This window comes from Pinus tabuliformis, chromosome 9 (genome assembly GCF_031772625.1).
Source record: "Pinus tabuliformis cultivar Carrire ecotype Pingquan chromosome 9, CPIR1, whole genome shotgun sequence".
In the NCBI taxonomy this organism is placed as follows: Eukaryota; Viridiplantae; Streptophyta; class Pinopsida; order Pinales; family Pinaceae; genus Pinus; species Pinus tabuliformis.
In genome coordinates this window covers 1,864,232,722-1,864,304,810 of record NC_142307.1, presented here as the reverse complement: position 1 = coordinate 1,864,304,810, position 72,089 = coordinate 1,864,232,722, and the positions used below count along the sequence as shown (strand labels likewise).

Genomic DNA, 72,089 nt, shown 5'->3' with positions numbered 1-72,089 from the left:
GCTAACTGTCAAGCGTTTGATAACACATTATTTATAAGTGAAAATGCTATAACTAATTCCTAGACTCTACGCTTCCCAACATACACGTAAATCTCCACGGCGTGAGATCTAGCGGTATGGTAATTATGACAGTTAAATCCAAGGAGTGGTGGCTGCTTGATTCAGTTCACGGATTGATCCACAGGTGTTGGCACACCTCCGGAAATTGAGGATCTTGCCATGCAAACCTTCACGTAGGCAAAACAGAGTCGTGCCACCGCAAAACTCTTGGTTTGACCCCTCCTTTGACCATCTTTGACCATGGTTGTTTGTGAGTGATTCGGCTGAACTGGGGGGACATGCTCCATGTACATGTCATTTGCAGCTTGCCTATGTGGATGGATTCTCCATTGGACACCTATAACATAGTCTTTAACAAAATGGCTGCGGAAACTTGAGCTGGCTGCGGAAAGTGACAAGTTTTCGCAACTGCTTGAACAAAAATCTAAATCAAACAGCAGTCATAAACATAGTTAGGAAACCACTTCATAATCTATTTTTAGACTAATATGCAATGATTTGACAGCTTGGTGGATCAAATAAATGGAAGAGAAGGCTGAAAAGGTATATAGGGAAGATGCAGGTTTGGGACTCAACATACCCCCACTGTGAAGGTATTGCATGTCCTCATGCAACCGAAATTTACTCATTCCCCTCTAATCCATATGTTCTGAAGCCTCTGCTAGGACATCTAGCCCTCTTTTCTTCTTCTTTGGTGCTACCACCATCCTGGGTTTCCTTATTAGACATCTGAATTTGAGATTGATCAATTCTCTGCTCAAATTTCTGCACTTTTTCTTTAGTTTCTTGTTTTTCTTTTGCCATAGTCCCAAATGAAGCATAGTGTTATCATGAATAATTTTATCTACTTTGCTTTACTCCTTGAGTGCTTCATTTTCTTGCTTGATATGCCTGTTTAGAACCTCTAATTCAAATACCTCCTGCTTTAAGGATTGAACTTGTGCATCTGGTGTCATGTTGGGCAGAGTGGTACTCAGACCTGCAGTTGATTTTTCTAAAGATTCTAGGTACTCATATACCTCATGTTGACTGGGATCTATTTCAGGTGTCTTTCTTGGACTGATTTAAAAATCTTGTGGAGGAAGAGGACTGCTCTCTAGCTCTGGCAAAGAAGGGATTTCATCAATATGTGGAGGACTAGTTTCAATACTTGGCTGAGGACGAGGTGGACTACGACCAGCTGGAGGTTTCTCGGGTGTTTCCCCACCCAAGTCAATGAAGTTGGGCCGCTTTACTTGTGTTTTACTCCCCTTTCCTCTTAGCCTGGTGCTTCTCCTTAAGTATGGTGGACTAGTACTCCCTTCTTGTATGCTCTGTTTCCCTTTTTACTTTTTCTTTGCTATAGCAGCCTGTTCTTGAAGATGCACTAATCTCTCTGACAGTGTTTGATAATCTTCCTCTATAGATGGCTCAGGTGATTGGTAGACTTCTTGTATGGTTCTTTTGCCTTTCACTTTTTTCTGTTTCTTGTCCTTAGTTTTGTTCTCTTTTTCTTTTTGACCAACTTCTTGAGTTTCTGTAGTAGGAGAGTCTTGGACTATGGCACTCTTTTCTTTTCTCCTACTCTTTCTTGGTGTCTTTGGTGTACTACTTTCAGATGCCTCAGATGGCTCTTGAAAGTAGTTTCTTATCAAGAATTGTTCCCAGGTATCTTTGTTTTTCTTTAGTTGGTCCTCAATGAGAATCTTTATAAGTCCATGATGATATAGATGAGGTTCTATATTCCCTATGTGCTTTTGGACTGTAATACTCATCTTTTTCAAAGTCAATAGTAAGAAATAAGGAAAATTAAGAGTTTGACTCTCTAAGAAATTCATCAACAGTCTAGCATGGTACATATACATTGAACCAAAGCGTCCTTCGGAAGTGATAAATGTTTGGATAACTAACAACAGACTGGCCCATTCTTCTTTCAATGCATGAACAGGAATTCCTTTCGTAAACACAGTGGTGTCCATACCTGGGTTTCTTAGCATAATTCTCCATGCCTGTTCGTCCACGCTTTTGTTTTTGAACCATCACTCACCTTCCTGGGGTAAGCCTGTGGTAGCTGTTACTGTTGTTTCAGTCACTGTGAGCTTCAAGTCTCCAATCTCCACCATTTGGCCATCGAAAGACCGTGCAAAATCTTTGGTTACCTCTTTATTATAGCCCTTAAACTTTTGGATGAAGCGTAACCATTTGGCTTTCTTCAACAAATCTTTTGCTTGAGGGTAACCTTCTAAATATTTCGGTCCTTCTGGTTCTGCCCTTAGTAATTTTCCCATTCCTTCCTTTGTTTTGAATTTCAGCTGAAAATTCAATTGCGTGTGAGGGTTTAGCAGAGGGAAGGTGGCTCGGTTGCAGGGTTTATGGTAAAATGCAGTGGCCGCAATTGGTAGGTGGATAGCAGGTAATGGGAATGCTTCGGGATACAGGTGGAACAGAGGATGAACAACCGCAAATGAGTTCACAAGATGAAATGCAGATGTATGTGAAGAGGATGGCCGTAATAGAATGGTAAGGGAATGGACTGAGGTCGAGATTTTTGAATTAAACGGCTGCGTACGAAATATTACACGTTTTAATGGATGGTTGCGGAAAATGCGGTGGAGAGGAGCCATAATGGGATAGGTCACATCTCATGAGTACAGGTGGTAAATGAAAGTGCAGTCGACTATGCGTTCAAACCCGAAAATCAATCATGAGACCGTTAAGAAATGAATGCATGGTGTGCGGAATAATATCATGGAATGGAAGTGGGTAATGGAGCTATCGTACCGATCATTACACATAGTAGAGCTTTTATGGTTTGATAACTATGCATAATCATGACTTTAATTGCTATTTGATTAAAATTTTTTGCTCATACCTTTGGAAACCTTGTCATTTCTTGCTCATAGCTTTTAACCAACTGCTCTTCCTTGATGTCTTGGAGATTCTCCATGTCTTCATAGCATATGCTCAATTACACTTGCATTTTCATGATTATTGCACTAACATTTTGACTGTGAATTTGAAAAACAGAGTGGTGGCTGTGGAAACTGCTTCTGGCTGCGGAAACTGCACAGCACCCTCTTCGCTGAACAAAGATAGTTAGATAATAACTAACTGAGTGAAAATAGTCCTAAAAGGGACTTTTATTGATGAAATGAAAATGAAATGAGTGGAAATGGAGTGAAAGTGAAGCGGGGTGAAGTGAAATGAAAATGAGATGGAGATGGAGTGGAATGGCAAATGAGGTGGAGTGAAGATGGAAAAAGAAGGAGAGAAGAGATTTTTTTTTGGAAAATATAGAGTGTTAGGTGTCCCTGATTTTCACTCTACATTTTCTGTATAAGACCGCCAATCTGTGATTGGTTTTCAGTCTTATACAAATTATTATTATTATTATTTTTTATTATTAACTGAAAGAAACAAAGGCTAGGCTGGTGGGGAAGAAGAATTCTTCTTCACCAACCTTATTGCAGAATTCTCTTGAAACATTTTGACAAATTCCTCTTTTGAGAGTGGCTTATGATAAATTTTCAATCGGTGGCCATTCACAATGAGAGGAGTTTTAAATTCATCAATGGTCTTAATTCTTACCGCTCCATTGCTAAAGACTTTGTCAATCTCATATGGCCCAAGCTAATGAGTCTGAAATTTACCTTTGAAGTCTTTAAACTTGGAATCAAATAGTAGTGCCCAATCTCCCTCTTGAAACTTTTTCTCTTTGATGTATCTGTCATGCCACTTAGCTCTTTGATGTTGAACTAGATCAGTTCTTAGAATTGCTTCTTCTCTGATCTCATCTAGCTCATTCAGCTGCTCCATTCTGTGCTTTTGGGTTTCTGATAGATTCATCCCCAACTGAACTGCCATCTTGAAGGTCTTAACTTGAAATTCAATGGGGAGCAGGACTTCTTTCTTATAAACAAGTTCATAGGAAGAATGCCCTGTTGTGTTCCTCCATGTAGTTCTGTAGGCCCACAAGGCTTCAGGAAGCCTCTCTGCCCAATCTCTTCTGTGTATATGGATAGTTTTGGTGATGATGCTCTCAAGAACTTTGTTTGTAGACTCCACTTGGCCATTTGCTTGTGGATGGTAAGGAGTAGATTTTCTGTGCTTGACTTTGTATTCTTCCATCAGCTTCTCCATCAAGTTAGATGTAAATTGACTTCCCTGATCTGTCACAATTTCTCTTGGGACACCAAAACGAGTAAAAATATCCTCATAAAGAAAATGAAAAACTGAATTTTAGTGGCAGAAGGCAATGCTTTGGCTTCTACCCATTTAGTGACATAATCAGTGCATAACAATATATACTTCTTCTGTTTAGATGGTGGATTAATGGGTCTAATGAAATCTAAAGCCCATTTTTCAAAGGGTTCGATGAGTACCTGTGGTTGTAATGGCATTTCATTTGAAAGAGTTGGTCTCCCAACTCTTTGGCAGCTGTCACACCTTCTGACATATTGTTTTGCATCTTTGAAGAGGGAAGGCCAATAATATCCTAAAGAGAAGATTTTATAGGCCATCCTTTTGTCAGCAAAGTGTCCACCGCATGGTTCATCATGACATGCCTTAAGGATGTCAGGCATTTCATCTTCTTGAACACATCTTCTGATCACACAATCTAGCCCTGTTTTAAACAATTCATTAGAAATCCATGAATAATTCGAACTCTCCTGAATAATTCTTCTTTTTTCACTAGGAAATAAGTGTGGAGGTAGCTTCCCTGTAACCAAATAGTTAGCAATATCTGCATACCAAGGAGTCTTAGTAGTTACTACAAATAAATATTCATATGGAAACTTATCCTCTACGGGAGAATATTCGTTAGTATTTTGGATTCTAGACAAGAAATCAGCTACTGTATTTTGTTTCCTTGGTCTATCCAACACAGTGATATTGAATTCTTGTAAAAGGAAGAGCCATCTTGTAACTTTTCCATTAGTAACAAGTTTGTTCATTAGATATCTAATTGCAGAATGATCAGTATGGACAAAAGTTTCATAACCTGTTATATAATGTCTAAACTTATTGATTGCATGAACAATAGCTAAGAACTCTTTTTCAGTCACAGTATAGTTTAACTCGGTGGGAGTCAAATTTTTACTGGTGTAGTAAATGGCATAAGGAACTAAATCCTTTTGACCCAACACAGCTCCTAGAGCTGTATCTAAAGCATCTGTAGAAATATGGAAAGGAAGTTTCCAATTTGGCCCTCTCAAAATGGGTGCTTCAGATATTCTTGTTTTCAAAGTTTCAAACGCAGATTGACAATCAAGATCCCATTTGAATTCACAGTCTTTTGTTAGTAATTTGAAGAGTGGAGATGCTATTTTGGTGAAGTTTTCGATAAATCTCCTATAGTATCCAGTAAATCCAAGAAAACTTCTAACATCTTTCTGACAATTTGGAATAGGCAACTTGGAGATGACTTCAACTTTTGATCTATCAACTTTAATCCCATCCCCCGAAATATGATGTCCCAAAACAATACCTTCAGTAAACATCATAAAACATTTTTCATGTCTCAATGAAAGGTTTGTTTCTTTACACCTTATAAGGACTTTTTCCAAATTCTCTAATGCCTCTTCAAATGAATTACCATAAACTGTAAAATCATCCATATAAACCTTTACACAATCATGGATTAGATCAGAAAAGATTCCTAGTACTGCCCTTTGAAATGTTGCAGGTGCATTACATAATCCAAAAGCAAGTACTCAGTAAGAAAAAGTTCCCCATGGACAGGTAAATGTGGTCTTGTCTTGATCTTCAGGTGCTACCTGAATCTGATTATAGCCACTAAAACCATCCAAAAATGAAAAATACTTTTTTCCTGCTAAAGTATCTAATACCTGATCGATAAAGGGTAAAGGAAAGTGATCCTTCAAAATTGCTTTGTTCAATTCCCTGTAATCAATGCATACCCTCCATTTACCATTCTTTTTAGGTACTATAACCAAAAGAGAAACCCATCGACTATCTGAAATTGGATAAATGAAGTTTACATTGAGGAGTTTTTGGAGCTCTTCTTTCACTATCTCCCTAAGGTTTGGATTCATCCTTCTCTGAGGTTGTCTGATTGGTCTACTGTTTTCCTCGATATAGATGTGATGAATGCAAGTCTTAGGGTCAATACCTTTCATATCGGTATACTCCCATGCAAATGCAGTAGAATGTTTTTGCAAGATTTTGGTTAGCTTTCCCTGTTGTGAATTTTCCAAGTTTTTGTTGATATTCAATGTTTTACCTAGAAAGATCTCAATGGCAGAACTACCAAACTCTTCCATAGAGAAAAGAGACATTTGTCTAGATGATAGATACTCAATGTCAGAATCTAACTGAAATTGTGTGTGGTCATATTCTGAAGATGTTTCAAAGTTTTCTAATGTGTTCATAATTTGACTATCTTCACTAATTTCAGAAATGGTAAAGACAGGTTGTATAGTATCCTCATCATCAACCCACTCATTATCTCCTATTTCTGTAATTGCTTTTGCTAGAGTATACATATTGAATTTCTTTTTCGAATTACCATCAGAAATATACATATCCCCAGACCTACAACTGATAAAGGCATCAGCTGTGGCTAGTCAAGGTCTTCCTAAGATGAGAGGGTGTCCTCCTAAATTACTCTTGGGAGTTAAAATCATAAAATCTACTGGATATTCCCAAGAGTCTAAGGAGACTGAAATGTCTTCTAATACACCATCTGGTTTGATAATTGATCGATCTGCAAGTTGCAGTAAAGTAGGTGTAAAAATAAGATTAGGAAGTTTCAGCTGTTCCATAGTCTGTCTACTCATAATGTTGATAGCAGCCCCTAAATCAATCAAAGTATTTGGAATTTCTACCCCATTGATATGTGTTTTGACAATTGGACTACCGGGATCTACATACTTATGCATAGTAATTTTTCCCATCATGATATCCGAAATTTTTCCTACCAGGTGGATTCTTCTTGTATCTCTCGGTTTCATTCCTGGTCTTTTAAGAATCAACTCCTTTATTGTTTTTTCTAGAATAGGAATCTCTCTAATGGCTTGTAACAAGGGAATCTTGATACAAACATTCTTTAATTCATCTAGGAAATCATAGTCAGGCAACAAGATTTGTTTTTCCACCCCTTTGTCAATTTGTACTCTTTCAGGAAAAGGAGGTGTGGATGAAGATGCAGGTTGCTCAACTATAGGAGTTGTGGGGGTTGACTCTTTTTCTTTTTCTTTTTAAATGCTTGGGTTTTGAAGAGATGCTTCAGAACCTTTATTGGCTTCAAGAGAATCTTCCTCAGAAATGCTTTGCTTTTGAGCATCTATAGAAGGTTTATCTAAAACTCTACCAGATATGAGTTGTACATCATTGAGAGGAACAATCATATAGGTAGGAAATTGTTGTCCTTCTACCATGTATGCATTTTGAGGGTTTTTATTGTTGGGGTTCGACAATGGCTGGGAAGGTAATTGATTTGTCTTCTATTGGAATGGAGGCAAGAGTTGAGAATTTGGATTTTGTTGAGAAGGTTGTTATTGTTGTGGAAATGGCAATGATAGTTGTGGATTTTGATTTGGAAGTTGTGGAGCTTGTTGGTTTTGAAAAGATGGAGGATATTGATAAAATTGAGTAACTCTCCCATAAGGATTTTGCATACCTTGTACCTATGATTGAAAAGGATTTTGAGGTTGGGACCAAGGTTGATGCCAAGGATTCCAATTTGGTGGGGTTTGAAAGTTCATAGAGTTGTTAAACCCTTGGTTTTTTTGCCCCTGCCAAGGTCTCCTTGCAACAAAACAAAGAGACTCAATTGTATTTGGATCTTCTTGAAAGACAGCTTTGAGCCCAGGAATTGAAGGACAATCCTTGGTCTCATGGTTTTCTGAAAAAATCACACATGTTTCTACAACTTTTGCATCCAAGGGACATTCCCTTGGAGCATGTTTCTTTCTACATTTTGGGCAAAAGATGGCCAAAGCTTCAGCTTCAGCTTTCTGTTTGTTTTGTATTTTAAGGGTGTCTAGTTGCTCACTGAGACTCCCTAAGATATCAATTTTGAATTCATCAAGCATGTTACCAATCTCAGCCCTACTTACTAATCCAGTTGTAGATTTGTTTGCTCTAATGAGAGAAGGATCTCTAGGCCCTTTTCCAGTTTTATATTTTCCATTTGAGATATGGACACATAGCTCTGCTATATCATGAAGTGGAAGTTGAGATATATCTTCTTTTCCCATCATGTTCAAAATATCTATCCATTCATCTCTAATGGCTTTTAATAGAAGGGATTTCAAGGTTTCCTCATCTAAGTTATTCATTTTTGCTCTTTTCAGGTTGTATTGAAATCTTTCAAGTAAATCTTCTAAGATTTCATCTTCTCTTTGCACCATTTTGAATACCTCATCCTTGTGATTGGTGGGCATACAATAGTCCAAGTATCTATCCAAAAATATTTGATTCATATCATTCCAAGTCCTAATGGATTGAGTGACTAATCCCATGAACCATTTCAAAGCAACTCCTTTCAATGTTGAAGGAAACAATTTGAGTTTTTGAGAGTCTTCCAGATAATCATAAGTTCGACATACGACCTCAAACTCAAATAGAAATGTTTCAGGATCCTCATTTCTTAACCCTTGAAAGTTTGGGAGGACAGATGGTGAGATGTTTTTCATTGTTGCTCGAGAATCCTCATCGACTATAGGAAATCCGAATGAGTTATCTCCCTCCCTATTTCCTCCATTGTTACCTCTACCTCCTCCATTGTTTCCTCCTCCTCCTCCTCTACCTCTACCTCTACCGAATCCGTTTACTACTTCCTCTGTCATGATAGTTTCCTTAGAGACTTCAGAGTCCTATGGTTCCTCTACTAATGGCGAACGAGAAGGAATTTCTCCCTCTTCTTCTTCAGGTGATTCTACTTCTTCAACTACAATGTGTCTCCCTCTAGAAGGAAAGAAAGGATCTTTTCCTAATTCAGATTCGATGGATGGTGTGGGAGAGTCTCCTAATTCAACTATTGCCTCTTGAATTGCAGGAATCCTAAGGCTAGGAGTGTGAGTTGGAGATGATGGAGGTGTTCTATTCCTTGAAGTAGATGGAGTTGAAAAAATCGAACTCTTGGCCCTAGCTAAAAACCTTCCCCTAGAATCTCTTGCTCTATGCATGTCATTTTTTATTTTTCTTCAAGTCGGGCTAATAATTCTCTTTCTGATCTTCCAGGTCACTCTAGGTGCAAGAAGAGAGCATACTCAAGAAATTATTAAACCAATAACTCTCTCTTTTCTGATCCTCCAGTTCACACTAAGTGCAAGAGGAGAGAATACTTTGAGAGGTTATCAATTTTCCTTCCTTGAAATTTTCTTGTTTTTGTTTTTTTTAAGAAATTGGCTACCTAGTTTCACTTCCCCGGCAACGGCGCCAAAATGTTTGGTCAATTTAGTGTGTCCTAAATTTCTATTTAAAATGTCAATCCGGGAGTCATAAACAACTGAAGTGAAGTGCACTGTATATGCAAGATAACCGATTTCTTAGTTCTTTGTCGTTTTTGAATTTTTTGTTCGTTTTTGGGTTTATCTTTTGTGGATTCCCTAGTGTGAGATGGCGAAATTGAAAGTCAAGTATGGATGGTAATGGTGATTCCTACAATGATTCAAGTATGGATGGTAATGGTGATATCTACAATGATTTTCCAAACTTTAACGTTCTCAAAAGGAAGGTTTCAAACTGACTGTGATGAAATCATTTCTCAAAAGGAAATAAATGTACCAAAACAGTGAACTAGTGACAATGGCCCAGTATCCTTACTGCTGTATGAAAAGAAAATAAAAAAACTGAACTCAAAGCAACTCAAAGATTGAAAGCAAAGCAAACTAAATCACACTACTTCAACCCACATTCTGACCCTTCACCTTTCGACTCGCTCCGGCTATAGGAAGTAATCATAAACAAGCTGAGTAATACAGGGAAAATTTTAAGAACCCCCCTAAATTTATAAATATAATAAATGGGCGAATCTCCATGGTATATAGGAAAAATGGAAGGCGATTTTATCAATAATATAATATGTATATATAATTTTTTGGCGAATCTCTCACCAGGCATGGCAAATATTTTACTCAATTATAAAATCTTGTAAGATCTTGGCGAGTCTTTCACTAAATAATAAAACTTTGTAAAGTCCTAGTGAATCTTAGCATAGGCTACATGCTGGTTTAATTCCCGCATTTAAATAGGCTACATTCCAGGTGAATACCATGTGCCATTTTGGTGAATACCATGGGTCAATACCATGTGCCATTTTTATTTTTATTAATTCTAATATTAGGGTTAATAATGGTCTTTTGCATGGTATTAATAACAATCTAGTCCATGGTATTTGTCCCATAGTATTTTGGCCATAGGTTTCACCTAAATATAACCCATTTTTTGAGTGTTCGTAAATAAAAGGTGACTTATGGAGTAAATATAAAAAAATGTTTTATTTGTTTACCATACCTCTCGTTTATTTATATTTTTATTAACTTACCATAGCTCTTTTACAAATATGGTATTTGGCCCATAGGATTCACTTAATAAAACCTCTTTCTTGAGCCTTCATAAATAGAACGAGGGTTATGGACTAAATATAAAAAGAGGTTTTATTTATTTACGATACGTATAGTTTATTTATATTTTTATTTATTTACCATACCTTTTGAGTAAGTATAAAAAGACGTTTTATTTATTTACCATACCTCCACTTTAGTTATATTTTTATTTGTTTACACCCTTACATGTATATAAGGTGACTTATGGAGTAAATATAAAAAATGTTTTATTTATTTACCATACCTCTCATTTATTTATATTTTATTATTTTACCATACCTCTTTTATAAATATGGTATTTGGCCCATAGGATTCACTTAAATAAAACCTATTCTTGAAAATGGGCGAATGGATTCACTTAAATAAAATCTATTCTTGAAAATGGGCGAATGGAAGGTTGTAAGTCCTAATTTCAAGGGCTAAATTTACCTTTTTTGCCATCTCCCTTAAAACAAGGTGGGCTATTTGAGGTGATTTGTAAAAAATGTACTATGATACAAAATATTCGCCCACTAAAAATTTAAAACCCCTTAATTTCGCCAAAGGGCGAACATTCGCCCCTAAAATTATCCTTGGAGTAATATGATATCTAAATTGCAGGAAATAAAATTGCATAAAAGGAAACTAAGATTTAACTACTCATTCATATTTCAATTCTTGAAAATGACATAAGTAATTTAATCTCTAATTTGCAGGAAAGCAAACTAAATCATACTACATCAAATAATATTCTGATTCCTCACTAATTTAGTTGCTTGGCTATAGTAAGGAAATCATAAACAGATGAGTAATATGATATCTAAGTGGCAGAAAAGTAAATAAGCAAAGAAAAATTGAAAGAAATGACAATGCTGGAATTAAAACTCAGTAAATGAATCAACAGAAAGGACAAGATGATCTCATGTCAGTAGTCATTAAAACTATGTAATTTTCCCGGGCTTCCTACAAGAACCTGAAAGACAAAGACTGATCAGCTAGCAACCATAAGAAAGCATAAAAGGAAAAGATGAACAACATTTAGTTATAAACATCAGGAAATATATATACAGTCAACTAATTATAAAAGCAGTAACGTAATGAAAGAAGGCGAGAAATTATACAGTAGATACAGGGCTTTGGTGTATAGGGGCCCTATGCAACCTCAGCCAATCAATACTCAGTCACAAATGGAACTCAAGAATGCTCTCTTCTCATATATTAAAGTGCAGTAAAAACATACAAATAGAGCACGGTATAGTGGCTCGTAAAACACAGTCAATATCACATATGAAAAGCTAACTGTCAAGCGTTTGATAACGCGTTATTTATAAGTGAAAATGCTATGACTAATTCCTAGAATCTACACTACCAAACAGACACGTAAATCTCCACAGCTTGAGATCTAGCGGTATGGTGATTATGACAGTTAAATCCATGGAGTGATGGCTGCTCAATTCAATTCATGGATTGATCCACAGGTGTTGGCACACCTCCGGAAATTGAGGATCTTGCCATGCAACCCTTCACGTGGGCAAAACAGAGTCGTGCCACCGCAAAACTCTTGGTTTGACCCCTCCTTTTACCGTCTTTGACCATGGCTGTTTGTGAGTGATTCGGCTGAACTGAGGGGACACGCTCAATGTACATGTCATTTGCAGCTTGCCCATGTGGCCGAATTCTCCATTAGACACTTGTAACATAGTCTTTAACAAAATGGTTGCGGAAACTTGAGCTGGCTGCAAAAAGTGACAAGTTTCCGCAGCTGCTTGAACAAAAATCTAAATCAAACAGCAGCCATAAACATAGTTAGGAAACCATTTCATAAGCTCTTTTTAGACTAATATGCAATGATTTGACAGCTTGGTGGATCAAATAAATGGAAAAGAAGGCTGAAAAGGTATATAGGGAAGATGTAGGTTTGGGACTCAACAAGAACTAAGACTATGCTACCCTCATATAGTCACTTGGTTGGATCACAGGCGTATGGCTTCAATCAACTGCAATTCACCATTGCTGGGAAGGGATCTCCATTCAATTTAACCAACTGAACTGCTCCACCATCGGTAATCTCCTTAATGACATAGGGCCCTAACCAATGCATTTTGAATTTCCCTGGAAATTGATCAAACTTGCTGTCATATAACAAAACCATATCGTTTACCTTAAATGTGTGCAACTTAATGTGCCGATCATGCCATGCTTTTTCGCGCTGCTTTTGGACCTGTTGGTGAAATCCAACTAGAAATCTCTCTTCCTCAAGCTTAGCCAGCTGCGCGAGCCTCTCTTCTAGGGCTTTGTGATCCTTCATACCCATGAGTGCCACTATGCACAGACTAGGCACAATGTATTCCATGGGAATCACTACTTCAACACCATATGCAAGCCTAAAGGGTGTCTGTCCAGTAAACTTTTTGCATGTCGTTCGATAGGCCCATAGTACTACGGGTATGCGCAAGTCCCGATCACTTCGTTGAGGGTTGCAAACCTTGGTCAACGTGTTCTCCAACACCTTATTAAATCCTTCCATCATCCCATTAGCCTCTGGGTGATAAGGCATGCTTTTCTGGTGATATACCTGAAATTCCTCCGTCGTTACGCTGATTGTCTCGTTCAAAAAGTGCATACCACAATTGCTCATCAAAATATTTGGACACTCAAATCGCATCAGTACATACTCAAAGAGGAACTTTGCAGTGGTCATGCCTATGCAGCCCTTCACAGGCTGTGCCTCTTCCCATCGAGTCAAATACTCAGGCGCGGTGATAATGTACTGTGCTTCCTTCTTCTTCCCTTAGGGCTGAATTGGTCCCACAAAATCTATCGCTTATTTCTCGAAAGGTTGCAACGTCATCTATGGGTTCAGAGGCATCTCATCCCTTTGCGATGGCATGCCAGTCCTTCGACACACATCACATGCATTGCAGTAAGCTTTTGAATCCTGATGGAGGGTTGGCCACCACAACCCTACACATAGAATCTTCTGTGTGGTTACCCTTCCTGCATAATTCCCACTCACGGCTCCCCCACGAGTGTTTGCGAGGATACTGAACCTTTCAAACTTTGGTACATATCGTTGTAATACTTCATCAGATCCCATTTTGTACAGATGCCTGCCAATGACAGAAAATTCTGCCGCGCGCACCACTAACTCCTTCTTCTGCTGGACGGTGTATCCTTCCAGGGCAGTTCCTGTCGTTAGGAAGTGTATGATATATTCAAAGTGATCATCAATGATGTGCACTGCAAATAGTTGCGCGTCAGGCAATCCCTCCAAATTAGTGGGCTCTTCCCCTATTTCGATGCACGATAGATGGTCTGGTCCCATGTTCAGTCATCCAAGCTTCACAATAACTTCAAAATCATATGCCTGGAACAATAACAACCACCTACAAATTCTCCCCCCCAAACACAGGCTTATTGACCAGGTATTTCAACGTGGAATGATCCATATATATCTTAAAATGTCAACCCAACAAATAGTGTCTAAACTTCTGGAGCGCATATACCATGACTAACCCTTCGTGCTCGGTGGTGGAATAGTTCTTCTCATCCTTGATTAACCTCCTGCTAGTGAATTCCATAGGATGGTCCACTTCTCCTCCGCCATCCTGTGTCAGTACTGCTCCTAGTGCTACACATAACGCTTCTACATGTACTTGAAACTCCTTCTTCCAATCCGAGAAGACTAAAATTGGCGCTGTGACCATTTTTTCTTTCAATACATCCAAGCTTTTCTTACAATCCTCATTCCAATAGAAAGTGCCATCCTTTTTCAACAACTTCTCCATAGGCGCGGTGATCTGGGCATAGCCCTTGATAAACTTCTTGTAATACCCAGTAAGTCATAAGGTTGCATGCAATTGTTTCACAGTCCTTGGCGCCTCCAAGTTAAGTATCATTGTGATCTTCACGAGATCTACCATCAGTCCCTGCCTACAAACCACATGACCCAGCAGAGTCCCAAAAGGAACAAAAAATAGGAATTTCTTCAGATTGAGCACAATCTGGTACCTTCGACAAGTATCTAGCATCAGGTGCAAACTTGCCACATGGAATTTCACCAGCCTAAACACAGTCCAGTCATCAAAGTACACCTCCAGAAACTTATGAATGAATTCTTTGAATGCAGCAATGACTACGCACGAAAAAATCGCAGGCGCATTCTTTAATCCGAAAGGCATTACAGTGTACTGAAAACATCCCCATTCAGTTGTGAAGGTCATCTTGCTTCTATCCTCAGGTGCGATTTTGATCTGATGGTACCCAAAGAACCCATAAGTGAAGGAATATGCTTCCTGGCCACATACATTATCCAATACCTCATCAATGAACAAAGTCGGGAAGGGATCATGTACACAAGCATCATTCAACTTCCTGAGATCTACGCATATCCTTATTTCATCCTTCTACTTCTTTTCCTATACCACCATTGGGCTCACCCAATCTGATTCTTATATAGGCTCAATGATGCCTGCCACAAGCATCTTGTCTAGCTCTAAGTGGACCTTCTCCTTATATTTCGGATTGAGACGGTAAGGTCTTTGCTTAACCGGCTTCACGTCGGGTTTTAACGTGATCTTCATAATGCCCAAGTCTCCTATTATCCCCTTTAACTTCGTAAACTTGGTAGGGAAGAAATCCTGGTATTCACGGAGCAATTCGACAACCTTATCTACCATTGCGTCATCCCATTAATCTATGATCTTTGCGAATTTGGGCTCCGCCTCCGTACCAATATTTACCTGTTTCGTTTTCAATGGCACAGTTATATCAAGATTCTCAATCTGTGGTACCTTGACCTCACGGTGACCCTCAGTTTCAAGGATATTAATCTTTCATGGATTCTTATCTTCTTCTTCATCAGTCAAATTATAGCATTCCAGCGCGTGGCTCAGCTGAGTAGTCCAATCGAGTTGAATCAGATCCAAAGGATTTTGCAGTATCCTAAAGATTGCTGCTTTAACTTCTTGTAGCACTTCATCAATACAGTGAAACTCATCTTCGAAGTTGAACATCATTATGAATCCTTCGCGCAGAATATACCATGGCAGAGCTCCATTTCCAAGTACCAGTTCATCGAGATGACATCCAAGGTGTGATAGAACAAGTGCACCCATTCAGTTTGGGGCTTCGCTTCATAAGCCTTAGCTCATTTGGCCAAGTGTGTGAGTGGATCATCCTTCCCATCATATTTGTTTATCATTCGTATCTTCAGCTTCCCAAAGCATGTTTCATCATCCTCCTACACTCGCGCCAATCATCAAAACTACCCTTGTGCATACCCCACCATCTTGCAAGCGTAGCGCGCAGTGCCCAGTCCAAAGCCTTTAAGCACTGCTTCTCTGGTACTTCCCTCTCAAATGCATCCAAAAATACATCTACACCATTGAAGCCATCATAAGTGGGCAGATTTCTTACTTTTGATGACACACAGTGCAGCAACCATGTCATCATGTTACAGCTTAGCGTGGTTACTTCTGGCAACTGATTCTGCAAGTGCTTTAATTCTTCATCAGAGTCTGAGGTGTAGGAACTCTTGTAGTCCCATGTAATTCGTTCGTCCGCTATTAGATTCACCCAATATTGGTCTCGCACTATTATTTTATATATGCAGTCCAAATCGTCATCGCTTTCATAATCGCGGACTGGTTCAGTATAGCGAGATCCTTCAGCAAGATCTAGGGGTACTATTACATGAAGCGATTTCTTTTCAAATATCATCTTTCTCTTCTTTAGGTTGATTACCTTGTTCATGTCAGTAGCTCAATCAATGCCAAGGAGCATAGGGTAGGGGTTGTTGTCATCCATAATTTCTATCACTTTGAAGTCAGGCAATGTGCTCGCGCCCTCAATATCTACAGTTACTCCATGTCGCTATCCCATGGGGATGATCTTCTACTGATTTCCCATCCTTAACTAAATTGGAGACCATTGCAGCGTGGGTCTCCCCATCCACTCCCAAGTCTACTTTGGTAAAAAGTTCGCGTCTGACACCAGATCCAAAATAACCTGATCCATTTCATATTCTGCTATCTGCGCGGTCAGTCTCATCTCTCATCCTGTCCTTTCTTTATGCTTACCAATCATCCGTACAACGCGCGGTTCACCCAGAGTGTTTTCGGCACATCTATTTATAAGTTCCTGTAATCCCTTCACAACCTTGCTATCGCACAACAACTTCATGCACGTCTCTGGAAAGGTCATAAGCATAGAAGGCTCCATTTCCTGATCAGGCTTATCCCTGCTCCCTAAGGTAGAGGCCTTAGAAAAGCTCTTCATTGCTTCCATGAACGTTTTGCGTGCGCGCTCCAAATAAAATTCAACCTCCTTCATCAGAGCTTTGTGAACCCATGCGCTATCTTCGGGTTGTTTCCCCTTATAATCACCCGTTGCAATTCCACTGCAAAGCACTATATTCACATTCAGATCCTCTTTGCGAGGCTTAGCCCTCATCATCTGCAGGTTTTGAGTTGGATGAGGTGGTAGCAGCCCTTTGTGACGTATCATTTCTATCAGCATAGGATAGTCTTCTATGTCATGATCAAATTGAGTACAATATTTTCATGACAGACGCGTCAGGTTAGTGCATTCACGGGCATAGTGTCCTGGTCCTCCACAGTTGTAGCATATTAGCTGTCCCCGACCTCTGCTAGGTCTTCCTCCACCTCGGTCTCGTCCGCGCCCCTGAAATCCTCTTTGCACCATCCCAGTGCTCTAGTTAGGGGGTCGCGTTTCTACCTAAACCCTATAGGCGGTAGTTCTGTCCATCATCAATTCATAACTTTTGTAGTTGCGCTCATCATGCCCTACCGACCTGCAGAAGTTGCAAAATAGTTGTTGCGGTGTTTGTACAAACTTCTGCAGCGAATGACAGTTATCCGTCGTATGTTTCCCTGCTACCTGACATATGGTGCACCACAATGCTAGCCTCGTACTCGGTCCTGCTTGGGCTTCCAGCCGTAAAGGAATCAGTCCCCCTCCTGCAATATAGTTCGCAAAGACTCGGCAGTTGTCTTTGTCATGCCCCTGACCTTTACATTTCAGGTACCATATTTCTCTGTGCACCTCCAGTCAAACTATTCTATCCTATTTCAAACTTTGCATTTCAAGGCAAATATTTTGTATCTAAGCATGGATCTGCTGAATCCCCAAATTTGGATCTTGCATCAACGTTTCATGCAGTCTTATGGCAATCTCCAAGTCCTCGACTTGAGTCGTAATCTTCTGTTGTGACAATGCAACCCTTAAGTGTGGCAGGAGTGAAGCCATGAACCACTCGCAGTGTTGTCCGTCTGTTAAGTTCATAGTAGCTTCGTAGATTTTATAGTTCAACCTCTGATCCAATTCCCAAGGTGTCTCACTGTTGAAAATGGCAACAAGAAATTCTAAAAATAGAAGTGCTAAAAATAACACTGCTATAAATAGCAGTTTGGGTACCAGTGTTGGATTTAGCAACAAGGAATGAAAAATGGAAGTGCTAAAAATAACATTGCTATTTTTAGCAGTTCGGGATGGATTCCAATTTTAGTCAGTCCCTGGACTAAAATAGGAAAATTCGAATTTGAACTTAATAGCTGTTTGAAAATAAATTAATTAATTCACCATGAGTTAATTAGTTGTGAAAAATCAAACGTGAAGTCTATGTGAGGACATGCAACAGTTTCTCCATTAATTGAGGAATTTATCCATCAGTTAAAGAGATAAGGATGAGTTTTAATTTGAGTTGTAATTAGTTGGCTCAATTAACTGAGTCAAGTCCAGTTAGATTTATTTAAACATTTTGTTTAAATTAATGTGAGTTCAGTTAGTTAATGCATGCTTTCATATAACTATTGCACTTCAGATAACTGAATATTCTCTCATGAATAACTCATGCATGTCAGTTCAGACAGAGACCCAGTTGAGATCAAAGGAGGGACAATGTACTATTGGATTTTTCCTAAGAAGGAAGCTCATCCATGGAAAAGGATTTATCTCCTTCGGGATTTCGCAGTTGGATCAGTGGTTAGTGAGTGTGTGAAGAGGCCAATTCACACAAGTGGCTACATTGGACCCCAAGGAAAATTGTGCAAAGAAATAGGAGGCTTTGAGGGCAGAGGAGAAGGTTTGAGAGAGGCCTTTGACTATCTATAAGCAGCAGAGGAATTGTAGAGAGAGCATGATAGCTTGTGAGCTGATTCTTTTTGTAATCCGGACTATATTTCCACTTGTATGTTAATACAAAGTTGGGGTTTTAGGTTGAGGCTTTCCCCGTGATATTTCTTCTGTGTTATGTGTGATTGATTTCTCCTTATCAGTTATATGTGTTCAATTGATCTTGCTCAATTCGATTAAGCTTCCGCATAATTGTTTGTAGAAGTAGATCAAGTATTTTGCTTTAGTATATTGCATTATCAGGTGATCTACAATGGGAATTTCTACATGGTATCAAAGTGAGGTTTTGTAGAAAAAGTTCTACATGGTATCGGAGCAAAGGTGATCAAAGCGGAGAACAATATACAAAAAAAATAAAAATAAATAGATAAATTGGGCCGCGAGTTTTTAGAGCAGATCTGAATTTTTTGTGAAAAATTTTCAGAAACAAATAGCAGATTTGGATTCCTTACAGAAAAAGACCCAAATTAAAAAAAAAATCGATTGAATCGGAGTTCGGATGAGGGAGATATCACTAATTTAAAATCAACTCTTTTTCCAGAAACTTTTGTGACGGCGGGAAAGATGAAACAGATTGGTGTGCTAGCCAAGAACCTGTATGCACTTGAGGTATAAGATGCATGCAAAGCTTTGAGGAGTAAGGAAAAGGTTAGATACTTTGTGGTTGAGAGGGAGAGTAAATTATCTCTCAACATGCAACACAAAAAAAAGTCTCAGATAATTGTGGAGGAGCCACAATTGGTGAAGAAACTTCAGAAGGTTGTAGAGCAGCCACAACTAAAGAAGCTAAGAGGAGATCGAGTAGAGACATCTACTCATGCAGAGACCTTGAGTAGGGGGAAATTTTGAGCCAGGTGGGCAGAGGGATCACATGCATCCATACATATAGGTAGGAGGTGGGGTGATGTGGAGTGATTTTCCCAAGAAGGCTAGAATAGGGGTAGGATCTTTGAGGTACCCAACCTCTTTGATTCAACTTAGCTATAGGAGCCCCAACGAGGAGTAGCAAGATTGGCTGAGTGGGTAGAGATAGATGCGGATGGAGCGACAGAGAGAGCTACAGTGTAGGAGTCCCAAGACTATATAGAGCTAGCAAGCTGCAACAATGTGAGAGGCACAGGAGTGTTGCACCAGTGTAGGATGACACAGAGAGGTGTGCAACGGTGCGAGATGCATGGAGTGTTGCAGCAGCTCAGAGGTCAGAGAGGGAGCACTTTTCAACATCAAAGTATGTTTCTAGCCCAATAGAGAGGTCAGTTGGGAGTTTTTTTTGTTTCTAGAGTTGTTGGAGCAACCACACTTGGAAGAAGTGTTGCATGCAGAACATTCCAAAGGTTCAGGATCAGGTTCGAGTTGAATGCCTTTCTTGTTGAGAGGGAGTGTTGAAAATGGCAACAAAAAATGCTAAAAGTAGAAGTGCTATAAATAGCAGTTTGGGTACCAGTGCTAGATTTTAAAAAAAGGAATGAAAAATGGAAGTGCTAAAAATAGCATTGCTATTTTTAGCAGTTTGGGATGGATTCCAATTTTAGTCAGTCCCTAGATTAAAATAGGAAGTAAAATTCGAATTTGAACTTAACAGCTATTTGAAAATAATTAATTAATTCACTATGAGTTAATTATTTGTGGAAAATGAAACATGAAGTCTATGTGAGGACATGCAAGAGTTTCTCCAGTAATTGAGGAATTTATCCATCAGTTAAACAGATAAGGATGGGTTCTAATTTGAGTTGTAATTAGTTGGCTCAGTTAACTGAGTCAAGTCCAATTAGATTGATTTAAACAGTTTGTTTAAATTAATGTGAGTTTAGTTAGTTAATGCATGCTTGCATATAATTGTTGCACTTCAGATAACTGAATATTCTCTCATGAATAACTCATGCATGTCAGTTCAGACAGAGACCCAGTTGAGATCAGAGGAGGGATAGTGTACTATCAGTTGGATGGATTTTTCCTATAAAGGAAGCTCATCCATGGAGAAGGATTTATCTCCTTCAGGATTGCGCAATTGGATCAGAGGTTAGTGAGTGTGTGAAGAGGCCAATTCACACAAGTGGCTGCATTGGACCCCAAGGAAAATTGCGCAAAGAAATAGGAGGCTTGGAGGGCAGAGGAGAAGGTTTGAGAGAGGCCTTTGACTGTCTATGAGCAACAGAGGAATTGCAGAGAGAGCAAGATAGCTTGTGAGCTGATTCTTTTTATAATCCAGACTATATTTCCAATTGTATGATAATACAGAGTTGGGGTTTTAGGCTGAGGATTTCACCGTGATATTTATTTTGTGTTATGTGTGATTGGTTTCTCCTTATCAGTTATATGTGTTCAATTTATCTTGCTCAATTCGATCAAGCTTCCACACAATTGTTTGTATAAGTAGATCAAGTATTTTGCTTTCGTATATTGCATTATCAGGTGATCTACAGTGGGAATTGTTATACTCACCTGGTTTCATCATGATTTCCTTGAACCCCACAATCGACTGTGCCTTGAATTTAGGCCTACTGAACTCTTTATTCAACGCAGTTTGGATCTCTGCCAATCCAGTGTTTAGGTTATCATTAGAGTACTTGATGTACCATGTCAGCGAACAATCCTACAAAGCGCTAATGTTGCCTTCTTCTTGTGATCATCTGTGACGCCCTGAGCTTCCCATACAACTTTCACGATGAACCAAAACTAGTCTGAGTCCTCATTTCCCAACCCCTTAAACAAAGGTAACTTTATTGAATTCACCATGTTGAACTGCGGTGGAGGTGGTGGTGGTATGGGCGAAGTCGCAGGTGAAGGCGGTGAAGTTGGAGGTGGTGTAAGTGGAGGTGGCAGTCGCGGGAATCCTTGTTTTATTAACTGAACTGCACTTCGCGGAGACACCTGCGCTACTCCCTCTTTGTCACCCAATGGAGGTGAAATCAATGGACTATATTCAGGACCCTTTCTTCCTTCGTTCTTATAATTCTTTCCACTTTGTGTAGCTTCTAACATTAAGGTAGTTGCATAACCCGTTTTACGCACAATAACATCTTAATCCAGGTATTTAAAGACTTCAAGTACTTACCCCGCGGACCTTTGAAAAAGCCCCGCTCCACATTGCTGTAACTAACTGAGGTATCGACCACAAATTATGTCACAAATCCTTCTATGATGCGATCGATCCAATGATCGACAACACGGATGATCCTATCCTGAGAGGCTTCCAGTCTCTATACTAACTCCGGGATCTAGACGATAGGACCATCAAGTCTCCACCTTCCTTGGCTATCCGCTAGCTTTGCGATCTGTTGTGTGTGGAGCATGATTGTTCAGAGGTCTTTGTTTCAGCTGAATGTATACCCCAGGAAGTTTGTACACCCCTCCATGCGGGGGGGTGTGGGGGGTTGCAGCGCCCCCGAAGTTAAAAATAAATGTAAAATTGCCTTGTAAAAGTATAGTAATTTCTAGTCAATCTGGGCCGTTCATTAGGCGAATGATCTGACGGTAGAACTTATGTTTAGTTTAGGGTTTTTTTCCCTAGAAGGAAACCCCTCTCTTTGTATGAGGGTATTTTATTTGAGGCTGTGAAATAGATGTGTATTCTGTGAGCAAGAAACAAAGAGGTGAGACTGTGAGAGAAAACAGAGGATATTACAGCGGATTTGCTGTAGGTTGTGTCTCTTCCTTTTGCTGGATAATAGAAAGGAAGGACTGGCTGTTCGGGGTGGACGTAGCCCAAACTAGGTGAACCACGTATATCTGTGTCTCTCTTGTTTTGTGCTTTTTTTGTGTTTATATTTCTGCAATATTTGATGTGTTCCATTGCTCCGTAATATATAATTTTCTAACACGATCCACTCGTATAACTCAACTAGAAAGGAACATAAAAATATCTCGTGGATTTTTGTATATAGGTACATGTCCAGCCATTGTTCCTCTGTCAACCGTGGATTTTTGTTCTCCTCTGCCGCGCATTCGTGGATCTTCCTGTCCAACCAATATTTGATCTCTTTCTTAGTTGGTTTCCAGCGATACGACATCACACATCTCTCATGCAGATTCTGGTCTCGACAATGGAACCATTTGTTGGCTTGGTGGGGCCTAACCTAGGTTCAACATTAGTTAGCCAAACAAATCCCTACATTACTGGCCCTTTCGGCATCAACCTGCGGAACGCGAACTGAAGTCTCAGCCAAAGTAGTATGGGGGGATGATCGAACCAAGTTTCCATACCCTGAGATGGTCGTGATGTTGGTTTATACCCTCTGTTCCTACTTTCACGTAGGTCACTAAGATTTAGGGCTTTGTCAGTCTACCCTTTATTCCACCCTTCGGTACCTCCGCGAAGGTGTACGATTGACCTTCATGCAGCCTTAACCCACGGTCCAGGTACTTTCACGCTGCTATGACAACGTATTGTATAAGTTTCCAAGTTATCTTAAGAGTTTTACTTATCTTATTAATCAACCAAAGTTAACGCCATGTAAACAGATATTCTTACTTGCATTCAATTAACCAATACAACCACATACATTCACGCATCACATGAACAATGTAAATTAAACCCAAACTGCAATATAACCAGATGCATTAGCAAGAAATAAATACACAGAATTTGGAGAATACTTCTCTTTATTGATATCTTCAGATTAATATAGACTCTATCCTCCCTCCGCACATAGCTGCAGGGGTCCACACACTCAGCTGCGGACTTCCACCCTAGGCCTCTGAACACTCAGCTGCAGAGCCTCTACGCACGTTACGACCCAAAAAACTTAGACTCCTCTACCAAGACTCTTCACTTCATTCTTCACTATCAGACTCCTCTACCAAGACTCTTCACTTCATTCTTCACTATCTTTCTTAACTACTTAGAGCTTACTTACTTAGCTCCTTTTTATACAATCCCATGGTATGCGGACCATGGGTGGATGTTTACAACCAACTTTACACTTTGCAAAATAAGGGTGGACAACCCTTTATGACTCTTGACACCTTCGCGCTCTGCGACCACAAAATGCAGAGACTTTACAACTTTATTACAAAATTTGTCCCAAACATGGGATTTTAGCCCCAAAACTGTCCTTGGGGGAACCCATTCCCAACACATAGGAATACCCTGAAGGCCTTAAGCTTCACCATTTAGCCTTCCCCAGTGCACCATGAGACCTCTAAACCCCTTGATTGTTATGAAACCAACTCACAAAAAGATAGATCAATGACTTAAAAAGTATCCTCTTCGAGGGGGGAAACTCCTTTACATTACATAAATGAACAATTCTTGGATGATACAAATGAAAATACCTCTTTTGTATATATAAGAGTCTAACGGGTCACAATATAATAAGAGCCTACATAAAAATACTAATGTAAGGGCACAACAATAACAATAGCGGGCTTCTATGGGGCACAACAATAACAATATGGGGGCTACATTGGCACAAAAATAACAATAAGGGAGTAACACTAACAATAACAATAACGGGGATACACTAGTATTATAGGGACCTAACATGCCCCTATCCTTTAAAAATGTGTTGTCCTCAATGCTTGAGTAGTTATGTATGCTTATGTATAGCATTCTCATTCATCCCATGTTGAATGTTTTAGCGGGTAAGTTCTTCCACCTAATGAGATACTTTGAAATTGATCGATTCCATAGCTATCGAATTCTTGTTTTTGTGACTGCTTTAGGCTCAAATATGATTTTAACTTCTTCGTTAACTTCTGGGAGCACTATTTGAAATGGAAGCTTGTCACCGATAACCTTATTTAAGCATGAAACATGGAAAACTAGGTGTACTCAGGAAGATGCATGAAGCTCCAATTTGTATGCCATAGTACCAATATTTTGCAACACCTTGTAAGGACCATTGTACTTGGGTGATAATTTATTATCCTTCTTAGATTGCTTGGGAGATATTGTTTTGTATGGTTGTAGTCGTAAAAATACCTAGTCACCTGCATCAAAACGTCTTCAACTGTAATGCCGATCTTCCTATTGTTTCATTCAATTATGCGCTAGAGTGAGGTTATCCTTTAAGAGTTGGAGAACTTGTTGTTGATGCTCAATGTGATCTTCCACTGCTTGAACCTTAGAGTTTTCTCTTAAAGATGATGTGATGGATGGTGGATGATATCCATAAAGTGTCATAAACTGGGTCACTTTTGTTGTAGTATGGAAGGAAGTGTTATACCACCATTCAACTAGAGGTAACCACTTGACCCGTTGTGTTTGTTTTTCAGATACAAAGAAACGAAGATATCCTTCTAAATATTTGTTAACTATCTCAATTTTCCCATGAGATTGAGGATGATAAGATGAGGTATGAGCTAATTATGTACCAAGAAAAGAAAATAATTCTGTCCAAAAATTTCCAGTGAAAATGGAATCTCTGTCACTTACTATAATCTTTGGGTTTCCATGAAGCTTTTGAATTGTTTCCAAAAAGTAGTAGCAATTGTACGGTCTTTAAAAGGATGAGATAATGCACAAAAATGTGCATACTTGGTAAGCCTAACAACTTCCACCATGATGACACTCTTTTCTTCAAACTTAGGTAAACCTGTGATAAAATCCACTGAGACCTCCTTCCAACGTTAACTTGGAATGGCTAAAGGTTGTAGTAGGCCTAAGGTCCTAATTGTCTTAACTTTATTTTGTTGGTAAAACAAACATTCTGCCACAAAATTTTGAATATCAGATTTAAGGCCATCCAAAAGAATTCCTTCTTGATCTTATGGTAAGTTTTTAAAAAACCTGAGTGCCCTCCTAAGGGAGAAGTGTGCAATTCCAAAATAATATTTTGTTTGAGTTGGGAATTCTTAAAAAGATATAAGCGATATTTGTACCATAATGAATAAGTTTTCCAACTAAATGTATAATATTTACTGGGATCTTACTAAAATTTTGAATTAGTGACCACACCTCTTCATCATTCTTCCATTCATCCCTTGTTTTGGTTATCCACTCAGGTTGGATAATAGAAATGGCATAAAGAAATGATTCCACATCCTCATCCTTTCTTGAGAGTGCATCTACAACAAGATTTTGCTTCCTTTTTTTGTAGATGATTTCAAAGTCATAACCAAACATCCTTGTCACCTATTTTTGTTGATCGTCTGAAGATAATATTTGTTCCAAAAGGTATTTAAGACTATCATGATCTATTTTTACCTTGAAGTGTCTTCCCATTAGGTAAGGTTGTCATTTCTTTAGTGCATGTAGTATTTCCAAGATTTCCTTCTCATAAATAGGTTTGTGTAAAAACTTTCCTTTGATTGGATGACTTTCAAAATAAACGAGTCTTCCTTCTTGCATTAAAACAACACCAGTTCCATTTCGTGAGGCATCCCATTCCACAATAATTTTTTTGTGAAGTCTGGCGTAGCTAAGACTGATGCTTGGTACATTGCCTCTTTAAGATGTTGAAAGTCCTTTATTACTTCTGGAGTCCAAGAAAATGCATATTTCTTCAGTAATGATGTTAGAGGTTCTTCTATTCTCCCATCATTATTAACAAACTTGCGATAATACCCTGTCAACCTGAGAAAACCTCGAAGATGCTTTATGGTTGTGGGGATTTTCCGTTCCTTAATGCATTCAATTTTGTTAGGGTCTACCTTAACACCCTAATGAGATATAATATGACCCAAATATTCCATGTCATGTACTCCAAAGAAACATTTGGAGTTTTTTTTCTTATAATTGTTTCTCCTCCAATAGTTTGAGCACCTTGTCAACATGTTGAACATGACCATTCCAAGACTTGTTGTAGATTAGTATATCATCAAAAAAATACTAACACAAATTTTCTAAGGGAGGGCTTGAAAATGGAATTCATCAAACCTTGAAATGTGGAAGGTGCATTAGTAAGGCCAAAAGGCATGACCAAAATTTCATAATGACCCTTATGAGTTTTGAATGATGTTTTCGGAATGTCTTCAGTCTTAATTCTAATTTGATGATATCCTAAACGAAGATCCAGCTTGGTGAAGTAAATTTCTCCATGCAATTCATCCAATAATTCATCAATGATAGGAATGGGAAATTTATCTTTAATAGTGAGCTTGTTGATATCCCTATAATCCATGATTCATCCTTATTATGCACCAATACTACTAGAGCAGAGAAAGAACTTTGACTAAGTTGAATTATACCAGCCTCTAGCAATTCTGCAACCATACATTCAATTTCACTCTTTTGGGCATAAGGATATTTGTAAGGCCTAATGTTTGGAGGAACAATTCCTGGAATCAAATGAATAACATGACCATGATCACGAATAGGTGGGAGGCCTTTGGGAGTATCAAATACCTCAGAATGATTGTCTAAGACTTTTTGGAGATATGGAGAAATATATGATTTTAATGTTTGAACCTCTAGTGAGCATAATTGTGCAATTATGCCCCGTTGTTATTTTTTCAGAAGTTTTGTCATGCCATTACAGTTGATTACATTTCCTGGTTTCCCCGTGATACACCTTAATTCAACTTCCTTTCCTTCCCAAAAAAAATTCAAGAAACGTTCTTGAAAATTGAAAGTTATCATCCCCAAAGGTTGTAACCATTGCACTCCTAGTACAACATCAACACCACCCATTGGAATGGAAAGCATTGGACTATTAAATACATATTCTCGCATGATTAGCTTGCTATTATGGCACTTTCCTGAGAAATTTGTAGTTCCTCCTTTTTCAATCATCACTTGGCACTCTGGTGTTGGATATAGGAAGCAATTCAATTCCTTGGATATCTTACAATGAATAGAATTATGGGTACTACTCGAATCAATCAACACTATTGCCTTTTTCTTCTTGATATATCCTTCTATCTTGAGAGTTTGAGGAGTGGTAATTCTTGCCACTGTATTACAAGATATGGTAAGATTCATATCTTCTTTCTCTGGGGTTGTTTCCTAGTGTATATCCTTCTATTTTTATGTTTCTTGTTCCTTTTCTTCTTCCTCTTCACAATATATGTAGAATAATTTCCTCTTAGTGCACTTATGACATTTAGTGTATTTTCTATTAAAAGTGTAACAAATACCTTTTGCTCATTTTTCCTCCAATTGTTGTGGTGTCAACCTTGTAGGTTCTTGAAGATTAGGAGCAACAACACTTCCATCTTTATAGTTGTGAGTGGTAGACTTCCTTGGTGCCATAATTTTACTTTCAACTTTTCTTTCCACCTTGAATTCCTTCTCCAATGGATCAGGTTCACAAAGGCGAACCTCATGTTGGATGTTATATTTTAAAGTCACTATGAAGACATCAATCCTATTTTCCTCTAGAATATTGGTTACCCGGATATTAAATTTTTGGAAGTCTTCAATGTGATCCACCATTGAACCCTTTTGTTTGAGATTTATCAATTGGCTAAAGAAGGTGTTGCTCTTTTTATCTTCATGTTTTATCATTTCCTCCGTAAAATTGACCAGGTGACAAGTGGTTTATGAGAAAAAAACCATCTATACCATAAAAATTTATTGGGTTCTAAGTATAAAGATGCAATATGTACCTTTTGTGAGGGTTCCACATCCTGTAGATCAAAATAATGCTCCATCTATAGTATCCATGTTACCAGATCCTTGCCATCAAACTTAATCATATCTACCTTTGGAATGTGTGGTTCTTAAACCCCACATTAGAGTCTCTAAAATCATAATTCATATTCCTTTTGTCCTCATCGTTATTTTCATGGATTACCTTGTCACCACCGGGAAGCCTTTCTTGCAACAACTTTGTCAACCCTTCCAACTTGACATTCATTACATCCATGCCTAGTATAAAAACATCTATGTTTCCTTTTATACCATCCATGTCCCCTTTTAAGCCATCCATGTTGTCTTTTATACCATCTGTTAGTGTTTGAATTTGGCCTCAGGCTGAAAAAGACAAAATCCAAGGCAACATCAAACCACTTAGCCTCGTAGCTAGCCCTACGAGGCAGGAGAGGGCTCTCTCCAGGTCTATCTCGGAAAAAGGTCTTCAAAGGGTGGAGATGACCAATAAAGAACACTGATTTTAGGCTAGTAAACTGATTGAGAAGGTTTGATTTCAGATTTTTAGGGTTTTGGTGGAAAACAGGAGGAGAGCAATTTTGGGTGCGGGGATGGGACACAGCTTTTGCAGAGGTCTTTTTGGGGCAAGGTAGGAGATAGTCTTGATGACTTTGATTTAAGTGAATGGATAGGAATGACCGGTGAGGAGCTAAAGAGAGCAAGAAACTTTTGAGAGTTCTCTTTAGACAGAGGAAAACATAGATATTAAGCAAACTTAAAGGCAGAGCATATAAATTATGAATTCTACCTTAACACTTCATTTACTTAATGTGTAGAAAAGAAAAGTGGGAAAATGATACACATAACACACTTAAAATTACATGAGAGAAGCACACCATCAACACAAATAACCACAGGAATCCCAAAACGTGTTGCAAAACCCTGGTCTTTCCTTTGCCAAAATTGCAGAGATACAAAGTGTAATACAATAGAAGCTTATCCCTCAAGAGTCCAACCATGAAAATGACCAAGAACGTACATAATATAGGCAATCTAACATCTTTCCTTGCCTCTAGGAGTCGAGCTCACTATCCTAGGAGCTGTTTCAACCAATTCCAAACTGAGCACTAGAATCTAGGCAGTCAAAACAACTTGCCTCTATAAGCTAGGAAACCAATTCATTCATTAAATTTTTGCCTATTTCATGAATGAATCTTCTAGAAGAGATAAATAAGTGTCAAAGTATCATAAAATTACATCATTTACATCAAGGAGGATCAAAACCCACTCCAAAAAGTCAAACCTAGTCAAAACTGCGTTTTGTTGCGCTGTAGGTGCATTTTTGTGAAAATAGCCTGATGCGTAGCGCCCTGAATCTCAACGCGTAGCGCGCCTTTGGGCCTGCTTTTGAGGCACTTCCCGGAGTCCAAATGAGGCAAAAGTGGGCTTGTTGGAAAGGTCTGGATGTCTAATTTCCAACCTAAGTGGAATTTATGAATTTGGTGACTATTTTCCCCTCCAAAATTGCAATCTCCCAAGACTGCTTCCTGTGTGTCAAAAAGGTGGCAGAAAGTCATTTTTTGCTTGTTTTTTGACCTTCTGGAGGCTCAAAACTTGATGGAATCTCTTGGAAATTTCTGAGCAAGTGTATTTTTGCATGAAAAATCCAAAAATGCTGAGTTTTCATGAAATGGAGTTGCCCATCTTCAGGGTAGCGCGCGGCGCGCTACGCGTTGGGGAAGAAAACCTGTTTTTTGCCCAAGAAATTCACAAATGACCAAAAATGCTCAATTTTTTTTTGAAATTTGTGCATAAGGTAAGTCATTTAGCACCATGCTCCTTCAAGGAAGCCTCAGCCAAGATGTGGAGGGGATCGGGCCTTTTTCTTCATTTTAGTGCCTTGGCCAATCGTCCTTTGAGCACCTTCATTTTTGCCTTACATACGTGCATTCGAGCCCGATAATGATTTTTCATGTTCCGAAGCATGTCCTTATCTTTGTTAGCCTTGGCCCGGAGAAGCATAGCCTCTCGCTCAATGGGTATGAAATCACCGGGTCTCTTACGAGCCAAGTTGCGGTCTTCATGGATCCTCCGCAACTCATCGAGAGTGTGCTCATCCTCTAATTGCTTGTTGCACTGCTCCAAATATGTGATTGTCCATTGTGCCCTCTCTAATTTTTCTTGCAACAAGCGATTTTCAGCCTCCCGTTGCTGAATGATCTCCTTAAGCTCCGAGCTAGGAGAACGGGTGTCAAGATCAATGATGTCAATATCTGGATCACCTGACAATCCCTCCTCAATCATGGGCTGCTTGCCCCTCTCTGATACCTGTGCTGCTGTCGGAAACGAGGCCCCTTCCACCTGGTGTGGAGATAACACTCGCGGTGCTGATGAAGAAGGCGAGACCCCTTCCACCTGATGTGGAGAAAATACTCGCCGAGCTGATGCAAATAAGGCCCTGTGGCCTCTCTGATATGTGACCAATGGAGGGGAGCTGACATGTCTGGGCTCAGGGATGTCATACTGCTGTGAAGGTCCTCCCTCCTCATGAACAACCTCAGGGGGTGGTGGCGCTGTGAAGAAATCTCGAGAGATGAAATCCTCCCATGGAATACCCTACTGGGCCAACTGATGCATGACCACAATCTTGATCAAAGCATAATGGTAGATGCTCCTGTGTTGCTGTGCTGGGCTCTTTCTCTGCACCAAGGGCACCATCCTCTCAATATTCCGGCACATGAAGAAAGGAATGTTCATCATCCGTACCCATGTGAAATGCATCAACAAGCGGACATGATACGAATACAAACGTGAAAATCTGCCCTCACAGGTGAAATAGCGAATGATGAGCCTCATCAAGGGTGCATACTCATCCCTCAAGAATCTAAAAGGAAACACACCAGTTAGGTGCCTCACATATACAGGTTTAATGTAGGGCTCATACTGGAATCTGTCCAACAGCTGGCGCTTGTTCCACTCTTCTCCAACATTGGGTATCCCTGTTGCTTGAGCAACAATCTCAGGTGACAATGTAAAATCCACCCCTGCAAGATTCACATGCCCGTTGTGCAAATGCAAAACAAACAAGCGGACCAATTCCCTGTGGTGCTGAATTTGGGAAATTCTCTCGCAATATCCATAGCATGATTGATGACGGAAACATGTGACTACAAGTGGACAAGCTTGCAAATAGGCCAAAGAGGTGGGCTCCTCTCTCACATGCTGACCACCCTTACCACCCCTGTGAGGCCTCCTTGGCACCTCAACCTCCGGTGTTGACTCACGGTCATCACTTTGCTTATAATCTGTTTCGGTTTCCGACATGGTTTCAAGAGCAAAATGGCTGAAATGTATTGCTGCTTCTGCACAAATGACCTGTTGTTTTGACTGTTTGAATGCTGCTCCAAGGGGACAAAAAACACAAAGGAGATGTTAGGGAGGGGGAATTTTGAGGGGATTTAGGGAAAATATATAAAAAAGGGAATTTAGGGAAGGAATTATGACACATACATCATCACATAATCATAATTTGTAGGGGTTTGATAGGAGGTAGGATTTAGGGAGATTTTATTGAATTTTAGGGATAGGGGTAGGGTTTTAGGGCTTTTGATATTTTTGTTAGGGAAATTGTGTGAAAGTGACAAGGGAAGTGATAATGGGAATGTGGGGAAATGAGGGAGTGAAAAAGATGACCTTGGGCAGCGAACTCAAAACCCTAGCTTCACTTGCAATTTGAAATTTTTAAACATAATATATATGAATTTCATGCTTCACACTTGATGGCATTTGACACATTTTCCATGCTCATTTTTCTTTAGCAATCAAAAAACATTGATGATTTGAGGCATACCTGTAAAAGTTAAGAGATTTGAGGTCGTTTTGAAGCTTGTTGGCAATTTGCTGTAGGTGAAACCCAATGCGTAGCGCGCGGGCCCTGACGCGTGGCGCGCGCCCAACGTGTAGCGCCCGGCCAATTCTTCCACTGCAGAGTGTGCCCCGACGTGTAGCGCGCGCCCAACGTGTAGCGCGCGGGCTATGATGCGTAGCGCGCAGGCTCTGTTTCTCAATTCGCCCAGTTTCACACTAAATCGCCTTTCACACTTGCTCTTGGAGTCTTGGAGGCAAATGAATGACAAAATGAAGAGAGAGGGGCTTTTATAAGCTTGATTTAAATTTATTTCCCCTCAAACTCACTTTATAATGTTTATAAAATGACACTTTTTGAAACTAATTGCTGCTGACTTGTGGTTTCCTTTTGTCATGAAATTGGTTGAAATGATGCTTTTTCTTGAAAATTTTTGCAGGAATAGCTTCTGAGGAGTCTTGGCAAAGGAGACCAAGGCCGCATGCCGACTTCTGAAGAATTTGAATTTTTTACAAATTTTTACAAAAATGAGAAAATGACCTTGCCTTCAAAAACAGGGTTTTTGAACTCAAGGTAGAAATTAGCTATACAATATGAAATCCTTTGAAATGATGCTTTGATGAACATCCCTCTGGCCTGCTGGGCATTTATTGACCTCAAAAGACATGACCTCAAAAGACAAAATTGGACTAAACCCTAGACCTAGGACCTTGATTTCAAGACAAGACCAATGACCCTGTAAGGAATTTATTGACTGAAACAAACTTGATCCAGCAATGCCAAGAGGGGAATAAATGACACAAGCTCCTCCATCAGGGTTATGGCATGCCTAATGGAATGCAATAATATGATACTGATGAGACACCTACTTATGCAAATGCAAAGAGTTTTGATTGCTGATGGAGGGCTACTAGACCGACTCTAACACCATCCATGTCCCCTTTTAAGATATCCATGTCATATTTGGTTTCTCTTTGAGAGAAAACTTTGTTGCACTTGGTCTCGTAACTTTGATATATCATGTCACAAATTTTCTTCTTCATTCGTTAATAGAGCTTTCTGAGGGCACAAAAATAACAGTAATAATGTAAGGGCACAAAAATAACAATAGTGGGCTTCTATGGGGCATAAAAATAACAATAAGGGGGCTACACTAGTATTATAGGGACCTAAAATTGAGCACATGAGCACAATTCGAAGGAAAAAATCTCTTCCCTTCAACCTTCAGACTTATGCCATGCACCCTCTTGGACCCCTTGAGCGCATGAGGGCACCTTGAGGGGTTGGAGCCCTCATCCTTCAACCTTTAGGAGTTCAACCTATGCCCTCCATCTATCCCTTGAGCACACAACACACAAGGGAATGTTAGAAAATCATATATATTACGAAGCAATGGAACACATAAAATATTGCAGAGATATAAACACAAAAAATGCATAAAACAAGAGAGACACAGATATACGTGGTTCACCCAGTTTGGGATACGTCCACCCCGAATAGTTAGTCCTTCCTTTCTATTATCCATCAAAATGAAGAGACACAACCTACATCAGATTCGCTGTAATATCCTCTGTTTTCTCTCACAGTCTCACATCACTACGTCTCGCTCAGAGAATACACACATATATTACATAGACTCAATACAATGCCCTCATACAAAGAGAGGGGTTGCCTTCTAGGGAGAAAAAAACCCTAAACTAAACATAAGTTCTACCATCAGATCATCTGCGTAATGAATGGCCCAGATTGACTAGAAATTACTATACTTTTACAAGGCAATTTTACATCTGTTTTTAGCTTCGGGGGTGTTGCTCCCGAAACCCCTTGCTAGGGGGGGGGGGGCTCCACAAAGGTCGCAGCTGCCCCACCCTGCGGACACCCCCAGTAGTGAATATTTTACAGGCGATGTTGCCGCACCATTTCGAACTAGGGTCCAATGTGGCGATACCTTTGAATACAGAAGATAATCAAGCTCCACACCCAACAGGGAAGCCCAAAGCCTTCCCCTTCATCCTTCAAACTTGTGCCATTCCGCATGCCTTGGATGTCTCCATCTCTTGAGCACATGAGCACATGCCAAAGCCCCAAAGCCTTCCCTCTTCAACCATTCAACCTTTCAAAGTGTGCCCATGTGCCCAGAAGCTCCTTTCACCCCTTTTTAAGCGCACTAAAAATGATGAAAAAAACATAGTAGAATAGGATATTTTCAGGATGATGGTTTCTTTTCATGAGTGATTGCTGATATAGGTATTCTAGGAACAACATGGCAAGCACACATGAGGAAGATTGGGCAAAGAGAACAAACAAAGGAAGCATGGAAAGAATGAAGAATGCACTTGAATCTTGAGGAGCAAAGCACCCCGAAGACTCCATTAGATCAAAGACCCTTTGGAGGGTGAGAACATTAACGAATTAAAGCTGCATGAAGAATAAAGATACAAGTAGCATCCATGTCACCACTAAATAAGTCCATGTCATCAATCACTATTAGACCCAGTCATCAAAGATAGTGACATGTCAGATTCTCATCACATGATGATGTGGAAGTCATAATGTATCGTGTAATCATTGTAAAGATAAATAAGTGGAAGTCTAAGAGTCATGTATGAACTAAAGAATCATGGAAGTCCAAAAGACATGTAATACCAAAATTCATTTGGAATTCTGAAGGTTGTAGAAGTCCAAAGGTCACTAGAAGTTGGAAATTCAAGAGTCATGAGGATGTGGAAGGTCATTCCTCAAGTTATAAATAGATCCTCATTTCTCATGTAAAGGACTTTTAACCTTGGATTCTCCCACAAGAGATAGAGTTAGAACTTTTGGGGAGTAAGTAGTGGCTCTAACGCTCCACTATTGGAGCTAGTGGTGTTCATTGTATTTATGTATCTTGGGACATTTTCTTAATATCGAAGCCTTCTAGGTCAACACATTTTCACACATGGATTGTGAATGTTTCTAAGACTATTCTTTGAATGTTTATGGTTCATATTTGCTTTCATTTGTACTTGAGTAATTGAACTATTTTAGTGACTTTAATGCTTACTTATTGGAAATGTGTTGTTATCTTTATAATGATCATTAGATCCTTGTGAACTATTTCACTTGATGCCAGACAAGCCTTTCTCTTTTTACGTGTGTATCCATTAGGGTAGTACTATTACTTCTCTCTTAGAGGCTCACTTTATCCCCCCCTTTGTTTTAATATAACCTTGATACATCTGCAATCGAGGATTTGCAAGGCATACTATCTTGCTCATTCAAAAGGACATTTCACTTCTCTATCAGGTTGACAGCTAAAGCCAAGGCATATCTTTAAGTAAACGAAGGTCAGGCCATATTTCATATGGGACTCCTACACCAAATGGTGTGAGGTCTAGTTGGGATCTTATATAAGGGAGATACCTTGTATGTTGGCAGTATCCAACACCATCAACATAATCCAATTCTTCATTAGCATGCTCAGGTGCGATAGGGCATGGCTTATTCCAGTGAATGGGGAGGCTCTTAGGCTCAACAGAGAGTTGAAGATTCAATGCATCTATATGACACCCACACTCCATAAAACATTTAGGATAAAATTGAAGTGATAGAATATGAAATTCTAGGCAAGGATGGTTGTATAACAAACATTGAATTTTAGGGGAGGAATAAAACTAGATGCCCAATACAGGGCACACTAGAGGTAGACAAAACTAGTATATGTATACTATATATATGTATTCAAATTTGAAAATTCTATTGAGCCATGTCTTGTTGGATTGTAATGAAGCCAAGGAGGAAACCATCCTAATGTTGTATTAGCTACAACTCTCTATCAATAATCTAGATAGGCGTTTGCATCAAATTGAAGACCATTTAGGCCTTTCTTTAGATACATGCTACTCTTTAGAAAGCAACAATGATCCAATTTTTATGGAAGCATTAGAATCTCCCAAGTCTAAATGATAGGTCATAGTTCTCCTCATTTATTTATCTATTTGTGTTGGTTTTTGTCTACATGCTAGAAGGTGGCACAATTTGTACATTTTTTTGTTGGAGTTTCTTTCTTTTAATGTATGGTGATGAAAAAAATTGGTTTTTCCACTGGTCTAGTTTCTAAGTGGCATATTAGGGAAAACCAGAACCTACGATAATGTACCATGCTAATGCATGAATAGAAATTAACTTTAAAAAAAGAAGGATAATTGTTTTCTAATAATGCATGACCATATTGTTGTACCTCATGGATGATAGTAAATGATATTGGCTTTCTTACAAATTTTGTCTACCTTACAACCACCTTTTAGTCTTAGAATAAGACCAAAAATTACTTTTGATTGGCTAAGAACTTGTATTATTTATATATAATAAAATATAGGTGTAAAATACGCTTTGAACACCAATTAATGATAAAAAGTGTAGAGAAATTAAATAAACATAGTTGTGGTGATAAACAATGCATAAACATACAACCATTAGACAATGATTTTCCTGAGAAAACAATTCCAAGAGAAAATCCCCACCCTTTAAAGCACACTCAATGTATTATTCAACAACTAAAGGGTTACAATACATTGGAGATTCTTGATGCTCTCAACAAGAATGCTCTCTAATAGTGTAATGATTTCAAAAAAAAAAAAATTGGAACATAATAGTAAGTTAAAACTCACACTCTATTTTTCTCCAACTCTAGTACTTTATAAATAGGCATAAAAAAACATAAACCATTTATTATTTTCCAATTCTACATGTTGGCCACTAGCAATTAATTGGTCAATTGTTGATGCTTAGCATTCATTTCTAGGTAGTGATCTACATTTATTCTCTATTATTACTCAATAATTATTCCCTATTATTGCTCCACATTTAATCCCTACTGTAGCTTTGTATTTATTCACTACTCCATTATAGGACTATAATGTGTATGACACACATGACCTGACATTCTCCTACTTTTCATACACCATGCAAGAGTATAAGAAAGAATGCATCAAATCATGAGTTAAGGGCTAGGGGCTATAAGGCCCATAAACTCACAACACCACTCAAATTTACTTGTACTTGTCACTTTTATCAATGCGTCTACAACCTTTTACAAAGTTTTAAGTTTCATGTTTCCATCCTCTACCATTTACCTAATGGAGAAATGCTAGATATCTACATGATTTGTCTTTGCATGAAAGGTTGGGTTCTTAGCCAAACAAATGGAATAATTACTATCACATTGAATTGCAATAGCTCCCTTACTTGGGTCTACTTTTGAACTTCGTTTCATAATCCAAATGGCCTCCTTATGTGCATGAGTAGTTTCCATATGCTCTCCCTCTATAATGGAAAATCAACCATAACTTGTCACTTTCTCATACAACTTCTTCTTCCACTAAAAAATTGAAATGTGTATCCTCTATTAGATCTCCTTCTATATCCATCCCGTGAAAAATCAAAATCTACAAATATTGCATATCCACTATGTACATATCCCCTAAAACATCACTATGATAACAAATTGAGTACTCATAAGTACCTTGCAAATACCAGAAGAACTTCTTAACCACAACCCAATGTTTGGATCTAGGATTAGCCATGATTTGTGTCAAGACTCTCATAGCTTGGGAAATGTATAGTATATTACATAATGTACATGACACTACCATATACACTAGCATAAGGATTAGAAATCATATTCTCCATCTTTGTATTGTGTTGTAGGACATCACTCAACTAAAATATTTGTTTCCACTTAAATCAGAACACTCAATAGTCTACAATCTACTATGTGAAAATGTTGTAGCCGTGGTTTAGATACTTACTTTGGCTCAACCAAAGATGTATTTTTACACTATCTCTCATAATATCCATTATTAAGATATATTTTGTATCCCTAGGTCCTTCATTTCAAATTGTGCTAAAAGTTGAGACTTCAAATAACAATCACATCCTTAGTATTACCAAAGAATAACATATCATCTACATATAGAGTGATAACAAGGAAATTTCCACCATCATGTTTGTAATGTACATAGTGGTCTAGTTTAGATCTTAGAAATCCCAATACCAACACAAAAAAAATCAAATTTTTGGTGCCCCTTTGAGCCACCATGTATGAATGCTATTTTTATATCCATCAACTCTATATATAAATCAAAATTTGCCAGGACAAATAATTGGATCCTAGCAGATGTTAAATTAACAACTAGGGAAAAGATATCACCAAAGTATATCCCCTCATATTGGGAATATCATTTCACAAGCATCCTTACTTTATGTTTTTCAACATTTCCATCTAAACTAACCTTATTTTTGAATACCCATTTACATTTAATGGGTTTCCATCAATCAAGAAAAAATAATAAGTCCCATATATCATTATTTATAATTGTATCCATTTCCACATCCATGACCACTCTCTAGGGCTCCATTTGCATTGCCTCTTTCATATTTATCGGTTCATCAATGTTATAAAATAAATCAAATATACATCTAAAAGTAAACAAACTATAATTATACATGTTTGTTTGCCTTGTTTTCCAAGTGTAACTTGTTAAAGTTTAAGGCAAAGTTTCTTCCTTCTCTTCTAAACTCTCTAAACCCCCATCATTAATTCCATCATGAAATTCTTGTCCACATTATAGTTCAAAGTTCTCACTCTTTGGTAGCAACTGAACCACTAACATTTTCTCATTCTCTTCTGGCTACACCACTGTGGGAGAAGGTTTAACTTCTCCAACAATAATATTCCAACTGTAGAAAATTTTCTAGCCACAAGAACCCAAAGTTGTGCCCTTTTACACCAATGCCATAGCTAATGAAGATACATTTCACAACCTTGTGGTCCAACTTTAATCACTTCTCCTTGGGCACATGAGCTATGCACCACAACCAAAAACACGAATATGGGAACACGAACACCTATGTGGGAGGATTTTTAATCAAGTAACTTATAATAATAATGGCTTCTACCCACAACTTCTTCTTTGATACAACTTCACTATGCGTACTCCTAGCTCTCTACATGAATTTTTTATTTATCCATTCTACAACACCATTCTATTAAGGGGTATATGGATTTTTTGCATGTATTTAAATTTAATTCTCCTTACAAAACTTATAAAACCTTGAAAAATAAAACTCACCACTATTAACAATCCTCAACACCTTAATATTCCTACCAATTTGACTTTCCAAGAGAGATTTGAACTCCTTAAACCAACTAAAAACCTCATATCTAGTTCCAAAAATATATACCCATGTAGTTCTACGATAATCATCCATGAATGGAACACAATACAAAGAATTATAAACTGAAGGAATTTTATTGGACTTGTTTCCCTTTTAGAGTAATTAACTTTAGAGCCACCCTCATTTGAGTGTAGTGTTGTCACCTAGATGAGATATCCTACTTATTTCTTTTTATTTAGGCTTGATTTGTAGTTCTTCCATAAAATACATGTTGATCTAGCCTCATATCACTAATGAGTTCTGTAAATATGACTATGCCATGGTATATTAGATCCTATGCCTTTCACCTCAAATGTTATGTGCACTAGAAGATGGTACTTAACACATGATCTTTATTTCATAGGATGTGTTGTGTTATCATGTGTGGGTTTCTTACTTATACATAGTGTGATGGTTTCTTACCTAGTTTAGAACATGATGAACATTGGTCATGATCTAATAAATATTCTTAACAATAATATTTTACTATTTTGTCTCATTCTAGCATGGGTGACATAATTCTCCTTAGATAAGTGTCGTCTTAGATCAAGTTAAATTATTGGGGATCTAGTTGAGTTAGCATACTAAATATGCTAAAAATATTACCACTTTTCATCTTTCCCCTTTCACTCCCATATCATTTCATTAAACGCTATTATTCTTAATCATGTTTGACTTATCATATGTCACTTTGTAAGATGTAATTGAGAAAATTGAAGACAATGTAATCCTAAGTCAAATGAAGTAAAAAAATACAAGAGGATAGAGGTAAAAGAGCATGAAAGTTAAAAGTTAAAAATTAAAAATTAGTAAAGTCTAAGCTATGCCACCTCTTTAAAAAGGTCCTTACCCCTAAGTCCTTTGCTAAAAATTTATATCTAAAGAAATGATTAAGAAATCAAAGAAATAAAATAAAAATGGGGTAATAAAATAAAGTGCAAAGGTAGTAACTCTAGGCGAATATCCTTCTCAAGAATTGCAAGTGTAAATAATGAATATTCCCAGGTTTTCAAATCTATTTGGACAAGACAAGATCTTTACATCATATAATATGACTTTTAGGGTCAATGCATGAAGTTGCGTTTCCTTTTTTATAAGCTATCCATCATTTTCACCTATCTCTAACTTAGTGATCTAAGAAATACCTTTTATCTTAGGAGTTGTCACATATAATAGGGGTAAGGTTTTCCTCCCATTGTAAAACTTATGAAAATATAAAATTAACTCTTGTTATGATGTTGTTGGAAAAGATTATTCAATGTACATTACTTATTCACCTTACATTGGCGCTTGAATCACCAGTATAGGTCAACACACTACATTAGGATCCATGTACTAAGCCTCGAGATCCATATAATTGCATTGAGATCCATTATATTGCCTTGGGATCCATGTACTATGCCTTGATATTCATGCACTTTGAGATTTTTGACATTGTAATGGGATTCAAGCACATTCATATAGATAAATATTTCTACATTGGTATCAAGTATTTTTTCTTGGGATGTGTGACAACACATAAGGATAAATTTATCTATGTTGGGATTCATGACAATGTGTTGGACAATGAAAAATACTCCACATCATCACCATGTGCCACATGGACCATTACTAAACAGTGGACTTGATATTTTGGCCCATTTCTTGAGGTATTGAGGAGGTTAGAGCACAATTTTTTAACGTGGCCATCTTTAAGGGAAATTATATTTTAGCAAAGTTCTCAAAGTTTCACCATATTGGCACCATTAATTATAGAATGGCCATGGGATTTGTAAAATGGTATTATAGTAGAAAATTGGGTAAAAATTGACCTAGTTATGATACTAGTAAAATATGTCATGAGATAATTATCACCACATTTTAAATACTTGACATCCCACTTCTTAGGACCACACATGTAGGACATTGGAACATATTATGGAATGCACCTATTCTCTTTCGCTAGTCCACTCATGTGTTTGAGTTGTTTGAGGTGGTTATTTCACGATATATCATTTTATTGGCTAAAAATTGTTTTAGACTATGGTATTGAGGGTTTCTCTTATTTAGCTAACAATTTTTCTTGAGCGCATTGTATTCACATATAGTATTATCCTAGCACATGGTTTGTTACTCGTGGTTTTGTGTCGCACCTTATCTATATAATGAGTGGTCCTTTATCATTTGTAGTTGTAGGAAATCAATTAGAGAACTAGTTTGCATAACAAAAAGTTTTATGTGAGTTTTTCCTTAATATTGAGTATGTATTCTAGTGCTAGAAGGAGGATATTTTGACATTGCAAGTTTCTATGAAGATATGAGCTACTACAACAAGAAAATGAATTTGAGCTAATGGGTTCCCCCTATCTCTTGTCTTTCTTGAATCCCTAATATTAAGTCATTTACTAGGGCATGGATATATTAGGATTCTATCCTTTCACCTTGTGTTTACTTTGGTTACATGTTGCAATACTAAGAATAAATATTCATAGATTGTTCTTCCCTAAAGGTCCTACAGTGCATCAAGTATCTAAAATTTAATATCATTTAGAAATCCTTCATGGTGCTAGTAACTTCAAGCATTGAAAGGGCTGCAGGGGTAAGGCACTATTCTTTCTTTCCATTTCTAGCAATATCATTTTAATTTTTCCTCTCTTTTTTTTGGAAATTTAAGGTTCCAATTAATTATGATCTAGATTATAAATTTTCCATTTCTTGGGCTAATTATTTTTTAGATCTAGATTAGGCTTGAATAGTTCACACAAATAATCTTGCTTTTCATGCCTTTTTTTCTTATATGTTTTTGCAAACATAATTTGGATATAGTAACTAAATTTCAACATTTGGATGGATCTAAGTAATAGGTAACTAAATGGATTAAATTATCTTTCAAAGATTAATAATTAATGATTTGGATCTATTTAGGTCAAGTCAAATTATATAAATTACGTTTGAGGGTTTTTTACTTGATAAAGTCATACAATGATGTATTAATGCTTAAGTATTTAAAATTGATTTCCCTCCAATTGCTTTCAAGAGATAAATTAATACATTACATCCCTCAATGACCTAATTTAAGAGTGCAATGTTTCATGTTAGTATGGATAATTTTTTGGAATTTATAACTATCTAAATATTTGACACATGTGGTATAAATTTTGTAGATGATTCTCATTGGCTTGACACTTTTTTCATGATCTTAAATATAAATTATGGTATAAACATGATAAGGAACAAAATAAATGTATTTTTAGGCAAATGACCTAAATCTTAAAGTGTTATTTTTACCTTTTCTCTAGTTGAGCTTTATGCCAAAGGAGGGTTTGATAGAGTTAATAACACTCATAATTTGATACACACATATTATCTAGGTAAGATCTATTGTTGTAATGAATTTCAGATTTAAGTTACTCTAAAGTATTGTTATTCTAGGTGATGTATTATTACTTGAGTATTTCAATTTGACCTTGCTCCAATTCATTTCAAGAGATAAAACAATTTACTATATGCTTCAATGACCTACTCTAAGAGTGTAATATTTTTTTTTAAATATGGATATGTTATTGGAATTATCACTATTCGAAGGTTTGACACATATGGTATAAATTTGCTCGATGATTATGATTGCTTTGTCACTCTTTCATGATCTTAAATCTAGATTACGATTTTAACATGCTAAGGAACCAAAAAAATGCATTTTTAAGCAAATGAATTGAATCTTAAAGTGTTATTTTGATTATTTCTCCTGTTGAGTCTTCTACTAGTTAGTAAGATCTAATGTTCTAATGAATCTAGATTCTAGTTACTCTAAAGTATTGTTGTTCAAGTTTATGTTATTGAGGTGTTCAATGAAATTTTAATATACAATAATAACCCTTTAATTTAAAAACCTCCTTTAACATTGAGTTCTTTGATCATGCTCTCACATTCATGGATTCATTCATTCAGGATTTGAAACATTCATAATGCAACAATACTTAATTTTCAATGTGGTAATGTTGTTGTCTTGAGACACAACATTTATATTATGTTTCATGAGTCTATAATTGCTCAAATAGAGTATATGACGAGTTCATATAATTTATTGAATGTTGATATATGTGAATCTAGGATATTAGTTGATGATAAGTTCATATTATAGGAGAACACTTTAACTATGCGTGCATGGAAACAAAATTATCATTTGCAACCTATTTTAATTCATGCTACATTTAACTTTTCTAAAAATGAATGATGGTTTCTACATTTGGGGCAGACTATTTTTATTTTGCAAATTTGAAGATTACGTTGAAATTTGGGAATGATATTGAAACATAAATTTGTGAGGAATTCTATTAATCCAAATTAGATCATACAAAATCCATTTGTTGAATGAAATACTTATTTGTTTATAATAAGTTTCCTCATTCTGAAGCTCAAGCTTGAGTACTCTTGCACTTAATCATTGTGAGCTTAAATGGTGTTTATATCTCAAATTTGAAATCTAGATTACAACCATAACTTGGTGGATATTGTAGTCTCTTTTCGATTCAGATTCAAACATTATTGAATGAGATACATGTTGGATACATAATCACGATCTTGTCATAACAAATAATATAATATTATCACATTCTGTTGGGTTGTGTTATATTCTTTCCACGACTAGCCCATGTAGTTAACCGAGGGGTTAGAAGGGGGGCAAAGCCCCCCATTCGTTGCGTCGATTGTGTAGAGAGGGGGGGGTCACAGGGGGTTTGAGGGGTGCAGGTAACCCCACTCTATGGGGTCCGGGGCAGTGCCTCAGAAAATTTTGTTTTTGGACCCTATATTAGTTTGGGTAGACCTACCTATGGTTTTGTGCATGATTTTTTGCACATGGTTTTGGACGCGATGGTTTTCGGTCCATGGTATTGGATGCTTTGGCATGTATAAATATGTATTGTAACATCGAAAGGAACATAATGAAAAATCAAGCTGGTAGTCCCGGTTTTGGGATCTAGGGGAAAATCTCTATGTACATGCGTTTTATGTGTTATGCTCTCGCATTGTTTATTTTATGCGTTTTAGAATTCATATGTAGGTAATTTCTATACAGGGTTAAAACCTACATTTGGTATCAGAGCTGTTTTGGTATTCAGTGGGAGATCTGTGGGATCGATTTTGGTGGTGAAAGAAGATGGTGAGCAGTGGAAAGATAGAGATCGAGAAATTTAATGGTCAAAGTTTTGAGTTGTGGAAACTCAAGATGGAGGATCTGTTGGTGGATAAATATCAGTGGATCGCGGTAGATCTAAGTACTAAACCAACGGGAGTGTCCGATGAAGAATGGAAGAAGTTGGATCGGAAGGAAAAGAGCACAATACGATTGTGTGTCTCAGATTTAGTATTGTTGAATGTATCAGGGGAAGCTACGACGAAGGCTTTGTAGGATAAGTTAGGGACTTTGTACCAATATAAGTCTCTAGTGAATAAACTGTTCCTACGGAAAAAGTTGTATAACCTAAGGATGAAAGATGGAGACTCGATGACAGAGCATCTGAACGCATTTAATATTGTGTTAAGTCAGTTATTATCTATTGATATTAAAATTTTAGATGAAGATAAGTGCATCAGTTTGTTGTGTTCACTACCAGATTCGTGGGATATTCTGGTTATTGCAATAGGTAGCAATGCAATTGCCTTGCAGTTTGCTGAAATAATCTCATCCTTGCTGACGGAGGAGATGAGATGGAAAAATATGGAGAGCCAGAATGGTGATGCCTTATCTGTACGAGGACAGTCCCAGAACAGAAACAAAAATAAGTCATCGAGTGGGAGATCTAAATCTAGAGGGAGATCTAAATCTCCAGGAAAACCTGTAAATGTGGTGTGTTGGAAATGCAGAAAGGAAGGGCACTACAAAAGGGATTGTAAATCTAAAGCTCCTGACAAAGGAAAAGGATCTGATGATGCTCCTTCTACAGAGGTGAAAACCACCTTAGATGAAGGTGGGGATGTGTACTTGGCTTCTTCAAGTACACATGTAGATCATGAGGCATGGATGATTGACTCAGGTGCGTCCTTTCACTTCACTCCCCATAGAGAGTGGTTCTGCGAGTATGAGAAATATGATGGTGGTGATGTCTTCTTGGGGGATGATAGGAAGGCTAGAATCGTTGGTCGTGGAAAATTAAAGTTGAAGTTGCAAGGTGGAAGGGTTAGAACACTTCCGGCTATTTTGCATATTCCTGCATTGGCCAAAAATTTGATTTCCGTAAGCAAGCTGGATGATGCAAGTGTAAAAATAGTGTTCGAGAAGGATACCTAAAAAATGGTTCAGGGAGCACTGGTATTGATGTGGGGAGTTCGGATTAGAACTCTGTACAAGCTGTAAGGTAGCACTGTTATTGACGGGTGCAATAGTTTTGTGGTTCTTGAAAGTGGAGCAGAAAATCTAGTGGTCTCTAGAGAGAAGACCATGTTGTGGTGTCAAAGGCTTGGACATATTGGAGATAAGGGCCTTAGGATACTTCATGGTAAAGGTATGGTAGAATCTAGGAGTAATAGCTCTCTGGATTTTGATTTCTATGAAAATTGTGTATATGGGAAGTAGAATCAGGTGAGTTTCCCCTCTGGTGGTAAGAGGGTGAAACATATATTAGAACTTGTGCACAGTGACGTGTTTGGACCTGTGAAGGTTCCATCACTGGGTAAGTCTGTGTACTATGTATCATTTATAGATGACTTCTCAAGGAATACATGGATATATTTCCTTAAGAAGAAATCTGAAGTCTTTAACATGTTTAAAGAATATAAGGTTCTGGTGGAAAACGATATAGAGAAGAAGATAAAGGTGTTGAGGACAGATAACAATGGAGAGTTTTGCAGTAAGGAATTTGAATAATTCTGTAAGAAGTGTGGTATAGAACTGTAGAAGACTACTCCATACACACCTGAGAAAAATGGAGTCGTAGAAAGAATGAACAAGAAGTTGATGGAAAGGGCAAGAAGCGTGCTCAATGGTGTCGGGTTAGGATAGGAATTCTGGGCAGAGGTGGTGGAGACAACATGTTACTTGGTCAACAGATCACCTTCATTAGCGTTGGATGATAAGACTCCATAAGAGGTATGGACTGGTAAGAAACCCTCTCTTTCACATCTAAGGGTATTTGGATGTGATGCATGTGTACATGTTCCAAAGGAGAAATGAAGCAAGTTGGATGGTAAATCTGAAAAGTGCATCTTTATTGGGTATAAGGATGGTTTAAAGGGTTATAAGCTTTGGAACCCAGTAACAAGGAAGGTTGTATATAGTCGAGATGTGGTGTTCAAAGAGGTAAAAGATGTTATTAAACATGAAGTCCAACCAAAGGAACTTGAGAAGATAGAGTTTGAGATTAAGGAGGAAGAATCAAACTCTACAATAGAGGAGGAATCAGAAGATGAAGAGCCACAAACTCCGGGTGTGAGAAGATCAGTTCGAGAAAGAAGGCAACTAGAAAGGTATAGTCCATCTGCTTTTTGTTCAAATTTTTCTTTATCTATTACAGATGATGATCCCAGAACTGTGAAGGAAGCAGTAGATTCAGAGGATGGAAAACTCTAGAAAGAGGCCATGGTTGATGAAATGGAATCTTCGCACAAAAATGAGGCTTGGGATCTGGTGGAGTTTTCAGCTGGAAGGAAACCCATTTGTAGGAAATGGGTGTTCAAGAAGAACTGACAAATGCAGAAGGAAAGGTGGAGAAATACAAAGCTCGGTTGGAAGCAAAAGGTTATTCCCAGGTTCTGGGAATTGATTTTGGTGATATTTTTTCTCCTGTTGCCAAGGTAACTTCTATTAGATTAATTTTATCTATTGCTGCTACTTTTGAATTTTGAGGTAGAACAGATGGATGTGAAGACAACATTTCTTCACGGGGATCTAGAAGAGGAAATCTACATGAAGCAACCTGAAAGCTTTGCGGTGAAGGGTAAGAAAGAACTGGTATGCAAGTTAATAAGTCTCTCTATGGGTTAAAACAGTCACCAAGGATGTGGTATCAAAAATTGGATACATTTATACGGGGACTTGGCTTCACCAGAAGCAAAATAGATCATTGTGTGTAGTTTAAATTAATTGGTGACCGTGTTATTTATCTAGTCTTGTATGTGGATGATATGTTGCTGGTTGGAAATGACAAAGAAATTATCTAGGATTTGAAGACCCAATTGTCCTCCAAATTCGACATGAAAAATCTTGGTGCTGCAAACTATATTTTGGGCATGGAAATTAAAAGAGATCGGCAAAGAGGAAGCTCTGGTTAAACCAGAGGAAGTATGTCGAGACAATACTGCAGAGGATTAATATACAGGATAGTAAACCGGTGAAGGTTCCTATTCCTGTAGGTGTGAATTTATTTTTTGAAAAGTGTCCCAAGACACAAGAGAAGGAAGAGGACATGTCCTGTGTTCCATATGCAAGTGAAATTGATATCCTGATGTATGTGATGGTCTGTACTAGACCAAACATTGCACATGTAGTGGGAGTATTGAGCAGGTTTATGTCAAAACTAGGGAAGGAGCATTGGACAACAGTGAAGTGAGTTTTCAGGTATTTGCGTGGCACTAGTGATTATGGTTTGTGCTACCAAGGAAGACTAGGATTGGACAGAGTGTTGGATATTCGTGGCTTTGTTGATGCAGACTGGGCTGGAGATCTGGATCAAAGAAGATCTACAAGTGGGTATGTTTTTAACCTATTTGGAGGTTTAGTCAGTTGGATTATTAAGAAACAATTTGTAGTGGCACTATCAACTACAGAGGCAGAATACATGGCAGCCACTCATGCAAGCAAGGAAGCATTTTGGTTGCAAAGATTGTGTTCAAGTATGGGGTTAGTACAGGGAGCTATAAGGATAGACTGTGACAGCCAAAGTGCAATTTTATTGGCAAAGAACCTTGCATATCATTCAAAGACAAAGCACATTCATGTTCAATATCACTTTGTGAGGGATATGATAGAAGACAAAAAGGTGTTGCTGGTAAAAGTGGACACTTTGAAGAACACTGCAGATGCATTGACAAAATCTGTGAGCTCTGAGAAGTTCTCTTGGTGTAGAGAAATAATGGGTGTTGCAGGGCTAGATAAATAACTAAGCTCTCTTGTGGCCCCCTGTGGAAAGAAAACAACAAGTGGGAGAATTTTGGGTTGTGTTATATTCTTTCCACGACTAGCCCACGTAGTTAACCAGGGGGTTAGAAGGGGGGAAGAGCCCCCCCTTCTTTGCGTCGATTGCGTAGAGGGGGGGGGTCACAGGGGGCTTGACGGGTGCAGGTAACCCCACTCTATGGGGTCTAGGGCAATGCCCTGGAAAATATTGTTTTTAGACCATATATTAGGTTGGGTGGACCTACTTATGGTTTTGTGCATGATTTTTCGCACATGGTTTTGGACGCGATGGTTTTCGGTCCATGGTTTTGGATACGATGGTTTTCGATCCATGGTATTGGATGCTTCGGCATGTATAAATATGATCCAGATTTAAACAAGAACGCAATAGATTACAGAGATAACCATAAATACAGAGATGCGATAACCATAAATACAGATATGCAGTGGAAATAATACTTCATTTCATTACTGTAAAATACTGAAATATGCTTACAAACAGAAATGGAGAGAAACTAGCTAGGGCGATGGTAGCTTATCTCTGAGAAGAGATGTGCGGCTACATGCCTCTGAACTGTTCCGAACTGTATTAGAATGAGGCTCGAAGGCCTATTTATTGTTGAGAAACAATGAAAAACCCTTCACATTCCGAAAACCTAACCCTAGAAGATGAAACACCAAATTGTGGGCCCCGTTTGGTTAAATTGGTACATCAATTTCCCGGGGTCGTAACTTTGGCATACAATCTCCGTTTGACGCGTACAATAGCTCGTTAGAAAGATCTATCCGAGCACTACCACTTTGGGAAGGGCAACATCGGTCCATGGACCCATGTTGCCCCCAGATTCCCAAAAAAACGTCGTTTAGGGCCTCAAAACGGCTCCGGAAGTTCAGGACCCGAAAAACTGCTAAAAATAGTAAGTTGTGCTACAATTAAGGAAACTAAAAATGCAGAAAGAGACAGTTGTGGGGGTCCAAATGGGTTGGTGGGTGGCCACCAACATCCACCTGGATCATTCCTCCCCCCTTAGGAAGCAATGGTCCCCATTGCGTTGAGTTCCTCCCTGAGATGAGGAAGCTTCTGCTGAGTTGGTTCTCTGGTGAGCTGTTCTGCAATCTCTGATGTGTCCAGAAATGGTGGAAAGCATGGTCGACGATGGGCCACATTGAATACTCGGTGCAAGTGAAGGAATGGAGGAATGCTGTGCTTCAAAGCATTGTTGCCCATAGCCTTGGTACTGCTGTGAGGACCATGTCGAAGTGATCTGAGCTTCTGATGGGTTCTGGTAGGGCGTTCTTTCTGTCGATGCAACCAGACTTTGTTGCCCACCTGAAACTTGTGTGGTACCCCTGTGGGTGAGGAGAAGTTGTTCCTGTGTTTTGTCATGACCATATCCCTTTGCTGCTGCTGCTGCGTGGAGGAACCCTTTGCAGGGGTCATGGATGTAGCAACGATCTTCCCCTTACTTTGGGAGTGAACCAGACAGATGAATTTCCTGGTCTGTGATATGAGCTTGCTGCCTTTCTTGGTAGTGATCAAAGATGTGGCGGTAGGTGGGGCTACCTCCGGTATCCTGTATAATGAATTATTTAAAGAAAGAATGACAACACGAGGCCTTGACTCATACACAGCATGCCGCCTCCACAAGTATGGTTGGCCTAATAATACATCACAAACATCCAGAGGTGTAACATCACACAATACCTCGTCTGTGAAGGGCTTGATGCTGTAGGGAAGGCGGCACTGCTGGCGAACTTTGAGATCTCGTCCTTCATGAAGCCACCCGATACTGTACGGCTGTGGGTGTGGTGTAGTCGGTAGGCTCAACCGCTTCACGACCTCTGCTGAAATGAGGTTCTTTTGGCTGCCACTGTCGACAATGAATTACAGCGGCGAACCCTTCACCCACATCTGTGAGTGGAAAAGACGCTCCCCTTCCTCTAGATTTTCGGGCTCATCTTTCTGGATCTTGGCGGTGGCAACAGTGGTGCTGGGATCCGCATCAATGATCTGCTTCCCTTTGCCATTCCCCTTGTCGAGTTCTGGCTTAGGGTCGGAACATGCATCTGATTCGGAAGCCTTCAACTCGGCCACCAGCGACTGCTTGGTCCGACACTCACTTGTGTTATGAGTGGGACTCTTGTGGAACTCACACCACTTTCCTGTGTCCTTCTTCGGCTTCGTGGTGTTGTTCTTTTCTTGCGGCTTTGATGGGTTGTCTTGGGTCACCCCGCCTTGGCTTTGTCCTTTGGGCTTCGGATTTTCAGATCCAAAGTCTCGCTTCTTTTGTTTGAACTTTTGCTCGATTTTGACAGCGTATCGGTATGCTGTGCCGAGTGAGGGGATGTTCAAGAACCCCATCTCTTCCTGGATGTACTTGTGCAGGCAGCCACGGTATTTGAGTACCAGATGCAACTCAGAATCTTTGATACCCAACTGTGTGCGAAGGGTATGAAAAATGTTTGTGAACTCTGGCACATCTTGGTCTCGTCCCTGCCGCAGTGTGGTCCATTTGATGTATTTGTCCTCATAGCTTCCGACAGGGTAGTACTGCTCCTTGATGGCATCCCGGAAGTCATTCCAAGTGGGTGCGACTGAAAATAGTGAGCCTGTACTTTCATCCTTCTGCTCGCAGTAGGTTTCCCACCAGTCCTTGACGTGGGGGGCTGCTTTGAGAAGAGCGAAAACAATCTTTTCCCGACTTGAAAATTCGTGAACAGAAAAATACCCATCTAGCAGATTTAACCATTTATCTACGGCATCTGCGTCTATTTGACCCTCGAAGATGGGGATTTCAAAATTAACTTGTACCTTAAACGGTGTGGCGTTTCCAGAGTCGCTGTTGGAAGCCGATGCGTCGCCTCTGGGTAGCCGTTGAAGGATCTGCGCAAAGCTATCCATCATCGCGTTCCTTTGCCGCTCGAGCGCTTCTTCGAGCAAGATTTTGATAGGATCTCCTGCCCCCTCGTCTTTCTTCTCATCCGCCATGGGAGGCCGTCGGGATTTGCGAGGCTAGTCTTGCAAAGGTTCGACCAGTTCAAGCCCTAACTCCTTATATCCCGACCTCGTTGGGGACATGCAAAGAAAAACAGAGAAAAAGCAGACCGCTCTGATACCACTGATCCGGATTTAAACAGGAACGCAATAGATTACAGAGATAACCATAAATACAGAGATGCGATAACCATAAATACAGATATGCAGCGGAAATAATACTTCATTTCATTACTGTAAAATACTGAAATATGCTTACAAACAGAAATGGAGAGAAACTAGCTAGGGCGATGGTAGCTTATCTCTGAGAAGAGATGTGCGGCTACATGCCTCTGAACTGTTCCGAACTGTATTACAATGAGGCTCGAAGGCTTATTTATTGTTGATAAACAATGAAAAACCCTTCACATTCCGAAAACCTAACCCTAGAAGATGAAACGCCAAATTGTGGGCCCCGTTTGGGTAAATTGGTACATCAATTTCCTGGGGTCGTAACTTTGGCATACAATCTCCGTTTGACGCGTACAATAGCTCGTTAGAAAGATCTATCCGAGCACTACCACTCCCAGATTCCCAAAAAAACGTCGTTTAGGGCCTCAAAACGGCTCCGGAAGTTCAGGACCCGAAAAACTGCTAAAAATAGTAAGTTGTGCTACAATTAAGGAAACTGAAAATGCTGAAAGAGACAGTTGTGGGGGTCCAAATGGGTTGGTGGGTGGCCACCAACATCCACCTGGATCAAAATATGTATTGTAACATTGAAAGGAACATAATGAAAATCAAGTTGGTAGTCATTGTTTTGGGATCCAGGGGAAAATCTCTGTGTATATGTGTTTTATGTCTTATGCTCTCGCATTGTTTATTTTCTGTGTTTTAGAATTCGTATGTAGGTAATTTCTGTACAGGGTTAAAACCTACACATTCACTTAAGTCATTTCAAAACATTTTCATACATAAGTATAAGTTTTAATGCATAATCTTCTTAGAGATTGTGTTAAATTCTTGAATATTAATCAAACAAACACTTCACACATTTAAATTTCATACCTTAAGGTGAATTAGTTGTTTAGTTGATAAATCATTTTCAATCAAGCTTGTTTACATTCACCCTTCTTACATAAATATTGATCTAGGCTTGACCCTTAAGGATTCTCCCTTAGGTTAGGGTAACATTTTTCCAAAGTCTAAAGTGTGGAGAACAACCTCCAAGGTGACAACGGGTGGCTTTCTCAGTAGTGCCTCTAGAATCTTATGTTTTTTTATTAGGAATTTTTTAATTATCGAGAGTTTGAGTAGTAATAGGACCAACTACATTGCAATGAATTAAGTCCAACAACCAAGGAGATTTATGAGAAGTAGAGTAAAAGAAAACTTAAGTCCAAATATCAAGAAGACTATGAGAACTAGAATAAAATTAGAATTGGTTCTATTTTTCATAAATGCAATGCTCGCAAAAATCAAATTCAAGAGCACAATCACTTAATCCATCAATTTTTTTTTTGTTTTTCAAGTCCTATAGGCCCTTCTCACCTATATTTCTCAATATCTGATGCCATAACATTATATTCTATATTGGTGACTTTCTTTTTGAAGCGAGGCATTGTTTAGGTACCCAAAAAGCATGACCATCATAAGTAAATATAAGTTTTGATTGTGAAGCTATAGATCCTATAGACCTTTCCATTATAGAAATCAAAGAACTATTACATAAAATAATTTGATTCCCACACAAATACCATTAATGAGAAACATATCTCCCTATACCCTCATACACCCTTTGTTATAGAAAACAACCTACCCACATGCATTGTTAAGTGTGATTACATATAGTAGGTTTCATACTAGATTTGGAATGTGAAAATTTCCCCATATCCCCATTAATCTACCATGAGGGACTCTAATTGAGACTCTACCATGGCCAACTATGTTGAGAGGAGATTTATCACCAATGTATACCACCCCAACATTGTATTTGTCCTAATGTTGATGGGAGAGTCATATTGAAGGAAGCTCTAGAGCATGTGAAAAAATTGCCTTGCATGGGTTGCCAAAGTGGCAACAAAGGTATCTCAATTATCCTCTTGAGAACATTTTTCAAACTCATCATTAGAGTCATTATTTCCCTTATTCTTCTTTTTATTTTCCTTGCAAACTCTTCTAAAATGCCCAAACTTGTCATAGTTCCATCATTTTTCCTTTGACTTTCTAACAGACTAATGTCTCCCATGATATTTGGATATGCCCCTTTCACTCGTACTTCTTTTCTCCTTTGATCTTCTGTAACTTCATTGAGAGTAAAAACAACCATGATGTTATCAAGCGCCAACATCTTCACAATGCTTCCAATAACCGTTTTTGAGTTGTCACATGTATTTGGAAAATAATAGAAACAGATCATACAATAATCTTCCTCATCCATATTCACTCCAAATGAGATAAACTAGGTCACAATAATATTAAATGTAGTTAAGTGCTTGACTACATCATCACTATCATCCATTCTCATGGAAAACAACTTTTTCCACATAAAATGTTTATAACCAAGGATTTATCATGATATAAATCCCCCATTTTCTTACAAAGAATTATTGCACCTTTTTTTTCAAAAACATTCAATAATACTAAATTATCCATTCACAAATAATGATTAATAATATTTTTCATCACCATCAATGAACAATTAAATTATAATAAATTTTACAACCTTAAAAAAAATTAAAACTAAAACCGATATAAACGATTAGAAAGAAACTAACACCAATTCAAATTTAATAGTCCTTAGAATATTGTTACGTTGGTTGTAATATGTATTTGTTTAATACTTGGTTAACAAAGTTAGTGTAAAGTTTGGATACCATAATTTTATCTATCATGGACTCACCCTAACACTAAATATATATAATGTGTCTAAACTTTAATATTAATTCACATTATATTAAGCTTAATAAAGTTCCACTTTCCTTATTAAATTTAGAGGTAGGATGTTAGACTAAAAAGTAATTCCAAGTAAAATCAATGGGGCCATAATAGATTAATTGAACACCAAAATCATGACCATTGTCAAGATCCAATTCACTATAAATCCAATTAGTATTCCAACGAGTTTGAAATGATGGAGAACGATATGCAAGTCAAATGCTATTTAGTATTAACCAAAATGAAATCGATTGTGGCCTAAGTCTTAGAACCAATAATACATAAATTATAATTATTAACTTTAAAATTGGATTGATTATTATTATCATATTAGTAAATGAAATGAAAACCATTACATTTATTCTTGATATTAATATCATATTATATATGATGACTAAAATATAAATAAACTACATTACATTTAACATATTAAAGGTAGTGTTGATGGTGTTTAACCTGTCAACATTTAGGGGATCTCCCCAGTATGAAGTCCCAACTAGACCTCACACCGTTTGGTGTAGGAGTCCCATCCGGTACAATGGCCCAATTTCCATTCTCTTAGATATTTTCCTTAACTCTTGTTGTTCAGCACATGAGAGTGTTATGCTGGTATCTTCAAAAAGCGAGGTGAGTGTGCTTGGTGAGTGCATAATGTAACTTGTGTCTCGGTTCTCTTACTACAAAAGGGGAGAGTAAAGTGAGCCTCTAAGTGAGAGGTAGTAGTACCACCCACGAAGAGAAACACGCGAAGCAAAAGAGGTCTATCCAACATCCGACGGAGTAGTCCACAGTGTATGTGGCAGTCATTAAAACCAAAGTATAAAGAAAAATAGGTACACCATCCAACAGAGTATTCCACATGGACGTGGCGATCGTTATAACCAGTAAACAAGAAAGGTATGTCTAATATCCTACGGAGTAGTCCACAAGGATGAGACAACAGTGATAACCAATAAAACACATTCCCAACAATGTAAGTACTAACACAACCGAAGTATTTCAACTATCTTAGTACAGGTGAAATAAACATGCATTATGTTAGTGCCTAAATCTACCTTAGGCTGAAGGAAGGCAGGGCTAGGGTAACATCAAACCACGCTTAACTTGGTAGCTAGCCCTACCAAGTCGGGAGAGGGCTCTCTCCTTGTCAATCTCAATTAGGATATGGCAACTAGGGCTTGAAATGACTTAAATGAATGTTGATTTTAGGCTAGGTATGGTAGATTATAGGATTTGATTGGATTTGTTTCGGGTCGAAAACAGTAGGAGAAAGGGTGATTGGACTATGGAAACGATGTCAGTTTCTGCCGACAAACTTGGGGAAAATTAAGTGCCATGTTCAGGTAATTGAAGATTGTAAATGTGAGAGGTATGAGGGAGAAAGCCCGCTACCCTACAGGCATCAGAAAAAGGATGGATCTGCAGCAAAAACTTTAGAGGAAAGATAATAACGAGGTTGCTCAACAGAGCATCTAACAACGGATGAATTCTGCTAAAACTACCATTACAACTAATAGCAAAATCATCATGAAAGGAGCATCATTATCAAGGAAAATTTTAAGGATGGAAAATTTTATTGAAGTTTAAAAACATTGGCGAATCTCACTAATCCTAATATACAAATTATAAAATGTTTATTGACATATTTGTAAAATTATTCAAATTTTTAATGATTTATATATAGTCTCTATATAATGTTGGCGATTTTTTAGGTAAAATAATTTTATATTCTAAAATTTGGGCGAATCGTCTTTTATAAAAATTGGAAATTGGCGAATATTTTTTTGGAAAAATCATGGAAAATTAGCCCACTGGGCGAAGATTAGCCCCTAAAATTTTCCATGATCATTATGGATGAATCCCTAACATATCACTTAGATAATGGTGAAACAAAGGAGAAAAACATAATGTGTAAATGAATTACAAGAGAAAAAACATTCTGAACATTTAAGCACCGTGATGAATCCCAGGCCTAAAGGGAAAAAACTACTTTATTATGATATTCAATAAAACTTTACACAGTCCAAGTGCTTCTTCCTGTTGCAAACATCGAACCCTTACATCTTCAAAACTAATCCTATTTATAATATTACAAAATTATTTTTATTTCCTCAACATAGGAAATAAAAAATAGAATAAAAATTAATAATAAAATCCTAACATAAAACAATATCATAACTATAAAACAAAATTAAATAAAACTCTCGTGAACTATGACAAATAGAGTTGTTTTGAAAACCAAAATTAGTGAATTTTGGTCAAGATCTGCTTCCTTTAAGGGTGGAATTCCACAAAATCTGCCCTTTTACTGTTGTTTCAATCTTTGACTGCTGATATTAATCCTTAAAATCTGAGATTTTCCTCAACCACTGCTGGATTTGTGCCTGACAACTCTGACACTTCAGTTTTCTCAATTAATTTTCCCCTTTTACTCCATTTCCTCGAATCTGGGACAATTTGCTTGAGATGGCTTTCTTTTTATTGCATAAGTGACACAAAGTTCTTCATTTCATGTTTGATGATTTTGTGAGAAACATCAGGTGGCTCTTCCTCGAGGCGCAAAGAAGATGGACTCACAACCTGCGCTGCTTTCTTTAACTGGACACGTCCTACTGAACCTGTAAGCCTTCCAGAGAGAACACGTGCTCTCTCCGTATGCAAAGATAATTGACTCTGCACTTGAGATACCTTTTTCGAATACACTTGTCCTGCTGACTTGCTTGCACTTGCTGCATGATTTCGACCTTTCTAGCGTTTCCTCCTCTTTTTCCAGATGAGAAATTTTTGACAACCTGCCCTTGGAGTGTCATGATATAGATTGATGATGCCTTGTTGCAGACTACAATGTGCTCTGACTTCTTTGGAAAAAGGTGGACAAAATTCACTGATACATCACCTCCCTTGAGAGGAGGTGGAGGTTTAAACGTTTGAATACAATCAGTTGTCTTCACATCCTAAACCTGTACAGTACAATCACTAGAAGCAGTAATAACATGACCCCCATCACTTGTGAATATTGCATCATTTACGTAAGATGTATGACCACAAAATTCCTTTAACGCTTTGCCAGATTTGAGCCTATGTATTCTTGCAATACTGTCAAATGATGTGCTTAAAAGCCGACTACCATCACGAGAGAAGGAAAGGCTTGTAATGCCCTGAGAATGTGCATGCTTTGGACGCCTTAAACACTGACTTGTTCGTATATGCCATACCTTAATTTTCCCATCCTGTGAACCAGAAGCCAGTATCTCTGAATCTCAACTGAAGTCAACACAGAGGACAACATCATCATGCATCATAAAGGAATCATCAGCTTGATACTGAAGATCCTTTTTAAGCTTCCCACTGATGTAGACCCAGACCCCTATGAATCCATCAACTGAGCAAGAGACAAGGTATTGACCATCTGGAGAGAAACGAGCACATTTTGGGTGGCTTTGTTTCCCAAATTTAATTGTATGTGCCAGTGTTGTCAGATACATTTCTTCCTCATCTGCCTTTACTACTGTAGTGCCCCTGAAGAGATCAAACTGTGTACCTGGAGGAGGTAATCCTCGATGTTGTTGCCACTTCAAAGATTGACCAATCAAGGCCATTAATCAAAATGATTTGTGACCGCCTCTTCTCTTTTGAGGACTCGTGATAAGCCTCACGAAGATCAAAATATGTGCGAACTAGAAGGTGTTCCAAGTGTAGATAGCACTCAGGTTGCTCTTGCTTCATGAAACCCATTGCTTGAGTTGGCCTTAGAATAGCTCTTACAGTATCTAATTCTCGAAGTTAAATTATCTCTAAGACAATCTATTCATACAAGTCTTCTAGTTTTTTTCTAGGAAGTTTAAGCTATGCAACTTGTAGCGATATCACATCCCATCTTCCACTATTGATATCTACTACAAATGTTTCAAGGCTGTCTACAATATTAAGAGAAACCTGGCATTCATTTTGCAGTGTTTGGTGCAAAGAATTCTCTTTGCAAAATGGTAGCACAATTTTTATAACACTTTTTACCATGATGTTGCGAAAAGGCATCTTTGAATTCCCATACAGATGACTCAAGGTCTTGGTCACCATTCCTAAATAACTCAGTATTCAACCGCACGCTATGGGAATTAATCCCCTTGACACTTGATGTGTTGAATGTCATGATAATAACCTTGCTTTAGAAACTAACTGTGTGATTGTTTTTTCTATTTATTGCCCAGGTGTAAACGTTGTGCTTCTAGCTATGTGTGTTGTTGATGCAGGGGGCACTGAGACTTAGAGTTGGGTTGGGCCTTCGGTCCTAAGTTTGTCGCTATGAGAATTAGTATTTTGAGCATGGAATCTTGACTCTTTCAATGTTTGTAAGCGTTCAATCTCAGTATCTTTCTTTGTAACAACATCCTTCAGTGTTGCAATCTGATCCTTAAGTTTCCTAACTCTCCATGTTGCTTTGTGCAACACCTAAGGAATCCTGAAGAATCTGAGTAGGCTTGCTGTTACGATATGGTACATGAGCACTTTTGTTGGCTAAAGCAGATATGATATCCCCAAGAGCTGACAAAGATTTATTGAAATGTTGTGCTTCTCTAAGTCTATCCCTAGTAACTTCTAACTTGTTAACCCTCTCGGTCCTAGCAAGGTCAACCAAATGAAGGCACCCATGAAGAATAGCTCCAGAAGACAAGTCTATTCCTTGCACATGTACAGTCAAGACACTGTGAAAACGACTACTACGTTCATTGAGAGCAGTAGCACCTACTGCCCTGTTCTTTTGTCCAATTTTCATTAAATCTAAAGCATATGGTGTTGATTCCACAGGCAACATACTAGCATTAGGAACACTGAGGCCATTGAGTTAGGATATGCCTCGGATCACAAGCCTCTTTTGAACCATCACTTGCAAGCAGATCGCGAACCTGCTCATTATATATTTCTATCATTTGAACACCAACTTCATACTGAAATAAGTCTCTTCTTGTCTATCATAGTCCAGCCACAAAACCAAACACTGACATTTCCTAGTTTCCTTTGGATCATTCAATACCTGAACTACTGCACGGGAGGGTCTTTGAGCCAATCACTCATTTGGTCATATATTTTGATCCGGGAACCGGTTTTTGGAGTGTCTCATACCGTTGGAAAGATCTTTCCGAGCTGCTCCTGATGAACAAAATTATGACATGTTTTGTGCTAAATATCATGTGCAAAACATCTAACCAAACCAAACATAGTAAGAGCTCATGTTGATCCCTGGTGACAGGCTGCGAAGACTGACTCTAACACATTACAAATTCCAAAAGAATAGTCTTACAAACATCTACAAAACATGCATGAAACGTGTTGGCCTTAACATGATTTTGTACTAAGAAAAAGTTCCAAGACACATATGTACACCATACATTACTAGTCCTAGTAGTGGGACATTGAGCCACTCCTTGCTCCTCAAAGAAATGTCTGAAACTCTCAAGGCTATGTGGGAGGAGCCAAGGTGAAAAGTCCTTGCTCATACAATGGGAAGGGTATATATAAACAAGGGTGATGCTTGACCCTTGTGACTCTTGGACTACGCTCATGACCATTCAGCCTCATATGACTTTTCAACTGACATGATTCTTCATCTTCATGTGTGTGTTCGTTCAAATTTCTCTTTACATTACATTTGGTTACAACAGATATGACCCATAGTAGTGATGTGGACTTGACAACTCATGACACAACTTGACATGACACTGCTGACATGGACTGATTAGCTATGGTGGCAATCTCAAGCTATTGTTGCTGCTGAGTGATGGATGTGCTCTTGAATGTGTTTTGTCTTTTCCTCCACATGAGTTGATGTTGTGGGCTTTTCAATGGTCTTAGTATTGTAAGATGGTTACATGCATGTATTCCTTTCTCTTGCTCTTTGATGAGCTTCTTTTGTCCATCCAACTACAAGTGAGTCTTCTAACATGTGTGATCCTTCTTCATCCCATTCATCATCTCGCCATGATCTATCAGTGTACCTGTTCCTGCAATTCAACCATGATGGGATGACATCAAATATAAAACCTCCTAGTCTAAGATGATGCATTTATTTCCATGGTTCGGGCCTGGGACAAATGACAGGCTGGGAAGAGGGCCCAGTAACTTCTACTGCGTAGTTCTAGGTGATAGGGAGGGAGGCTGGTCAATGAGACTGTGCAACGCACAGCTTAGGTTCGGATGAGGAACTCTGGGACAAAGTCTTCATTGTCAAGAAAAAATGTGAAGTGGCCACTAGGAGACAGGATTGTGTCATTGAAGTCACCAGTGGTAGCTGTAAGGTGGGACCCTGGGAGGCATCTTTGTGCATTTTTCTGAGGGAAGACAAGATAGGGTAGCAACAGGACTAGAGAGGACATTTCTGCTTAATTTTTTAGAGTAGTAAGTCCTAGATGAGGGAAGAAACTAGGAGGACACGTCTACGTAGTTCTGGAAGAAAAAGAAGGCTCGGGTCTCTATGCATTGTGGGGTTCCAACAGATAGGAAGGAGGCTTGATACTAATCTTGCGCAGTGCGCAATTTAGGTTGGGCTCTGAGGTAGTTTTTGTGCAATTCTAGAAAGGAAGGCATGCTGCTCACCTCTGGGATTGCGTAGTGCAACTGTCCTGGAGGAAAACCTCAAGAACTGTGCAGTTCCAGGTAGTATAGTAGCATCATTGAGGGCTGAGACTGCATAGTTCATCCTAGTTGGGGTCTGATGAGAGGGGGTTGTCTGGTCGGAAGGATTTTCAAGAAAATGGCTAAGTGTGGGAAGCAAGTGTACTTGTGATGACTCGACATTATGATCACAAACTTAGCATACTTTGACAACATGATAAAATTGACCATCGGACAATAATACAAAGCATTGCCCTCTATGAACTCGTCTAGAGCTAAAAGCGACAAGTGCGACACTTAAGATAGACCTTTGGATGCCCATGATGAAACTTGCATGACAGTGCTTACAAATTTGTGTATAAGTGCGACATGTGTATGCATAGCTAGGACAACTAAAACAAATAAATAAAAACCTTTGAAATCATCAGAATAGGTCGAAAGGTCATGAAAAGGCAATCAACATGCCAAAAGACGACAGTTGGTGAAACAAGAAAAAGAGGTGAAAAGACTCAAAGGGAGCTCATGGAATGAGCTCGAGTGTTTGCAACCATAATGGAAAAACCAAGGAAGGCTATAAAATTTGAATGCCAACCGAAATTTTGGAGGGTGTTGCGGCTGCTACAATACTTGATGACACACTGGTTGAATACCATCTTCTCTATTTTGGTTCATTTTTAGTGCAGGGCCATGGTTCTTTGAGGAGTATTGATTCATAATGTAGTTCACTTCGACTTCCCCACTTACCCCATGGATAGACATGGTTCACCTTGTACCTTCTCAGTTGAACACCTCATAAGATTCAACAAAATCACAATGTTTCAAATCTAGAAGGGTAGTTTGGCTCGCAAGCTTAAGATTTTCAGAGTATAGTTTTCAATCTCTTGTTGTTGGGAAAAGTGTCCAATACGGAATGACCCTATCCCACTCTAAGGGTGATAGTACCTCAGCAACAATCAAAGCAAAGCTATCTAAGATTACTTCTTTATGAGATGTAAAAGAGGGGAGAAAGAGATCCACTAACCGATGTCTTCCGCTAATGATTGATCCAATCTTCTCTCCTTGCTGCTTGCTCCCAGTTCCTTGCTCTTTCACTGGCCCAGCTACACCAAGATCCTGCAAAATGGCAAGAGAGGGAAACTACAAGAAGCATACATTCATAATTGATTCAAGGATTAGAATAAATCAAATACACAAGTATAACAATACACCATTGAGACACATGCATATAGAAGAACCTCAAATGCTTTATTAATGGAAGAAGTAAAGTTCAAGAAGTGATACAACCATAAAAGGCCCAATCCAGCATCACCTCCCAGCAGAAAGAAATCTCCTCTTCACCTCCTTCAAAGCAAATCACCCAATAGTTCTATACTCAAACCAACAGCAATTCTTTACATTCACCAAATTCCAGCCTCCTTAGACCTCATGAGAGAGCTCTATATATAGGAGTTTTGGAGAAAGGATGAGTCAGCTTGAGGCTGGCTAGTGTCCTCTCTCACTTCAGTTATTCTTCAGTTCTTGAGTCCACTTGGAGGTTCTTGCTTCCACTTGGAGATCTAGACCCTCTTACTCATCACCAGTCGAATTCCTTGATCCAAGTGTCATTTTGGAAGCTTCCTGGGCACTGACACCTTGAGGAATGACTGTGCCACATGTCCCAATTCGCCCAGCACAGGTAGCCTTCTTTGCAGTTGACATTCAATGCAGGTAGACAGTGGAGCAGTTGACATTCAGCGCAGATGCTCAGTGGAGCAGTTGACATGATCCAGAATTGTCTTGTTTTTGAGTGTTTTCAGGTGGAGAACTGTTATTTAGTGTTGTGGTTTGCTGACCTTGTTCCTCTAGGGGTAGGAACAACATGTTTAGGGACTTTGGATCCCTTAGATTATGTACATTTCATGCTTCATGCTGTAAGGCACAAAAATGTCTATAACAGTTGCCCCCTAAAGTATGAGGTCGTTTATCGGGTGAAATGCTTTATCAGGATGATCCGAAGTTCATTCAACCGCTGAGAGGCGACCTGTAATAAGATACAATACAATACATTATTTTTCATTCTGCTTTCATGATCTAGCTGAGGCGGGCATTCCCATGCTCAGCTTTATACATTCATTTTAGTACATAGAACAGACGATCGTCTGATGGTAGACTGATAATTCTCTGCTGAAATTATCATCCTTTGAGTAGGATGATCATCTGCTGCAATGATGTACATGTCAAATGTCTTTATATTTCCTGAATATATATCGCAGCCCGGATGGATGAAACTAGATCCGGGGTCTTCAAACTCGTTCGATCTTCACTCTAAGTACAAGTCGATCCATGTGAGAACTGCGCTGAAGTCGAACATGGAAAGACATCGCTTGATTACCGGTCAATGATGTAAATCATTAACAAGCACGAGAGGAATCACCGATAATGATAATGACCCTCAAGGTACAGCAGTACAATTCACGTGGTGTGAATATAGGACTTGGCGTCGAACACCACGCAAAATCTTCTAGTCGAAGGTCATTGATGTATACCTGTCGCCGGAAGTGAGAAACTTGCCATTGAGGCATGCAAGCTTCAAAGTACTGAGGGGGGTGTTCCTAGATCAACTTCTTGGATAATGAGCTGAAGTCGACAAGAAGCGATCCGTCAAAGGAGGGCCTTAATGAATCCCACATCAGTGACACGGAACGGAGCTAATGATTTTAATGGAGGTGAAAACAACCTGTGACATATGATTCAGGGTGGCGATCATGGATGGATGAAGGATAATGTATGGTAGTGGATGGGACACGGTTGACTCTTTCTGAACAACATCTCTTGAACATATAACGACACTGATGCGATGGATCAGTAGCATTACCCCAAATGTGGATGGTTTGGCGAGACCATGGTGATGAGACCGGTGAATGAAACAACACAACCCGATGTGATACGGAAGAAAAGTGTCATGTTCAAGAGCGACTTGCTACCATTAAAGCTTTGAGGTTCTCCCAATTTTTCCCCAGTCATTTCTGACCAGTACCTCTTTATTTTTGTCAAGCTTGAGGAGGATAACATATGCTTGTTCTATAACCTGCCCTTCGGGCAAGCCCATCGCTATGTTTTAACGAGCCTAGCGATAGGGAAACTCGTTCTCGTCTAAAGACAAGTTTGTTGCTATTTAATCATTTTAACGAGTCTAACGACAAAGAAAACTTGGTCCTTTTCATTTTTAGAGAGTCTGAAAAGGTACAGAAAGTTAACTCCAAAATTCCTTTTTCGTCATCTAATCCCTTAAGTCCAAAAAAGTATAAAACAATACAGAAGGGATGAGTTTTCGATAAATTTAACGAGCCGAATAAAACAAGCGCTCGACCTTTTTGTGCAATAATCCCTCAGGTCCAAAAAGATTAAAATCTAGAGGAGGGATAGCTCTTCCGGTCACTTTAACGAGATGGAAGGCCAAAACTCGGCAAACTTTTCATATTTTACGAGTCAGTTGAAAAGAGCTTAAAGAAGACTCGTCTTTTGAGGAACGAGTGATAAACAGGGATAGCAGCTAATTCCAAGTATAGGTTGGAATTTTCCAATCACGGCAGTGTCACACGGATGGCTAGGTGAAATCACTCTTCGCAGCTGTTCCTCAAAATGGGTAAACAATCATAAGGAGGTGAACGATCGGCCAAATGAAAGTAGAGGTGGCAGGTGCAAAACATGACCAAGGCTTTTTATGGCTGATAAATTTACGATCACAGTGGTTATTTACCGGGATAGGTTCATTTTTTATTTAAAAATGAGCTTAAACTCTGGAGGAAACATTGCTCACTGCTTTTATTTATTTTTTAACGAGCATGAAGACCGCGTTAAAACTGCTCAGATCTTGCGTTTATTTTTTAACGAGCATGAACTTTATGCTAAAACTGCTCGATAATACCAGTCATAAGATAAGAAATGTCCCCTGAAAGATTCCATTTTTTATAGAGCTTGCGCCTTAACAAAGCTATGCTCCCTCTCCTCCTTTCTTTATGCAAGTTTGGAAACGGCTAATCCTACGAGTTTAAAGGGTTAGACCTACAGGTTTAAAGGGAGGACCTAAAAATTCAAAAAATAAATAGTTGCCCCTCACTTGCACTCCAAAAGGTTGCATGCCCCCAGGTATAAAACAGAGTTTCAAGGTTACCTCTACTTACCCTCCGCCAAAACATTTGTTTTAATCGAGAGAGGCTTACCTCTTTCAGGTTACCCAAAGATTGTCTCGTTAATCTTTCAAACAAAACACTTCCTCGGCAATGCCTACCGAAATAGACAAGGGTGAATGACTGTTGTCAAACACGTAACTTTGACAAAAGAATCCTATTCCAGAACAACCCCTCTTCCAACCACGGACGGGGTACGAACTAGTCATATTCTCTCGCGGAAATTCTACCTTATACCCAAGGTTTCCTCTGCCTAAAGCAGACCAGGATGCATGCCCCCTGGGTTCCAGTCCCATCTTTCCGAATCACTCGCACTCATCGGGAAGGAGGACTGGGGGCGGAGACATTTCTTGATTGAATAGACCATTCAGGGTTGGTATGTGACTATTTGCAATGCGTGATCCCGGAAATGAAAGTTGGTCTACGAGCTTGACCATTCTTCCTTCGTGTGGAAAAAACATTACTCTAAAGAGTGAGGAGACTATTGCTCCCATGCAATATATATAGTCTCGTCCAAGGAGTAGGTTATAATCCAAGGGTCCTTGAACAACCATCACGTTCATTTGAACGGTCTTCCCTTTCAATGTAATAGGCACATTGGGGAGGATCCCTAATGGTCGACTGGTTCCTTTATCAAAACCCGAGAGATTTCTTATCTCAGGCAAAAGCGCCGGGGAACCCAGTGCTTTCCAAGCAATAGAGGAAAGGATACTCACAGATGCCCCTTCATCAATGATAGTGCCAGGCATTACCATTCTGTATATTTGGACTATGATTCTGAATGGTATACTGGCTGGCAACCGGGGTCTGCCTAGTTGATTCCAATCAAAGGATACAACCAGGTTGCTTGGTGGTGGGACCAAATATACGGCCGAATATGACCCTGATGATGTTCCTTCCTGCGATAAAGGAATGGGCGCATTGCCCTGACGCTCATCAGAGTCTGTGTTGATGAAAAGAATCTGGATGGTGTCATCCTTATTCTCTTCAGTGAGGGTGTCATTTGAAGATGAATCTTCAGTGACGGTGTCATTTGAGGATGAATCCTCTGAAGGGAGAACCGGATCAACTGTCGTTTCGACCTTTGGACTTTCGTCCGGTCTGGATTCAGTAGGTTCATTTTCAATGACTGACGCTTCAGCCGACCACTTGAGTGGGCCAACTGTATTTTCAACCAACGAAGGACTTGGCATGAGTTTTTTGTATCCGGGAGGAAGTCTCAACGGTGAAACCGGACGATCTTCTAAAACTCTCTTCGCTTCGTCTAAGAAGGGACAACGGTGGATGGCGTGATCACCTTCACACAGTCTGCAGGGGGATCTTGCTCCCCCTCTTTGTCTTGAACCTTCACTTTCGTTGGTTGACGATAAGCATTCAACATGGCTATCAGCGGTTGATGCTCCCGAACTGTGCAAACGAGGGGACCAGTCCCTTAGTATCCGGGGAATACAGGGACAATCTCTATGGAAGTGGTCTCCTCTACATATGACACATGGCGATTTAGGCCCGGTCTGTGCTGTGTGTGGATTTTTTTCAGATGTCTTTTGCTTTCCCCCAGTCGCCTTAGGCTCCTTCTTATTCTTCTCTCTCTTCTTCTTCTCCTTCTTCTCCATGGGAGCTTGGCTTTTGCCGGCTCTACCTTGCGAAGATGAAGGATTGGAGGAAGAGTTATAGGAAGTAGAAGGCTAGTGGGCAGCTCTGGACTGATCTAACTGTTGACTCGACTGTTCAGGAACCATGGTGTTCTGAACTACATTGGTTGAGAATAGCCATATTGGCAGGCCAATTGTCAGTCCTGGAAGCGACAATGTGGCCATGTGGGGCGCACCAACTTCTCCCCAAGAGGAGAAAGGACTAGGATTTCCATCATGTGGAATTCCTTGGTTGGTGTGTTCCATGTTCTCAACCTACAGACCAACGCAGGAATAGGAGGTGATTATGTTCCATTTAAAATAAATTTTATAACGACGATTTAGACACAACTTGCTTTTTCACTTTTTAAGAGTCGAGAAAAAGCTAAAGATGACTCTAGTCTCCTTCGATGTTTTAACGAGCCCGAAGTGAAAAATGCTCAGATGGACGTTTTCAGTTATAGAGTTTGAAAAAGGCCAAAAGAAACTACTCTGGAGATCTAGGCAGAGGGTGTGCCAAACTTTTCGCAAAACCACAGAATACGTTTTACGGTACGAGTGGTCGATCTTCGTGAATGCTGTGTTCAGTCCATTGCGATCCGTAGGGCGGCCGACACGGTTTCCTATGGATAAAGGCTTTGTTCCTATAGGGTTCTCCCAATATATACGCGACGGTATGTGGGAGCACAAGTCCGTATTGATACTTATCGCTTCACCGTGGAGGAATCACCCAACCACTCAACGCTAAGATATCACGTTTAACGACGCCGGAACACATCTCTAGCTTAGACCTCTATGTGTTTGCGTTATGTTTCAAAGCGTTGTTATGTAAATTCAATTTATTTTAAGGTTGATCTTGTTTAGCAGTTTGCCTTTATGGATCACCACGAGATGTATGGTACAACTCCTAAATGCAGTCTAAGATGATAAGCAACCTTTTCAATCTTTCAACTTTGAAAATCTTAACTACTGAGGGAAAAGAAAGACATCATCTTTTCACACAGATCATAGAGCACACACTAATGCACTTTTCCTAAATCAACATGCAAGCTGTCAAAATGCACATGCACAATGCAGGTATTTCTTTTCTCTTTCTTAATGTTGATGTACTACAAAAAGAAAGTTGTTGTATAACTTTGAATTCAATTTCAAGTGAAAGCAAACAAGCTTTTGTCCAAAATCAAAAGACACCTTAAGATTTACTTGTTTCAACACTAGAAATACATAAATTCAAACCATATGACGAAAGCAAAAGCTCAATCAGCTATGAATAGCAGACAAACTAACTCTTAAGATCAAAACGACACTTTATCACAGGTCTAGATCTAAGAGGCCACAACAAGACTAGTTCACTTTCGTTATGGGAAACTGCAAATGATGTAAGAAATACACAAAGAACAAATATAGTTTCTTTATACAACTGAGGCGGAATAGTGGCAAAGAAAGGTGGTTTCAGATAGGTACATTGAATGATAACACGCTGCAAAAACAGGGCAACAGAAAGCAGGGCACCCCAGTTGCACAAGGAAAAACTGGTTCAACGCAGGTAGTACACTGTCATTTTGACATTCAGCGCAGGTAGCCCCTTCGGGACCTGCGATGAAATGCAGACTGCCTTCACAGTGCCTGCAATGAAGAGATAAACTTTCGTTTTTCTCAGTTTCCGGGTTACAGATTGCTCAAAAATCAACAGTTTTTGGCCAAATCAGAAGCTATCAATCAAGTACACACTAAAGGATGAAAAGGAGGATGAAAAGCTATCACTAAGAGGTGTTCAGAGTCCTTGTGGATCAGCTCTTCAAATCATAAACATGCCCAGAAACTGAGCTAGAGTAGCTGCCCTCTACTTTGCATTTGAAAGATCCAAATGCAGTTCGATTCGGTACTCCCTGTGTTTAGGAAATGAATAGCAAAAACACAAACAACCAACAAGATACGATCCCCAGCGGAGTTGCCAATTTGTTGTTGGGAAAAGTATCCAATACGGAATGACCCTATCCCACTCTAAGGGTGATAGTACCTCAGCAACAATCAAAGCAAAGCTATCTAAGATTACTTCTTTATGAGATGTAAAAGAGGGGAGAAAGAGATCCACTAACCGATGTCTTCCGCTAATGATTGATCCAATCTTCTCTCCTTGCTTCTTGCTCCCAGTTCCTTGCTCTTTCACTGGCCCAGCTACACCAAGATCCTGCAAAATGGCAAGAGAGGGAAACTACAAGAAGCATACATTCATAATTGATTCAAGGATTAGAATAAATCAAATACACAAGTATAACAATACACCATTGAGACACATGCATATAGAAGAACCTCAAATGCTTTATTAATGGAAGAAGTAAAGTTCAGGAAGTGATACAACCATAAGAGGCCCAATCCAGCATCACCTCCCAGCAGAAAGAAATCTCCTCTTCACCTCCTTCAAAGCAAATCACCCAATAGTTCTATACTCAAACCAACAGCAATTCTTTACATTCACCAAATTCCAGCCTCCTTAGACCTCATGAGAGAGCTCTATATATAGGAGTTTTGGAGAAAGGATGAGTCAGCTTGAGGCTGGCTATTGTCCTCTCTCACTTCAGTTATTCTTCAGTTCTTGAGTCCACTTGGAGGTTCTTGCTTCCACTTGGAGATCTAGACCCTCTTACTCATCACCAGTCGAATTCCTTGATCCAAGTGTCATTTTGGAAGCTTCCTGGGCATTGACACCTTGAGGAATGACTGTGCCACATGTCCCAATTCGCCCAGCGCAGGTAGCCTTCTTTGCAGTTGACATTCAACGCAGGTAGACAGTGGAGTAGTTGACATTCAATGCAAATGCTCAGTGGAGCAGTTGACATGATCCAGAATTGTCTTGTTTTTGAGTGTTTTCAGGTGGAGAACTGTTATTTAGTGTTGTGGTTTGCTGACCTTGTTCCTCTAGGGGTAGGAACAACATGTTTAGGGACTTTGGATCCCTTAGATTATGGAAATTTCATGCTTCATGTTGTAAGGCACAAAAATGTCTATAACATCTCTGGTGTTTCTCTGCTACCAGCAAGCCTGGAAAGTACCCCAATGGAATCACGCATGACAACAAGCATTTCTCCACTACCAGCGAGCCTGCACAGTACCCCGGTGGAGTTTCCTGCTTCACCTCTCTACGTAGGAATCCTTTCTCTTCTTTCACCTTTGTTGTTTTTAAAATCAAATTGTGCATAGGAACTTATTTATTTTTTGGGGTGGAAGAGGGATCCCAACTTATTGAGAGTAGGATAGGTCATTCCTTCAGAGAAGCATATGAAGACCTTTGATTCAGGTTTTCTTATTTATATTTTTCCCCTTCTTCATTACTACTAGTTGGATGATCTTGAACACAACAGAGCAGAAAAATGAGTGTAGGCATGAGGTTTCTTAGTTTGGACACAGGTTCATGGTTTTACCAAAATCTCCTTACATATGGATCATACTTTCCATCAAGAATTCATCAACCAAAAGTTACAACCAAAATCAAGGAATATGGACACAGTGCTAGCCAAGCACTGCAGTGTCACAAGACTCTTTGAACTTGAGACGCATACACATTCAGAAGCCAGAAAGCGGTGAGGCACAACACTTATTTACATAAGAAAAACAACAGAAAATCAAAGAAAAAAAAGCAACTCAACAAGTAATGAAAAGACTATGTACATAGCGTGGGGCGTGACCCCAGATCTCATTGAAAATAAAATTTTAATTCTTGTCCATTGATAGTGAGAGAGTTAATCTTCTCATCAAGTGATTTAAGACAATTCTTGTGTTGGCCAATATTCTTGTGGACTGTAAAAGGACCAATCCCTGTGGATTGAAACTCCGTGTTCTTGCCTTTGTCTTCATGGGCTTTGTCCCACTTTAAGTCTAAGTCACCCACACTGAAGCTAGTACTCCCTGCAAACTTTCTATTGAGCCATCTCTTGATACGGTTTTGGTGGAGTGTAAATTTTTATTTTTCTTTCATCCTTTCTTCTTGTAACTTGTGCAGTGTGTCCATACTACACTGAACTAAAAGACACTACTTTCCTTGGGATTGTTGGGACAACTATAGAGAAGGAAAGTAAATGTATAACAGGAGGATGGCTTCCTTTCCATATACCAGGAAGTAAAGGGAGGTATTCAGAGAAGGCTTAGGTGTGACTTGGTCATCCCATAAAGAATTCACTAGAGCGAAGTGCCAGTTTTGTTTTTCAGAGTAAATGGTCTTTTGATGATGCGAATGAGATTCTTTTTTGTAGATTCAACAATACCATTTCCCTATGGGTAGTAATTAGTATAATTCTTCAAACCAATACCATTTTCAAATGAAAAGTCATAAATATTTAATAAAGAAAAGTACGTTGCATTGTAGAAAACAAGTGATGTAGGAACACCAAACCTGGAGATGACATTCTATTGTAGAAAGCTGATGACTTCCTGATCGTTCACTTGTTTCAGTGGAACTTCTTTTGTACACCGCATGAAGTAATATATGGAAGTCAAAATAGTGGTGCTGCTTTGATGAATGTGGGAAAATCTCCCCAATGATATCCATGCCCCATTGTTGGAATGGTTCTTCCATTGCAATAGGCTGCAGCGGGGTTACTAACCCTCGGGTTCTTCCAACACATCTCTAACAGACTGGACACTTGAGGGCATAAGCGTGTGCATCCTTGAATAATGTAGGCTAGTAGAAACTGGACCGCATAACCTTTTGTGTTGTTGTGTTATCTGCGAAGTTTCCCCCGGCTGGTCTGTCATGAAGATCACGTAATTCCTTTTTCGAATCATGTGCCTCCAGGCACCTGAGAAAAATACCATTGTGGTGATTTCTGTAAAGCACCCCATGCACCAGATGGTAAGATAAAGATTTCAATTGGAGTGCCCTCTTCTACCGCATAGAAAAATGAGATGGCATAGTGTCGTGCTCAAGGTATTGGCACACTTCTATGTACCAAGAGTTTTTGTGTGAAGTGGGAGAGGCTCGCTCAACATTGTACATTTCTATTTCTTGCTCCCAACCTGCAAGCTCTTCTTCTTCCTCTTGTGCATGTACTGGTTCCATTGCTACTCTACAAGTACCATGATTCTTAATGGCATATCATACTCTTGCAGTCATTTCATCAAGTTCGCCCTTCTTTCACCCAGCTCTTGCTGAACAAGTAGTGGTATGACTACTGGGTGCGGCACAATGATAATGCAATGGTTTTTCAATAGGTAGGGTCTGAAATGATTCACCACCTTGTACACTGCATATGATTCTTTGTCCATGGTGGGATAGTTGAGTTCTGATCCTTGCAGGCTCACACTCATGAAGGAGATGGGTTGCTCATTTTTCAGCTCGTCCTTCCGAGTGAGCACCGCAGCGAGTGAAGTGTCAGAAGAAAAAGTATAGAGCAAGAAATAT

At 38.9% G+C, this 72,089-nt stretch overlaps 1 pseudogene; it reads right to left on the bottom strand.

Moving 5' to 3' along the window:
* Positions 1-56,891: 56,891 nt before the first annotated feature.
* LOC149156328 (suppressor of mec-8 and unc-52 protein homolog 1 pseudogene) lies at positions 56,892-58,359 on the bottom strand (annotated as a pseudogene).
* Positions 58,360-72,089: the final 13,730 nt, after the last annotated feature.